A 60,948-nucleotide genomic window follows, 5' to 3' on the forward strand; every position below is an offset into this window, starting at 1 on the left:
ATACTGGTGTAATGGTTAGCAACTGCCAGTTCAACGAAAAATACTGCTAAATTCACCAATAAGTCTTTTTTCTACACACACAAATTTATGACATAAGAACTGAACCCATTCCTGTTACAATGTCTGGATAGTTTTTTAATGTAGAGGGAGACTCACTTTAGTGATAAGAGTTTAAACCTCAACTCCTTTTTCCTTCTCTCTGGATCATACATCTGGAGAGGGAAGAGCCTGAGACAAATGGCCCCTGTGTGCCAGCTGAGCTGCACTGAGCTGGCCTGAGCTCAGCTCCAGCACAGCTGAGGAAAGAGCTGCCCTGGTGATGCCTCAGGTTTTAGTTTTTATATTTTTCCCATTCTGGGCTGCTTTAGTGGGTGGGTCTGGGCTTCACATCAGGGGATGCTGAGCTCTGTGCACAGAGCAGGGAGACAAAACAATTCCTGCTCCAGCTGGGCACCAAGGACAAATGATCCAAATCTCAGCCCCAGAGCACAAACCCCGTGGGCTGGAGAGAGAAAAACAAGCAGGGTGGGACTGCAGGGGCTAAAGCTGGAATGGGACAATGAACTGCAAGATGCAAATGGAGCAGAACTGATCCAAGGGAGAGACCCCGTGACGATTTTGGTTCATCTTGGGTGTATTTTGTGATCATTTTGGTTCATCTTGGGTGCATTTTGTGCATTTTGTGATCATTTTGGTTCATCTTGGGTGCAGCCCTGGCTGGGCTCTGGTGCTGCCCAAGGTGGATCCATGGAGGGGATCCTTTGAATAAATCCCTGCTTTATTCTTTAGCTCTGTCCAGCCTCCGTTCTAGGGCAGCCTTCACAAGGCATCAGTGGCTCTGCACTGACCCTTTTGCATCCCCACTGGGATTATTTAAAGCAAAGGGATATTTGAGAGCAAAGAGATTATTTGCTCTGGGATTATTTAAATGTGGATGCAAGGTCTGCCCCCTGCTCTGCATTATTTAAGAACTGGATGGAGAAGGGGACTGAGGTGGGTAAAACCTCACAAAACCCTTCTCCTTTTCAGTTCTTTATCATCCTCTTTGGTCCACTATTTACTCATCCCCAGCACTGGCTAATAATAATTAGGTGCCAGTTTGTGATCAGCACAAGGGTCCTGTCGCTGTGCAAAGGGAGGGAGCAGCACTTCCCTGTGTCAGAGGAGGATTCCCTCCAGGAACCAGAGCTGGGACTGGGGCTGGTTCCTTTCCATTCACTGTAGCACCATGTGCAGGCTTCAGGGCTGGAGTTTTTAGTTTCTGGTTGATCCTCTTATGCAAAATCAGCAATCCTCCAGAACAATCAGGTGCATCACACCCCCAGAGAAATCTGCTGTGTCCCCACACAGCCCCTGCATCAGGGGCCATGAGGGATTTTGTGAATTAATGTTTATTCCAGACAATGTCTGTGCTAAAAAAATGCATTATTAGCTGCTACATCACACCTAGAAAAACACAGATTAGTGTCTTGCACCAGGAACTGGGCTAAACTTCTGCATTTGGCTGATGTGAGACCCAAATAGGGATAGTGTGAGGAAGGGATAAATATTCCAAGTGCCACTGGAATATTGCCAAGCTCCCCAGCCAGCTTTTTTACAGTGTGTTGAGCAAATGCTACATTAAAACAAGAGATGAACAATGGATTTGTGTCTAAAAGGAGAAAAACTCACACCCAGACACTTTCTCAGGAAAATACACTAAGGTGCTGCCCCTGACTCATGAGATTGCTTTCAAATTGTTTGAGGGGACACAGGGAACAAAACCACAAGTTATTCTGGATTTTGTGGATATATTGGTTTTGTTTTCCAGCTTCCCCAGGTAGTAATTATAGGCCTGCTCTGTTTTGTCACAGATATTTGCAGCCAGAAGCCTCAAAACCATGGGGCTGTTCTGATGGGTTTTTCCACCAGTGCAGGCTCTGTGGTGTCCCAACATCAGAAGCCCCACAGTATCTGGAACACTCAAGAAAAACTGTCTGGAAACAGAAATTCTTTTCATTTCTAAGAAATGTCTTACATTTTCTTTAATTCAGTTTCTTAAAGATGGTGAAAAAGGATTTTCTGTTGCAAGTAATTTCATTTGGTGTCATAATTACATCTTGATTAATTCTATCCACATTTAAAATTAGGAGGGGTTTTGTTGGTTTTTTTGGGGTTTTTTTTCTGATCTGCAGGGTAGATTTTAAAGATTTTATATGACTACAAGCAATGTGAACTGGGAAGGACTGTGATAACCTGCAAACAAAGCAGGTTTGGGGACTGAGAGGGACAAATGACAGGTGTGACAGGGGCAGGACTGTCCCTGGGATCTCTGCAGTGACATTTGAGGACACAAAGCCTCTGGCAGCTCTTGTGCAGAGAAAAGCAGGCTGCTATTACACACACCTCTGCCCCCTCACTTTGCCACTGCTGGCACCAAAACCACCATGCCTGCTGCCATTTCCTTCTAGGACAGAAAATCACCAATTTTCCTTAAAAAATAATCTAGACCCTGGTTTGTATTAGCTCACACCCAGTCCTAACCCAGCTTGTAAACACCTTGGAGCAGATTCTTTATTTTTTTTTGGCTTTTACCCACCTGAGTGTGGTTTAAATGCATCCTGTACCACAGCTAGGGATCCTGGATCAATACAAGTAGGGATGGAAAATAACACTGTGCTCTAAACTGCTGTGACTAATTCCTTGGATTAGAAATACCAAAAAACAATTCAATCCATACTGCAGGATTTTATCTGAGGCCAAGTACTAATTCAAAATTTTACCTGCTTTTCCATGGAATGATAGCAAAATACATCTCCAAATCTGGTTTTGGCTCATCAAACCCTGTTGACAAAATGATTTGTTTTGAGAATTAAATTAAAGCCTTTTCAGAAGAACTCTCCTCAAATGGAAACAAGGAAATCAGCCCTCAAATGTGTCATCCTTGGAAAACCCAACAGGACATTGGTTCTCCTGCTGCAGTGCCTGTGCAGAACACGGAGCACAGAGCAAACTGACAAAATAATTGGATTATACATGCACAATTCAGACTTTCAGTTACTGGGTGCTTTCTTGTTCCTGGTTTCCACAGAAAAGTCAGGTTTTTGTTCCTTAAGTCCTTGTACTGCTTATTTACATATGAAAAGGTAAGTTTATAAAAGAGCTTTCCTATTTTACTCCACCTAATAGTTAATAATTTAAATCTGTAGCCATTATCATCATATAGATTGACACAAATGGCATATGGATCATTCTGGGGATGAGGGTTAGTTTCTTTTAAGAGAGAATTGTTTTAGTTTTTGCAGGAAATTAATCAGGGGAATGGGCTTTGTGGAGCATGGAGCAAATCTAATCTGTTCTTTGTTCAAATTTGCCTTGCTCCAATTCCTAGCAATTGTAGACAACATGCTCTTTTGTTCAGGAGCCACTTGTTACATGCATAATTAGAGACTGCAGTAGCTGTGTTTAAAGAAAAACTGTTTTCCAATGTAATGTGTGATCTTGATAATAGTATTTTCATCAAAGGTAGCAATTACATTCATTAAGCTGGGACTGGCAAGGCAGCAAGGAAATTAAGTGGAAGGTGAATAAAAAGCTCCCCGTTCCTTTTTAAAATCTCTGCCTCTTTATAAGTTGAAATGCACCACGTTGAGCTGCAAACTGGAAAATACATACTGAATATAAGGGGGGAAAAAAGAAAGAAAGAAAGAAAGGAAAAAATAAAGTCCTCCTTAACCTTTCTGAATAATGATCCAGAAGATATCCTAGGGACACCTACTATAGATGCACTTTTCAAATTAAAGGGCTTTATTCTACATTAATTTCTTATGCAAGTTTTAAACGAGCTCAACATATGATTCAGGTCTTTAAAGGCTCCAGGGCTCTCTAGGATTAATTCACTGTTCTTTTCACACATGAATTAATTGTTTTGTGTTCTCAAAAACAGCAAACAGCACATAAATCAACCAGTTTGGAAAAGGCACAAGGCTGGTGCCTTTTGCAAATCACTGAAGTTTACTCTTTCCACTCCATTGTTGTAATATGCAACTTTTAAAGGAAAAGCTGGGAAAGTAGGACATATGTTCTTAATTCTAAGTGGATTTCTTGAATGCATAACTCATTTCAGTGATCTGATTCCTTGAAAGACCAAAGTTGTGGAGCACAGAAAAGCTGTTCTTCCAGCATGCCAGTTGTTTATTTCCCAATTAATAAATCAATTACACATCACTAATATACTTGCAACCATTCCCACATAAAAAGAGCTAGTTGTGATGGATTTTTTTTACCTCCTTTCTGCCTTAAGCTTTGGAAGAGTGAGATTTGCAGATGGAAAAATATGAAAATATGAAGATGTGAGCGCAGAGCCCCACGAGGGGCTGTGCCCAGGCTGAGCAAACACAAACACAAACACAAACACAGCAAGTTCATTTTTAGCCCCCCAAATCCTATCCTGATTTTATTCCAGGCTCTGTGTCCCAGGCTGAGGGGGGAAGTGTGTGTCCCCCACAGCTGTGTTGGCAGCAAGGGCAGGGCACCGCTGCTGACAAGTCACTGCTTCAGATCAGGGCTGAGGCAGGGTTTTGCAGGAAAATGCCCCAATTCAGGGTCTCAACCAGCACCAAGCAGAGCAGGTGACACCTGCAGCAAGGGGGATGAGTTAAATTTACCAGGAGGGCAGGAACTGAGGGGGGTGGTGGCAGGAAATGTGCTCCCTCCTCAGCAGGGATGTCCCAGCCCACTCCCAGCTCAAGGTAAGAGAGAAAAGTGCAGCCAGAACCCAGCTGCCCATGACTCCAAAAATAACTGTTTGTCCCTCTCCCCTTCCCAGAAATAGAATCTGAAACCACAGCATCTTGGCCAAATTGGAATTTGTATAGTTCTGCGAAGCATTTCCTTCAGTTAGGAATGATTTAATTATTCTTCACTTCCTCTTCTAGAAATCATTCCTGGATAATGAGGTTAGCATAGAGCAGATATGTTTCAGTCAAGGAATAGATGTAATTTAGTGCCAGAAGGCTTTTACAGTTGGGGAAAAAAAAAAAAAAAAAAAGGTTTTTGGACACTTCTAAATAGAAGCAGCAGGATAGAGAAGGTTTGCTATTAAATTAGAACAGTCTGAGACACCAGACCATGGGGTGCTTTAACCCAGTGCTGTGTCAGCCCCTGAAGAAACAGAGCACTCCCCTGCAGCCCAGATTCTTACACAAGGGTAAGAAGGCACATTTTAAATAATTATTAAATAATGGCAAGCTGCATTACTGCCAGAGAATTGTTTATCTCTGCAAATTGGATCACTGGAGTCAAAGCACAGTAGAGCTAAAATTCTTCCAGCATTCAATGGAAGATCTGTTGCTGCACCTTCCCTTGGTCCTTCGAAACTGTGAATCCTGCATGGCACTCAAATGTATTTTATGACAAATATCCTGTTGAATCCAGCTTTTATTGTTCAAGCAACAGTCAAAATAAACTGCCTTATCAATCTAATGTAGGCACTGCTGCAATTAACCTCAGAAAATTATTTTCCTTCTAAAGCCTGGTTGGACAGACATTGAGAGGACCAATGGAGTTCAGCAGCTCTATTGAACAAACAAGTTCTTTGGAGCTTTTCACTATTTAACAATGCTTCCAGAACCTTAACTTTTCTTTTTTAATTATTCCTGGATTATTTTTATGGAAGTTTAGAAAATTTCTTCTACAGAAAACCGAAAAGTGTCCAGAGAAGCTAATGTCAAATATCATGTTTTTGGGAAGGATCTAAACAAAAGCAGAAAACCTCAACAACACAGTGTTAAATTGAAACCTGCTCTGTTTGTACGGAAAAATTTGCACTTGATTTGCATGTTTAGGATGCAAATTAAGGAATAGAAGAATTTTACAGAGTGTCCTTGAAAACAATTCAGGCCAAAAAAGGTCCAAGACTCTTGTGGCAAACTTGATGTGATGAGAAGGATGATCAGAAAATGATTCTGTTCCACTGAGGGCTGGGTCATTGCTTGAGATTGGCTGAGTGTCCCTGGCTGAAGGCAGCAGAGCCCCTCTTTAGCCTCACTAAAAAGGAATCACTAAAAACTGGACTTTTTTTAGTTTGTCTAAGTCCTCCAGTGTTAGCAGCTCTGCAGTTACTGAGAGGCAGAATAGCTTCAGAAAGATGTAAATCCAAATGATCTTGAAAGACAAAATATATAAAAATGCTATTACTGTCTAGTGAGACTGTACATACTTTTGATTTATATTTCTAAATATTTCACCAGTGTACACTGCATGTTCCTTTGAACAATAAACAAGCTATTAGGGAAAACATTGGTTATTTCTAGTTACCCTGAATACATTCTGGGGCTGAGGAAAAGGATTTCTTCAGCTTTTGTGTATCCAGTACCAGCTCAGGGAAGTCAGACAGCTGCTTTCAAAACAGACTGGGCTTCCAATGGAGCTTGGCTTGGTAGAAGAACTTGAGATGTGTCTCTCACCAAAAGATTTTCAACTGGAAATGCAATAACATGTTAATTAGAAAAGTCTTTGCATAGCAAAAGGCTCCCAAAGAACAATAACTCTGTAGTTGATGTAAGCCTTTTCTAACACAATCTTTACATGGGGAAAAGAAAGCATGCAAGAAAGAACAACAGCACAGAGAAGATGATACAAAATGTTGTATTTGAGTATTTCCCAAGTAGTGATTAAACCCTTCTGTGGAAATCTGCCTTGATCACCAAGCAGAACAGAACTAGAGAAAGCTGACATGACACAGCCATTCTCTCCTGGTACAAAACCTGCAAGATCTAGCAACAATTTTAAATTACAGATTATTAGAGAACCATAAAATCATATACAATCATTGTATCAAGTCAAAACCAAAATTCAGGCACTTTTTAATACATTCTCAATACAGGTCTTTTCTTCTAACCAGGGAAGCTGACATGCAACATTTGATACTGAAGTTGCTGTTCCAGGACAACAGACTGGATGGACTAAGGGCATAAAAAGGGAAAAGTCACTAATAAAATATATCTTGAATACATCTTGAGTATATAAAGCAGCTTGAAAGCTCAGAAAGCCTCCCAGCATTGCCCACACCAGCTCTGCAGCCTGTGCCCACAGTGCCAAATGTAGAATTGCCATTTATGAGCACCCAAAAATGCCTGTCCCAAAGCAGAACAAGGGCTGGGAGCACAGGCAGCTCTAAACAGCTCCTGGACAACAGCACAGCACTCCTCATTCCTAACCAAACAGCTGAGTTCAGATGGCAGGGCTGGGGTTTGAGGGCCCTTCCAACCCAAACCATTCTGTGACTCTCCCCAGAATCAGTGACCAGAGTAGCCAATGCTCTCCACACAGGTACCTTAAAACAGCAAGGAAAGTTACTCAGGGGTTGGAATTGATTTGTGCACATACTCCTCCACAAAATTTTGTATGTAAATACAACACATTATTTATTTCTTTCAAAACTGCGTACAAAATACAGCATACATAACAAAGACATGAAATATTTACAGCTGTAACATTAGTTAAATGTTTGACCTTGCTTTATTGAGAAGAAAAGCTCATCAGCTACTGCTGAATTGCTGCTGAGGATGTTCAGGTTGTTTGCTGGACTCAGGCATCCCATATCAGACTGTCAGGAATCACATTAATCTCATTTTCCCCTGGTTATTTTTTCAAATGGATACCTGACACATTTCTACACAAAGCAAGTCTTTTTACATAATCCTGGATATCCAGCCCTTCACAGTCCTTCAAAGAGCTCTGCACTTTCCTGCACAAAGGGTTTGCTTCTGGCACTGTATTGAATCAGTAAAGTATTGCCAGCCTCACACAAAACTGCAGATGCCAAGCTGAGAGTGTCACAAACCAGGAGATCACAGCAAAAACCAAAGCCTGCTTTCTGTGGACACTCATGTGAGCAAAGCAGATTAAACCTCAGCAGCCAAGGGCTGCCTCACCTTGGCACAACTCAGCACAGCAATCAGCATTAACTCCAGCATTTTGCAGTGTGGTTTTGATTATTCTGGATTTACAGACAGACTGTGTTGAGCAGAATAACTGCAGTTAAATGCTGTGGTGTCTGTAGTCTTAATTCACTAGAATTCTAATCTAAATAAGAATTAAGACTAGTCTTAATTCTAATCTAAATTTCCCCAGCTGTTTCAATTCAGATGAAAGAAAGCTTGCAAGTAAATCTGAAATGCATTAATAATAATAATAATAATAATAATAATAATAATAATAATAATAATGATAGAAGAAAACTTCAGAAACCACCTAGCCTACCTTCCTACTCTTGTATTTTTGTAAATCTCAAAGCTCTTGATCAAACTGATGTGGGAGGGGCATTTTTATTGGCACAAGGATAATCACCACAATAATTCTTTGCCCATTACCAGGCAAAGCGTGTACATAGAGGGATTAATTCACTAAAGCAGTTACTTCCCTTTGAAGTCAGAGAACTTTTTAATAGTGCTTTTCATCCTTGCTTGTTTCTTTGTCTAAGGCACTGCTTGTTTTACAAATCCCACTTGTTAAGTGTCACTTGCCCTGGTTTTGCTAGGAAATCCTCTGGGAGTCTCAGCCCGTAATGTTCTAAGCTCCACTCAGAGTGAATCATCAGTGAAAGGCAAGCTTTAAAAATGAGATTCCTCTAAGTCAAGCCAAAACCAGAAAACCAATCCTTCCCTCCCCAAAACACTTGAAACAGATTGCCAATTACAGCAATTAGGATGATTTTTCATATATTAAGCTTCCTGTCTCTTGATTATTAGTTAATTAGCTCTCCAGCACTGAAGAGGTTTCTGCTGTAAATAAAATGTCTAATTTTAGAGTAAACAGAGACAAATAAATAAAATACTTCCCAACCCCCTGCCCTTTTTTGTCTCTAAAAAAAGGGAAAAACTGTGCTGGAGAACCACTAACTTCCAGGAGCAAGGATTTCTAGGCTGCAAATTAACAGTGCCTCCCTTTAAAGTTTGTAAAATGCATTGAATGTGGAAAGGCCACTGGGAGGTAGAATCACAGCACTCCCATTACCCAGCTTATATCTGTCCTTTTGCAGAACTACTAGAGCTTTTTTAACCCCATTTCAGAAAGATTTCAACTCAACCTTTTATGAAAGGAGAACTATAAATAGGCTCTTAGATTAAAACCCTTAACAGCTGAGAAGGCTGGAAAGGGAGGTGGATATTATCCACCTTTCAGGAGTACAAATTGGGGCTGCAAGGGCTTAATTACAAAGATATCCTTAAGAACACACTGAGGGCTGCTATAAAAATGACTCCAATTACAGCAGCTCCACAGACAGCACTCCACCTGGGAGAGAGGAAAGCATCAATTCCCTCTCTGTGCACCCCATGCTAATGCAGCAGCACACCCCACACACTGGCTCTCCCAGGTGGATCAACAGAAATGCCAGGGATTTGGATTCCAGGGATTTGGGTTCCTTTGTTTTCACTCTGAAATCTCCAAGTGGAGATGAACTGCTGGCATGACTTCAGGGAGCTAAATCCAGTGCTTGGAAGTGTCTCAGGCAGAAAGAAGTTTGGATTTGAATGTGGAATTCATGATTTCACATAAATCACTCCCTCTCCTGAAATGGGGAACTCATGGTTTTCCCTATGATTTCACTGTGATAGTGTATTCTTATTTATGATGTCATCAATGCCTTCTGTAATTACAAATAAATTTACAATTAGTGTTAAGGGAAATAATTTTTATATAGCATCAAGGAAGTCCTTATGGTTTCAGTACTCCTGTGCTAAGAATTTTGCAATTGTGCTCAACTGGATATTTGAAGTTCCTTCATATATTGTACCTGAAATCAGAAGAAAACAAATTAGTAGACTCTAAACCCACAGTGAGTTTATGAAGAGAGATCAAAATATCATCCTAAAGTCCAGTGAGAACCTTTACAATTATGAAATGAAGCTTTTCTGTGCAAGTACTGGCACAGAATTGTATTTATATAATATTATAAACGTTTATATTATATTATCTGTAACAATGAAAGCACTTTTCTGGCTGGCAACGCATAATGCAAAGACATTTTCCTGAAAAGCAGTTCTTAAATAGCCAACAAAAATGAAGAAGTTCCAAATGCTATTATAATAAAAGCCAAAGGGTAATATTGTTAAAAATATCAAACTGTTGTGTCCAAGGATTATCCTGATGAACAAGAAAGCCTTGAAAAGAAAACTCCACATGGATTCAGATCTTAAAGCCAATGAAGGTATTTTTAATTATTTTTTTTTTACAGATATATTCTTAATAGCATGGGAAACAGTGTTTGTGTCTGTATTTTGTTGGTATCTAATGAAATATTTTAATAGCCTTGCATGTACATAAATTTATACCTAAAATTTTATATCTGAGCCTTTGAATTAGTGTTGATACAGTCTCAAGGAAAAAAATATCCTGAGAAAAAAATCCAGGCCTTCTTCCTAAAACTTTAATATCACCAAAGCTACAAGAGATACTTGGTAAGAAAGTGGCACTCACCTATCTTGCAGTCACGGTAGTACTTTTCTATTGGGAAATTTTTGGTGAATCCAACACCTCCCATCCATTCAATGCATTTACTGGTTGTCAGTGTTGCAACCTGGGAAGAGAGTTTCAGAGTTACAGGATTTAACTTCAGACAGTAGCAATAAAACTTATACTTTGTACCTGATTAATAACAAGACAGGGAATAAAGCAGTGACTAGAACAGGAGGGAAGAAGGATGGGTATTTTGGTATTCAGCAAGCAATTTTAGGATAAAAACAACATAAACCAGAGGACATCAGGAGTTTCACTAATTGTTACAGCAATAGTTTCTATGCTGCTCTGTGCAAAAGACCAGCACTGGTATGCAAGACAGCAATTGCAAAGAGGGAAAAGTCATCCAGTTTTGAGTCATTTTAAGACACAGATGTGACCAGCAGAGCTGAAACGGTCACAAACGAACTCTTTACAGTGTCATTTCTCATGCCACAATAAAATTTCTGAGAAAATTAAGTCTTTCTTGATGAGTGAAAGTATTAATTCACTTTCCTCTTTTAGTGTTGTTGGTTGGTTTAAAAAATTTTATTTAGGGGCATGAGCAACTTATTCTTTGGTGACTTAATTTAGATTCTGTGCATGGACTGAGAAACACAGAATGGGTTGGGTTGGAGGGTGTTGGAGCCTTGGGGGGTAGGATGGTCAGAGATGAGAGATCTCTGAAGCCAGGTTGTGGAACTTGGGGTTTATTGCAAAGGGCCTGGCTGCAGGGGCCTTTTGGAACTTGGGGTCTATTGCAAAGGGCCTGGCTGCAGGGGCCTTTTGGAACTTGGGGTCTATTGCAAAGGGCCTGGGTGCAGGGCCCTGCTTGGAGCTGCCAGCCACAGCTCAGAGCAGGCTTGAGAGAAGAGAGGGGTACAGAGGATGGGAGGGTAAGAGAGTAAGAGGGTAAAAAAGGTAAGAGAGCGGGGTTCCCGTTCCAATACAATAAATCTTCTTCTGTGTTGAATATTCCAATTCTCACTAACCAATCTATTACAACATACAAATCCTATAGCATTTACATACAGCCTATAAGAATCACTACATTACCATACTGTGTTCCATTTTAAACCCTAAAAACTCCTCTTTGGGCCCCTTCTGCCAGGCTGGCAGGGTCTGCTCTGACCCTTGGGCCTGTCTGCAAGCAGAGGGAATTGTTTGATCAAAAGGGGATTATAGTTTCTATATTCTCAAAATCTTTTGCCAGACAATCATATTTATAAGGCTTTCCTGTTTCATCTTCCCCAACAGGAGGGGATCTTAAAACTCATCTCATTCTAACCCCTCTGCCAAGGGCAGGACACCTTCCACTAGCCCAGGTTGCCCCAAGCCCCACCCAACTTGGCCCGGAACACCTCCAGGGACATGACAAAAGTACATGCAGAGCTTCCACAGCCAAGATGAATTCCAGGTACACAGGGGGTAGCAGAAGGAGCTTTAGCAGCAGTGAGGGAGCTCAGGTACCTCAGCAGTGAAGTACTTGGCCATGCTGGCCTCCTTGATGGCCGGCCTGCCCGTCTCCGCCAGCCGTGCCGCGTTGTAGGTCAGCAGCCTGGCTGCCTCCAGCTGCGTGGCCACCTGGGCAATCTGGTGCTGCATCCCCTGCAGGAACAGCACAGCACTCACCCAGAGCCACAGCCCCTGTGAGAACAGCACAGCACTCACACAGAGCCACAGCCCCTGCAACAGCACTCACCCAGAGCCACAGCCCCTGCAAGAACAGCCCAGCACTCACACAGAGCCACAGCCCCTGCAAGAACAGCCCAGCACTCACACAGAGCCACAGCCCCTGCAAGAACAGCCCAGCACTCAGAGCCACAGCCCCTGCAAGAACAGCCCAGCACTCACACAGAGCCACAGCCCCTGCAAGAACAGCCCAGCACTCACACAGAGCCACAGCCCCTGCAAGAACAGCCCAGCACTCACACAGAGCCACAGCCCCTGTGAGAACAGCACAGCACTCACACAGAGCCACAGCCCCTGCAAGAACAGCCCAGCACTCACACAGAGCCACAGCCCCTGCAAGAACAGCCCAGCACTCACACAGAGCCACAGCCCCTCTGGAGCTGCCAGCAACAACCATCCTGCTCACCATGCAATGCACTCTAAAATAAAACCATCAGGTCCAGGTGGGAAGTAATTCTGTGACAGGGTCTCTGGTGTCAAGATGACCCCGAGGTGTTGGAAAGTCTCTTTTTCCCAGCCCCAAGATTGAAGAAGGAGTCAGGCTTCCTTGGCTCTGGTTTTCAAGGTTGTTTATTTTCTCTTATCTATAAAATTCTTTCTCTGACCTGCTGAGGTCTGTCTAGTAAGTTAGTCTGTGGCACACTGACCACCTCAGGGTGGTGTTATCTTTTTATACTAAGAACTATGTGTACTTTATTTACAATAATTTTTCAATAGCTATCACCTATGTTAGACAGTCTGTCTCTACTCTAAACCAATCCAAAAGTGCCACCATCACAGCAGAAGATGGAGGCTAAGAACAAACAGGAGGAAGGACAGGACATGCCCAAATCCCTCCATCTTGCCTCCTGAGCCCCCATTCTAAAACCCCAAACTTCTACTTTTTCACCCAGTGATAAATTCACTATCATTCTATTCAAACTCTTGTGGCTTGCAACTCTTTGCACAAAGTTGGTAATTGTCTCCATGGGTTAAAATCAAAGGCACAGGTGTTTTTGACTCCGTGCCAAGGTCTCTGAGCCCCCTGTCAGGGTCTCGAGTCCTCCAGGGCAGTCAGAGGAATTTCCTGGATTCCAACAATTCTGTGTTCCTTCTGTGTTTATTGACAGAGGATGGGAACACTCCTGGGCCACTGAAGTGCTCTCAGGAACTGCAGTCCTATTTCCCCCTTTCCTGTTCTTGGATTCAGGAGTACTGGGGTTCTTTTTGCCTGACTGGACAGGGTTACCTATTTAAACCCAGGAATATAAAGGTTCATTTTATCCCAGTCTTAACATCCTCCTCAGGATTACAAAGGCATGAGGAAGACAGAACTGCATTTTTCATTCTCCAACTGTTCACTGAGACAAAACCAGGTCTGCTTCCCTAATGAGCTTAGCCAAGGAAGACTTGTAAACAAATATTTCTTAAATAAAAGTGGAAAACTAGCAAGGTGACAACTCCTTTCCTTGTCCCAGAGGCACAAGACAAGATTTAGAAGCAGCTTAAATGTACAGAGGACACGACTGAGGAGTGGATTCAAGGGGAAGGAAAGAGGTGATGGAGCTCACATCTGAATGGTATTACAGAAGAATGGGTTTATTTAAGAACACCCAAATATTATGATCATTGAAAATGAACATTTAGTAGTCTAAAACACAATGAAATCTTTCATCTTATTAGAACATTAACACCATTCCCTCAGATCTGCAGAAATATATAGGCAGGTCAAAATACCAAAATGATTTGGCAATTATAAATTCCATTTCCCATTCAAAAGACGTAGTTCCAATCATTTCCTAGGTATCTATGAGTGCTTCCTAAAATTTGCATAAATTATGAGTAGTGCTAATGTTCCTTCTCTTCAGCTGAGATGTAGGTTTCTTTTAACAAGAAAATTACCAGAGTAATTACAATTATGTATCTTCCTTATTAAACTATACATCATTTTTGCAACAAAGAGTCTTTTTCACCGTAAGAAACAGATATTATAATGAAAACTAAATGTCTTTGTACAACACAGGAAATCTAATAATTCAGTTTTCCTCATCTTTTTATCATTTCTAGTCTCCAGAAAAAGCCCTTCTACACCTCTTGAAAGGGTATAAAAACTGGAGCACGTTCAGTATAGCGTGATACTAAAATCAGAAGGGAGTTCCATGTGTATTATTTTCAAAGAATGTCAATAAGTTATCAAGCAAAAGGAATACATCAATAATACTTTTAAGTTTTAAATTATTTGTGTGGCACTTGCAAAGTCACTGAATTGCTGAATTTTACATGGCAATCCAGAAATTTCTTTGAAAAATACTCAAATATTGAGGAGGAGAGACAAGACGTGAAGTGGAACATGAATTATGCAAATCATAATACTAATTATACTGTTTATTATGCTCACAATTCTCTCTTGGAGGAAAGACCCCATTAACAATTACCTGGAAATCAAACACGCTCTTCCCAAACTGAACTCTCTCCTTTGTGTAGGGAACTGTACGGTCAAAACACCCCTGGGCCAGTCCCAACATCTGTAAGGAAAAATTAGGATATGGTCAAAAAAAATTAATTCATTGAGTGATGAATCAATGGACATGATCATAATTGGTCATCTTGTGGTCAGGCAGGTTGATATCCAGGAGAAAAGTTGTTTTCTTCCTACCTAGATATTGCTAAAGCTTGTATAGAGAATCCTAGGAGCCAGAATTTTACAGTTATCACACAAACTGAGGTGAGTTATAAAAAATAGAAGTTTGAGGAACAAACCTTTTACATGCCCATTTCTTACCATAGGCAAGTATTTGTGAAAACACTACCACTCATTTTTTGAACAAAACTTATGGGTCAACTGTAATTGCAAAAATATTACGTGTTTTTTTGGAAAATTCATAATTGCATAAGAAAATGACTGTAAACTGAAGATCTGTAGATTTACATTACCCTATTAAAGGAAAAATAATCTGAATTATTAATCAAAACTATTTTCATAAGCAGAATAATTTCTCATTTTCTAGAGGACACCAGACTGAATTGGCAGAATTAGCAATTTATTTCAGAAGTTAGAAACTTAGTGGTGTGAAGAGAACATTTCTTGCACTATCTCCCAACTCTGCAGAACAATTGTAAAAGAATTTTGATCAATTTTGTCTTTTCACAAAGGCAGAAGCAGTAAAGTGTCACATCAGACAGCTTAGAAAAACTACCTTTAATGATGTACAACAGAACAAAAAAAACATACATAGGAAAAAAGTAAAAGAAAACACTGCAGTCTGCTGCTAATCAGCCCCATTATCAGATTTGTCATCTCCTTCTGTAAATTATAAGAACAAAGTACATCAACTTCAGCACCTGTAATAATATTGCAGCTGCCTTGCACTAAAACCATCTGAAACTGTTTTCAAAGCCACAATTACCTTTTATAAGATCTTCATTATCTTTTTAAACTATTACTACTGCAAAACTAAACTCAATACCACAGGGCTTTAGAGCTGCTGTTCTTGTCAAGTCCATTTCTCTTAATTTGAAGGTGCCAAGAAGGCAGTAATTAAGATGTAACAACTACCTGACCTTAACTTTTAATTAAGGTGTAACTTGGAGTAATTAAGAGTAAAATCCAGACCATGTATTTTAGTGCCAGAGCCTTTATATTATTTATATCTCTGGGAACAATGAGGCCCACAGCCCTTTTTAAATGCCATATCAGACAAAGTTTAATCAGAGGTAATCTTTAGAAATGATGGAAAAGCCAGCCCAATTATCAGCATAGAGTATTGCCATGTGGAAAATCTCAATTTCACAAAGATGATTTCTTCTGGTCTGTCTGCAAACCAGGGTTAAAGTAAAGGAGATTGGTAGTACAGAAATATTGCACAACAAAGTATAAACAAAGAAAAGATTACTTTCAAAAGTAAATTAAAAATATAAAAACTTATCACAAGTAATTTTATTCTGGGGCTGAGCCTGATTTCCACTGAGATCAGCAGCGTTCTGAAATCCAAACTGACTTTACAGCAAAATACAACATTTTGAAATAACTACAATGTCAGTAAATATTTTCCCTAAGATGCCATACAGGCAATTTTCAAACACAACAATGAACTGGAACAGCTCTGCTAGAGAAAATCATTTATTTTAAAAATAAGTTGACTTTTCAAAACAAGTTGGGAAAACAACAGTCAGCACTAGGTTACATTTGCCAGCCCCATATAATCCCAGCTGGAAGCACTAAGTTACACATTTCAGTGTGTTACAGTTTCCAAAGTTAGTTTTCTTTGTAAAATAAAGTTTCATAGTGGAAGACAAGAACGTGGACATAACTCAGTAGCAATAAGTTAACGACCAAAGAGAAGCTAATTGCCATTTAATGTTTTTTTTAATAAGTCTATTGCTTATGTCACCACAGGAGGATTTTCCCACTGGCAGCTGTTCCCATCTTTGCTGTAACTTTGCTACGGGAACAGTGACATCTAGTGGCAATCGAGCTTTTAATAAAGTATTTTCCAAACAGCTTTAAATATTCCACAAATTTCAGTCCGGACTCCAATGACATCCTGGCTGTGCTCAGTAACAAATCACCCACCTGTGCAGCAATCCCTATCCTGCCAGTATTGAGCATTCCAATGGCATACTTATAGCCTTGTCCAACTTGTCCCAGGATACTGCTCTCAGGAACCTAAAAAATAAAACCACCCAATTATTCCTGTTCTATTCTGCTTTGCAACTACTAAAAGGGTTCACAAGTTTTAGCAATTGTTCCTCATAAGTCAAGGCATAAAACATAAACCACAGTTTGATTCCTAGGATACCTGATTAGAGCATTCCCAGATTCACATGGCTATAAACTGATGACTGAGAAAAAACTACATCAAAATTTAGGAAATCCAACCCCTCTCTAGACTTCTGTGGAAGGAAGATGCTAAAATATGCCCAAAAATCAGTGTATCTAAGGGAAAAAAATAAGGAATTTAATTAAAATTCTTTCCTTTTGTGTGGCCAGGTTCCAGCTGTACACAAGTTATGCTTCAAGAGCTGAACTTGCAATACCTTCACGTTGTCCAAGGTGACTGGGCAGGTGGAACATGCTCTGATCCCCAGCTTGTCCTCCTTCTTCCCCACATGAAGCCCCTCTGTGTTGCGATCCACTACGAAGCAGGTGATTCCTCTGTAGCCCTGGGGGAATGAAAAATAATCAAAACTGGTTTTCATACCAATATCCCTCAAAATCTACTACCTGCACCCAGACTGGGCACAAACCTGATACTAGCATATTCAGCTATGTAATTTTTCACTGGACATGTTTTACTATAAAATACTTTTTAGCTTTCCACTTTGCCTTTTAACAACAGGAAGCTGTCAGCCAAGTCAGAAAGGTTGGAAAAATGTAAGACTGGGTCCTGTTACTCAGAACACCACCAGTGTTGGGCTCTTCATCTAAGCAACCATGATCCTGACATTTTTATTTTCCCTGGCTGGAGGAATTTATTAAATTGCTCACCAAGTTCTCAAGTTTTGTTGGGAAATATTTTTAAAGGTTTGCAGTCAGCTAGGAAAAGGTGCCCAGAGTATTAACCTCTAATATCAGATTATCAGTATAAAATCCACAGTTTCATATATCAGCAGCTGTCACTGAAAAGCAAGAATTCTGTAGCAACTTACTAAGGATGGGTCTGTATTTGCCATGACAAAGAAAACTCCTGCATCTTCTGCCAAGCTAATCCACATCTTTGAGCCATTGATAATGTAGTAGTCTCCCTTCTTTTCAGCTCGAGTCTTCAAGGAAAAAGCATCACTGCCAGACCCAGCCTCTGACAGACAGAAACTCCCTAACTGCCAAAGGAAGGGAAAAAGCCAATTTAATTTCCACAAATATAAATAAATCCTATAAGGAAAATACTTATAAGCCAGTTCAAGTCTCTTAAATTCAAAGATTTTAACCTATTGCATTAAAGTAACTGAGTTTTAGCTATGAAGATTAAGAATAGAAACACTGTGTAATTACACATCTCTCAAAGTCAACTGCTTTACAGTTCTTTTCCACAGTAAATTAAATTTTAATGAAACTAATAAGTGCCTTTCCACTTTTACCTCTCAGCTACTGATGACAGGATGTATCTATATCACCACAGATCTCAGCTCTAACCAGTGTTTCAAAGTTCACACACATTTTCCAGAGCTGCAGACACACATTAGCCACTGAAAAAAAAAATCCCCACTAACATTACTAAACAATAATATAATTTCAATAGTTAAGTCAAGTAAGACTTTGACTCACTGTATCTTTGGACACCCTGGGCAGGTAAGTTCTCTTTTGTTCTTCTGTTCCATAGGTGGTAAACAACTTATTTGTTAGAGTGTTTTGGAGTTCACACACAAGAGCCACAGCTGGATCAACTTTGGCCAATTCTTCCACTGCCAATATGATGGAAAAAAATGAAGCTCCAGTTCCTCCATATTCTTCCCCAAGCTCAATACTCATCAGCTGAAATGGAAAAGGTGCAAATGTATAAATTTGTTGATGCTGGTAGCTGGAAAGGCTAAAATTGAATCAAGGAATAAATACCAAGATTTTGGCAATGTAAGTCCTCATGGCTGCCCAGTAAGGCACAGAGGAATATTGGTTCTCTTCTCCATCAACACTTGGAGTCATGGCCTTTCCAGCATCCAATTAAAAAAAATTGAGGGAGGGAAGACAAGGAACTAAAAGATAAGGTGAAGTATGTGGTATGGGGAAGATGGAAAAAGAATTACAGTAAAAGATGGAGAGTGATAATGCTGTAAAGAAAGCTGTCATGTGATTGACAACTCCAAAATTTTTAATGATTCATCAGTTCATTTGAATTATATCCCTCAATCTTTTAATCTATAAATCTGAACAAGGCACAGTTAGATATACATAAAATGCTGTTACTTTCCAAATGAAAGATTAGGTAAAGGTGTGCAGACCCCTTGTTCAAACAATCCCTGTACGATGGAATCTTCCATTTTCGCATTCTCGTCCATTTTTTGCACGAATGGTGCAACTCGTTCCTGGGCAAATTTGGTCACTGCAATGAAGATAAGAGAGAAAACATGCAAATATTCCATAAATAAATAAATTAACAGTCTCCTTGGGGATCAATACAACAGGAATGTGGCACTTCTGACAGGTTATGCATGTCAGAAGAAAAAGTACCCCAAGCAACATCAGGTATAAAGCACAACTCCCCCAAAATATCCCAACATTTGACTAGAAATAAATAATGAAAATGCAATTTTAAGCTAAAATATCCCTTCTACTTGAAACATTTCTGAATTTTAACTGCAGAGATGATAGCTACCCATGTCTTTCAGCATGGCCTCCTCTTCAGTGAATGTTTGAAGTGGAGCACAGGCAAGTCCATCACTGGCTACATTTGGCTTGAGTTCTGATTTGGAGGATCTGAAAGCACAGGGAGAAACCCTCCAAGGAGCCAGGTGTGCTGGCATGTGTCTTCTCAGCTGCTGGCAACAAACACAGAACATGCAAACAGTTAGATCTGTATGCAGAAAACCATATATAACTTTACCCAGTGCTTTTATTCAGTAAAGTATGAGGAAATATAACTTACACCTAATATTCAGCTTGAAAGCTTTTGAGAAAATATAACCTTCCCCTCCCCTGTGTCCTAAAAGAAAATATCCTTTAATTACTTTTCTTTTAATATGAAACATTTTTCTTTCTGGAAATTTACTAACACAAGGTTATTCTACAAAGTATTCACAAGCATTTTTAAGTCAATTTTAGTGTTTACAGCAAATAAACCCTGCTGGTAGTATTTATTTTGATAGATGATTTTGCAAGTCTACTGCAATATTCAGAGTAGTGAGTGTGTATTTCAATAGAATTAATACTTTCATTAACAAGAATGATAAGAGTAAATAAAAAATACACATGCAATGACTTGAGCTTTCTCCCTGCTTTTCTAGGGACCAGCAATTCTTGTTTCTAAAGCAATCTGACAGCCCCTCATGTGGGTTATTGGCATTTTGCTGTGAAAGGGCCTAACTTTTAACTGCACTGTGGATTTCTGTATTCAGACTAAATTCTTATCCATCACTTAATGATTTTCAGAATGAGCACACATTTTGTAGACAAAGCCCTGGCATTTGAATGCTCCTGTACAGTTAATTTCCACACAGTTAAAATCCCACAGGCAGTATGCTGATAGTGTAACTAATAATTAACGTGTCTTATTTGGTTGATTTATTTTAAAAGCATGGGAAGGAACTAAAACAAAGTGATTCATGCTTATGTTCCCCATCTGTCCACAATATATAACAATGATTTCAAGAAGCATTGGCTCTCCAATCAAAAGAGCAGAGGCTGAGCATTTTACTGTGGGGAATAGTATTAATATGTAGCAGAAGTCACAAAAATGAACAGAACAGGGGCTTTTGGGAGGAAGCTACACTCAGTGATTATCAGGACATAGATAATGTGACAGCTTTGTCCCTCAGAGACCTAAAAACTTCTGTATTCAAAGACTCAATTACCTCACAGCTGACTTTAGAAAGGCAAGTTTGGTATGAAGGCCAACCTGCTTTCCAAACACAGAATAATTCCTTAGGATTTTAAAGGAAGTTGGCATAAAGGATCTGGCTCAAAAAATAATGGGCCAGCAGTAGCTAAAACATATTCCTGAAAAGCAGCACAGTTTGTCTGGGTCCCAAAAATGACAGAACAATGGTTCTGTTCTGCTCCCCCAGCTCCCCAAAGCCACTCTGGGGCTGATCTCTGCTCCAGATTTCTGGCACTTCTGCCTTGTCCAAAGTGTGGAGACACAAATGTCCCAGCAGGACAAGTGCTGACAGAAACCCCCAGGAGAGACACAGCTGGGCCATGGAGGATATAAAACCACATCTGCCAACACAGGTTTTTGGGTGATTGTGACCCCCAGAGTGAGGAACAGACTGGCTGTGCCCCGAGCAGGCGCCTGCTCAGCTCACAGAACACAGGGCAAGCCCACAATGCACACTGTGGCAGCAGCATTCCTCCAAAACCAGCAGAAATCTGGGGGTCAGGAAGTAAAAAAATCCTTTGATCCTTCTAATAATTCCTCCTCTTTCATGTTGGCTTTCAACACTTGTCATCTTCCTGGCTGAAGAACTGATGGAAAACACATCCATGAACTCTTGTGGAGACAAGGAGCAAAAGTCTGCTGTGATAAGGAAATTCTGATTTTGGCACAAACAGCTGTGCATAAAATAAAACCCAACAACAACAAACAGTCAGAGGTGGTAATAGAGAAAATAAATATTGCTGTGAAAATTCAGTGTTTATTCACATTCAATACCCCTGGTGACATAAAACAACCACTGGTGAGTAGGGCTAAATTATGAATACATTTGGATGGTCAGCAGTAGCTGCAACGCTTTCAAATGATGATGGAGTTACTGTGGGTCTTCACAAAATAAAGAAAGCATTGTTTTAATAGAGATGAAACCCCATGTTCTGGGAGCAGTCAGGCAGGAATGGATTATTTGCAGAACATGCAGCTATGCTGGGGTCACCTGACACCCAGGTGTGCAAACATTCACCTGTGCAAGTCTGTCCTTGCCAGGGCTGAGAAGGAAAAACCTGAGCATACACATGGACACTTGTATTTAACACTGGGCTGCTTCCTGAGCACTGGCAGGGCTGCAAACCACACACAAACTTCCTGCTCCTTCCACTCCTTCATTCCCAAGTACAAAGAAAAGAGTGTTTTCCTCCATGGTGGCACAAATAAGGTTAATTAACAAATAAAGTTAATCACTGGGAAGGTGAATCACCTTCCACTACCCCTGAGTGCTCCAAGCCCTCTCCAAGCTGGCTCAGGCATTTATCAACCATGCTTTGGGCAGTACATGTTTGAGACACTTTGCTCCTTTGCAGGAGCAAAGGAATATTCCTAAAATTCCTAAAAAGGTCACCTTGAAAAGTTTTAAAACCAATGGGATGCATCCAAGAGATGGGATTAATGCTGGCAACTCCCATATAAAGAGCAGCAACTCACAGCTGCCCCAGAGGAATAACAGCCCTGTGTGGAAATTATGTTTTAGTTCAACATTTAGATTTAAAAACTAAATAAACAATCAAGTCACTACATTATTGTGCACCTTTCTTTTCTTACAGGCTATGTAGTACCACTAATTTCAGGCAGTTATTTAAAGAGCACGTGCATTGCTTAAATCCTTGGCTGCTGCTTCCCTGCCTTTTTTCCTGCTTTTCTTCTGTAGGTGGTGATTTATGCTGCTACAGGATTCAGACTGCCTCCCCTACTAAACACAGCCTTTTGAGAATTGGTTGCTGATAACATTGATTTTTCTGTTTATCTCAATTCTTACCTCCACCTCAGCTCTTTAAAAAGATCAGTTGCCCTGGTTTCCTTGTTTGTTTTACAATCTAAAACATTATTTTAATGCTAGACCTGGCAGCATCGTTAAGATATAAACAGAAATACCCCCAAAGCAATGTTTTCCTCAGCTCACTTTGCTTGCCTTGGTGACTTCCACTCCTGAGTCTATCCCAGCTGGTTTCCACACAGATCCTATTTCCCAGCAGAGAAGCTCCCCAATGGGAATCTTGCATTTGTTTTTAGGGTTGGTTTTCTTTATTTCAGTTTATTTCTAGAGGCACAACACCCCCAGGAGCTGCAGGAGAAGGTCTCACCGTGCAGAGCCAAGGCACAAATGGCAAAACCCCGGGGTCTCTGCATGTCTTGGTCACAGCTCCAGTGCCTCAGGTGCGTTTAGCAAAACCAAGAATATTCCGAATTGGAAGGGACCCACAGCATCACCCAGTGCAGCTCCCAGCCCTGCACACACACCCCACAATTCGCACCCTGGGCATCTCTGGAGCGGTGCCAAGGCTGCTGGAGCTCTCGGGGCCATTCCCCGGCAGTGCCAGCACCCTCCGGGAGAGGTTTTGCTGCTCTATAACTAAAGGAGCCCCCAGAGCGCCTCCGCTGCCAGGCCGGTGCTGCCACAACCATTACACAAGACTTACAGAACTTTTCCTAGCGCCAAACCCAACCCCGCCGCCCCACACACAAACCCACAGGGCAGAAGGAGAGAAGGACGCTCCCCACCACCCTCACGCCTCGCAGAGCTGCCCCTGCACCCCGACATGCCCAGAGACCCGCACCCAGCAGCAGCGGCGGGCTGGGGAGGTGCTGCAGCCCAGCAGGACGCGGTGCCGCTTTCCGCGGTGCCGCTTTCCGCGGTGCCGCTTTCCGCGGTGCCGCTTTCCCTTGTCCCCCTCATGGCTGTCCCACCCTGAGGCATCACCTTGGCACAGCCCCTCAGCCAAGCTCCCGCTGCCGCCGCCATTTTGGCGCCCACCCCGTGACGTCAGGGCCACCGCCCCCGTGACGTCAGAACCAACGCCCCCCCTCCGCTCCCGCCGGCGCGCGCGGGTCTCGCGAGACTGCGGTGGGCGGGGCCGGGCCGGGCCGGGCCGGGCCGGGGGGAGGCACAACAAACATGGCGGCGGCGGGAGGCGGGAGCGGCGCGGGGCGGCGGCGGTGAGTGCTGCCTGTCCTCCCCTTCCCGCTTCTTTCCTGCCCTTCCCTCTCTTTCCCGCTCCCTTTCTCCCCCCTCCTTCTCCTTCCGGGGCCTCCCTGTGCCGTGATGGAGCCGGGCCGGGGGCAGCGCTTGGGGAGGGCCGCGCTGCCCCGCCGGGAGCGGGGCCGGGTCAGCGGCGCAGCCCCGAGGCTGCTGCCTTGGTGTGGGGCTGAGGGACACGGAAATGAGAGGGATCACAGAAATTACAGAATGGCAGAAATCACAGAGTTACTGAAATCGCAGGGTCACTGTAATCGCAGAATCAGAGTGGGTGAGGTTGGAAGGAATCGATCCGGGGCCACCTCCCTGCTCAGGCGGGGCCATCCCCGAGCACACGCACGGGTTCTGGGGCATCTACACTGAGGGAGACTCCGCACCCTCTCTGGGCAGTCTATTCCAGCGCTGTCACCTCACAGTAAAGAAGTTTTTCCTCGTTGAGATGGAACTTGCTGTACATCAGTCCCTGTCCCTGGCTCTGGTGCCGCTGCTGGCTCCCGGAGCAGAACCTGGGCCCTGCTGGGACACCCGGGGCCAGCCAGGGACACGCGGGGCCAGCCAGGGCTGAGCGCCCTCCCAGCTGCGCCTCTTCTCCAGGCTGAGCAGCCTCAGCTCCCTCAGCCTTTCCCGAGCACGGAGATGCTCCAGTCCCTTCAGCATCTTTGCTGCCCTTCCCTGGATGCTCTCCAGAAGCTCCGTCTCTCTTGTCCCGAGGAGCCCGGAGCGGGACACGCGGGTTTCTGGGAGGTTTCCCGTGCCCGTGTCCCTCCCCACTCTCGCTCGGGCTGGAGGAGGAGGAGCGGGATCGAGCGGGGGCGTTCGGGGTTGGGCACAGGTCACGGTGGCCACCGACGCTGTGCTTCACTCCCCTCCCCACGGTCAAACTCCTTCAGGAGGAGCGGGAAGGGCTTGGATGGAGTTTGGAATCCTTCCTGCTTTCATTTATTTGCTATGGAAAAGATGGAAGAGAGAACACTCCCCCTTTCTTCCCCGGGGTTCCTTAGAAGAAGGTGGGGTGCATACATATGCTCACAGTAAATTTATGTTCTTACTGCATAGGTGTCCTCATGGCTACTTTATGCCCTTATAATTACTGCAGGATTAGTTCTGTCTGTGTGTGTGAAACTGCTGGGTGTACTCTATGAACTGCTTTCTTTAGCAGCATTATTTAGGCAGAATATTTCATCCTGGCTGTTCTTAGACAGCAAACTTAGCTCACCTCAGTGCTGTGACCCTTGTTCAGTCCAGCAGTTGTGCCTGGGTAGAAGATGAGAAACCAGTGCTCTGCTCCTGGTGGTGCGGAGCTGGAGGAGGTGTGGTTGTGTCAGCAGAGCTCGGGTAACACCTGGTGTGATCAGCCCATCCCTGGTGTGTGAAACGCGAGCTGGGCTGCTCAGTTTCTGGTAATTAGAATTGCATTTTCTGCTTTGCAGGGGTGACACAGCAAGGATCAGATGTGTGTCATTCTCCCCTGAGAAGGAGAGCTGCTGGCTGTGTAGCTCTAAAAGATGCCACATAAAATGACAGAAGTGTTTGAGCACACAGATGGGAACTTTGGGTCATGTTCAAATTGTGGTGACTTCCCTACACTGGTGTAAAGAAAAGGATGAGTGTTCTCAGGATAAATCAATGAGGTAGAGAAAGGAAGTCTTATGCAGTTGATCCCTAACCTGATTATGGAATTTTATGTAATTTTCTTTCAAAATTAAATGTTTTTTAAAAGCAATCAGTGCAATCAAGTAAAGCTGAGAGAACCGGGGTTGTTCAGCCTGGAGTAGAGAAGGGTTTGAGGTGACCTAATTGTGGCCTTTCAGTACATGAAGGGACACAAAAGAAAGATGGAGAGAGACTATTTACAAGAGCCTGTGTTGGGGTGTGAAGCAATATCCTGTTTCACCTTTCCCAGTCCCTCAGGTGTGCCAACCTCTCCCTTCCCCTCCCCCTTGCCCCCTTGCTAAGTGCTGTCCGTCAGTCTTAACATTCCAGCGAGGCCATCGCCATCGTGTGGTTGGTGACGTTCAAAAGATGCCCCTCAGCCCAGGGGTCATTGGCCAGTCCAGGTGTCATTGTCCCCTGAGACTGCCCCCCTCCCACCTGGTTGGTGGCTCCCTACCCCTTCCCTCCCCCTGTCCCCAAGCTTCAAAAGACTCAGGACCGTGCAGTCAGGATTCTCTTGGAGCTCTTACAAGATTCAGAGATCTGTGACCCTGGAATAAAACTCTGGATTAAATCCTATGGCAGAATCTGTCTCCTTTTCCTCGTCACCTCACCTAAAGCCTTTCCACCAGAGGTAAACCTGAGTTCCTGCTTGCCTGGCCTTGTTCCAAGTGCCAGCTGCAGCATCCAGCCAGCCACAGGTGTCTGTGAGGTGAAAACACCACAGCTGCTGCCTTTGGTCAAGCAGCAAGGGCTGGATGAGCCCAGGCAGGTTCCACCTGGCAATATGGGGATCATATTCCAATAAACCTGGAGGGACAGGACAAGGGGAAATGGCTTTAAACTGACAGAGAGCAGAGTTAGATGGGTATGGATATTGGGAAGAATGGGTGTGGATACTGGGAGGAACTTCCTGTGAGGGTGGGCAGGCCCTGGCACAGGTGCCCAGAGCAGCTGGGGCTGCCCCTGCATCCCTGGCAGTGCCCAAGGCCAGGCTGGACAGGGCTTGGAGCACCTGGGACAGTGGGAGGTGTCCTTGCCATGGTAGGGGTGGCACTGGATGGGATTTAAGGATTTAAGGTCCCTTCCAACCCAAACCATCCTGTGATTCTCTGAAATAAGTTTTAGTGCCTTACCCAAAGGCACACACAGATCTCCTCTGATAACACAAACCTTTGATGTTGTTTTGAATGGTTTAATTTTAAATTGTTATTTTGTATTATAATTAATGGAAAGTTGGCCTGGTCAGGACTCTGTTACACTGTCCTGTTTTTCTCCTCATATCTTCAATATTAGAGATATCTTTAATATTACAATTCATATCCTGATGTCTTTGTTTTATTGCAGGAGACACCAACAAATGGAACACAAATTAACTTAAGCCTACAGGAGGCTGGTGACACCTGGAAGAGGGTAGGTAGGTAGATACATAAAGATGTGTTCTGAACTAACTTAATGATGATAATTAATGCTGGGAATTGAGCACACTCAGGTAAGATGTGAAAGAACATCCTCATCTGGATGCCAAAAATCAACAAATAGCTGTAAGTAGCTTTGGATATAAGATATCCAAATATTAAGATACTTAAATGTGGTCTGGAACTCTGAACTTGAGTTCCTGTAGGTCACCTGGAGTACCTATTAAAAATAGGGAATATTCTTATTGAAATGGTAGCATTGTAAATTATTTTTGATTATAATCTGCAGAAATAATGTGACAGATTTGTTGTTCTCCTTCCAAATGTATCCCAAGATCTCTCTTCCCAAAGTCATTGTGAATTGGGACTTTATAGAGGTTTGTTATTTACACTCCCCAAAACAAGCATGACCACTGATTTCTGGGGAATATTTTAATAATTTCAGTGCAAAATAATGGACTGGATTAAGATTTTTACTCAGGATAGGAAAGTCAAATTTTGGGAGAACTGGGAAGCAGTGCTTTGTCTAAGGCTTCTTTCCAGCTTTGCTAATCACCAACATTCAGTTGTTTCCCAACATTGCAGCTCCCACAATTGACTGACCCAAATCTGGGGTTTTTTGGAGCCAGGTGTTTATTGGAAAACAGAAGTGAGTCAGAAGTGTCCTTCAGGTGACATCCAGGAAGCAGAGGATGCAGTCTTTGAAAAACTTTCACTGGAAGTGTGATCATTTTAATAAAATTTAGAGCAGCAGAGCATTAGATTCCCATCTTTCAAACACACTAAACATTTTTCAGGTTTCTTTCTTATAACTCGTGGGAGTTGGGAAGAGTAATGGACTCACATTTCCTTTTTATTCCTTCTAGGAAAAGTGGAGAAGCTGTGTTCAGTGCTTTTTATCTGACGTGTTGAGGTACATTTTGGAGCATGTTTGCTACTTAGCAGGGAACTAAAATTCAGGTATGATCCATTTTTTTATTTTTAAAAATGCAGGTTGATTTTTATTACTATGTGGGTTTTTTTTGTTTGTTTTAAAATTTTATTTACTATGTTATTATTATGTCATTTATCTGTTGCTGAAAGCGATTTCCCCATAAATTATATTAGGTGATCTTTAATGAGTTAAAAATTCAAAAAGCAATATTCTTATGGTTGCAGATTTGCTCTTTGACTCAGTGTAGTGGGTCTAATCTGGCCAAATGCCCATGCATGCACTAAAAGTTATTTATTTACTCATTTCCTGTTGTGAGATATGGATTAGGAGGGGAGGGCAAACCAGGCTCAAAACTGTAAATGGTATAAAGAAAACTTTATTAGCAGAATTAAAGTAAAAAATTATAAAATCAGAACAAACCTTCAAAACACTTCTCCCCCCACACCCTCTTTTCTTTCTCACAGACGACATAAGGAGACAAAACCTGGAACTTTCAGTCAGTTTGCCACCTCTAAAATAATCTTTTTCAGTCCACCTAGGGGAGTGGAGTCTCTCTTGCCATGCCATGGAGACTTCTCCACAAGAAGCAGTTCTCTTGTGGCTTCAGTGCCACAGCAAATCAGCAGCCAGGAAAGGAAAATCTGTTTGCAGCGTGAAAGTCCCTCCCATGAGTTACAGTTTCCCCAAAGCTGCTTTCATGGGCCATGTTAACTTATGGGGCACTATTTTATGGACGAGCTGTTCTAGCATAAAACCAAAAATTCTCTTCCTTTATCTCTGGGAGCAGAGATTTTTCTTCTTCTATCCCCGGGGCAAAGTTTCTCGTCTCTCTCTTCTTGTTGGATTACAGCTTTTCAGCCTGCACGTGCTCCAGCACGAGTGTCCTTCTCTCAGAGGGTGCATCCCCCCATGCACTTCATGAGCTACAAGGAAAAAACAAAGTCTGATAGATCAAAAATGGATCTTTACCATAGCCTCACAAAAGAATTTTAGCCCAAGCCTAAGGCATCTCCTCAATACCCTCCCATCTAAAATTTGACTCCTTCTTTACTGCCCTCAGTGTCCATGTTGTTTTCTCTACGTGTCTTCACCCTTTTCCTTTTCCTGACTGAGGAGAGAATTGGTATGTTCATGTGCAGGGACAGTCCTGGCAGCATGGCCTGGTGGTGGCCAGGAAAATCCCAGCCCAGCAGTGAGCCAGGCCTGGCCATGAGAGCCCAGCCCAGCCAGGCCTGGCCTGGCCCTGAGTGCAGCCATGATATTTTCTGAAAAATCCCTTTGCCAGGATTTTTCTCATGAGAAGCTGAGAAGCCTCAGGAACAAAATGTAAACAATGATTATCTGCTGCTGTGGAATGCAACAGGTGCATCTGGGATTGGTCTCATGTGGTTGTTTTTAATTAATGCCCAATCACAGCCCAGCTGGCTCGGACTCTCTGGTCAGTCACAAGATTTTATTATCATTCCTTTATATTCCTTTCAAGGCTTCTGATGAAATCCTTTCTTCTATTTTTTTGTATAGTTTTAGTATATAATTTTCTTTTAATATAATATATAAAATAAAATCGTAAATCAGCCTTCTGAAACATGGAGTCAAGATTCTCATCTCTTCCCTCATCCTGGGACCCCTGTGAACACCACCACAGATGAGAGCCCAGCCCAGCCAGGCCTGACCCAGCTGTGTGAGCCCAGCCCAGCCAGGCCTGGCCTAACCCAGCCACATGAGCCCAGCCTGGCCCAGCCAGTGACCTCTTCAGAGGCCATAAGCCAAGAGTCCTCACAGCCCAGCCCATGCTTAAATGCATTTTCATAGAGGCGTATTCAGCTCTTCTAAGTGCTTTAAACTGGTGTCACTCTTCCAAACTAGCCTGCTGATTGGTTAACCAGATGTCAATCTTCAAATCTAGCCAGCTGATTGGCTCTTCAAACTAGGCAGTTGGCTAGTGTGGCTAGTTGAAACTCATTGGCTCTGCCAGGTCCTCACAGGGAACCACCCCCTCAACTGGAAACCAGACTTTAACCACTCAAACTGTGTGATAAAAGTAATTCTTCACTTCAAATCCAACCCAAAACCTGAACCTGTTACTATGAATGCAGCCAAACTCAATGACACTTGTGTTCTGAAAACATTTTCCCTTCTAGGCACGAGAGGTTGTAAATGAAAGAGTCAATATGGGGGAAAAGAAGGCAGAACCGTTGGATTTTGTGAAAGATTTTCAGGAATATCTGACCCAGCAGACTCATCATGTCAATATGATTTCTGGATCAGTTACTGGTGACAAGGAAGTAGAGACTCTCCAGGGAGGTGAGCTGTACCATAATTTTTTTTTCCAGTACCATAAATTTGATGTTTTTTGAGAGTGACTTCAGTGTTCACAGTCCAGGTAATACTGCTGTATGGAAGCATTGCTGGTTGTCATTTTATGTCACATAGGATGTGTATGTACCTTTGTTTTGATCAGAGCATGTTTTTATAATTCTCTATATTTAAAAACCAAGGGCTGAGAGAAGCAAAAGCTCTTTGGCATTTGCTCACAGTGTGACAGATGGTGTCCCACAGATTGTTCATTAAAATCTCTGTTGCATTGTTCACAGCTGGGACAGAAGGTGATCAGAATGGACTGGATCATCCCTCTGTTGAAGTTTCACTGGATGAAAACTCAGGAATGTTGGTGGATGGCTTTGAAAGGACTTTTGATGGGAAGTTAAAGTGTCGATACTGTAACTATGCCAGCAAAGGAACAGCACGGCTCATCGAGCACATCAGGATTCACACAGGTATGGGATCTTCTCTCTGCCTGCCTGGGAGGCCTTGGGCATTTCCTCAGCATTGGGATTTCCATGTCAGCAGTTGGCAAATTCATCATGCTCATCAGTCACATGACAGGGATTTAGAAATTGAGCTGGTACTTGAGATAGGAAGAGTAAGATGATTTTGGATTTCTGCTCCTGAACACACATCTGATCCTTTAGGCACTTCTGACATTGCAGGCCTGGATCTGTAACTCCTAGATCAGTCTACCAAGGGAAAATCAGAATTCCTAAAGTGCTGCCTTACAAAACTGTTGGCCTGTTATTCTTTTACTCACATCAACTTTTTAAAAATTCCTCAGAAAACTTTGTATCTATAAATTTCATTTGATAGAAGAACAAAGTTCTGCATGTGCACAGGAGATGATGGTCTCCCTGATCATCATCCCATGTCCCATCTGGAAGAGCATTCTTAACAATAACTGGGTATTGGTGGGTTTTTATAGTCTATTTTTGTCAAGGTGTGCCATTTACCTATTTAAACTGTGCAAATCCCTGCTGGCATTTATTATTATAAGTAACTATATGGGAGTAAAGTTTAGCATGAAAGCTTCAGTGTAAATTGAAGGGCCCAAAAAATGTATTTTAGTTTTTCTGTGCTGATGAGAAAAGTGACAAATTTATTCCTACACAGAGACTTATAGGGCCTTTTCTTCCTCTGTTGTTTAGAAAATATTCCTGTTCTGCACAACATTCTAGATGTGGAAGTACAAAGCATAGTAATAAGAATAAAGTTCTTGGTAGAATATTCAAATGTAAGGACATACCATCAAGTTTGTGTCTGGTATCAGGAGTGAACAGAAAAGTTATCAACTGTGGCTTGTTAAAGAGCATTTGCCACTGTTGGATGTATAAACCTGAAAGCAAAACTCCCATAAAGGTTAAAATATCCTAAACTGTTCTGAAAGCTCCAACTCCATGGCAAATGAGAGAAAACAAGAAAATAGATGTTTGTGAACTCTGTCAAGTGTATCACACCAATACAGATGACTTCAGGGTTTTAAGCAGAGCAGAATAAAATTGTGTCCTGCAAAGAATGAAAGTTTTTACAGGTTTGCAGCTGATGTGATTGTAGCTCTCTCAGGTACAGTTAGTCTCCTCAGATTCTCACTTTGCTGGGAGCCATTCCTTCCACACAGGAGCTCCCTGGGTGGATTTTGGGAAAGGTGGGGCCCCTTCACTGACCCTGCCGTGTTGGCTTGTTTCAACAGGGCATAATGGGGTAGGAAATGGCAACCAGCCAGAAATCAGAGAGTTCTGAGGTTCAGATTCTGAAGGACTTGGTAAATTCTTTTCTTGAGTCTTCCAGAACAAGAAAACAGTTATTTTGGTTTGGTTTTCCTGGTTTGGTTTGGTTTGTTTTTCCACTCAAGGGAAGAAGATCCAAGGCCTGAGTGTTTGCCTTGGAAGGCTGGCAGAGGGCCAGGAGATGTTGCTTGTGCTGTGAGGGCTCAGATGAGTCAGCACTGAAGTAGGGAAGTGGCAGCTGACTCACAGCCTCAGAGCAGTGTAAATAAACAGGTACAGCACCCTGGACATCTGCCAAAGGAATTGTGACCCAGGCATGATCATGCAACCATCATTATTATCATTATTATTAAGTGCAGCCTACCACAGGATTGGCTTCATGCTGAGTCTGAGAGCAGATAATGAGTAGTTCACCAGCTGGATTGTGCTACATGTGATGCAAAACTTTTATCTCTGTGCAACCAGTTTAGAATGAAATCAGATTGACAAACTGCCTGCATTCACACAGAATTTGCCAATCTTCTCATACCATTTTATCAAGTCTCCAGATCTTTATCTATCCTTGTGTGTATGTGTATGAGTGCAGAGAGATGCTCATGGAGAAATCATGGTTTTACTTGGTGCAAAGAAGGTATTAGAGGTAGCACAAAAATTGATTTCTTTCCTCTTGGAGAGCAAGTGATGTAGGGGGAATAAAAGAAATCTATTTGGTATCCCAGACTGTGATTCCTAAATGTGGAATGCTCATCAGTCACATGACAGGGATTTAGAAACTGAGCTGGCACTCAAGATAGGAAGAGTAAGATGATCTTTTATTTCAGTACCTGAACACACATCAGATCCTTTAGGCAATTCTGACATTGCAGACCTGGATCTGTAACTCCTAGATCAGTCTACCAAGGGAAAATCAGAATTCCTAAAGTCCTGCCTTACAAAAGTGTTGGCTGGCCTGTTATTCTGTTATTCATGTTAACTTTTTAAAAATTCCTCAGAAAACTTTGTATCTATAAATTTCATTTGATAGAAGAACAAAGTTCTGCATGTGCACAGGAGATGATGGTCTCCCTGATCCTCATCCCATGTCCCATCTGGAAGAGCATACAGCTCTCCAGGGAATGCCTGGCTTTTGGTATCTTTTACAACTCTTTATCCACAGGATCCTTTTTCAAAGCTCAGTCCTTGAGTGGCTGCTTGTGTGTGGGTTATTTAGGATGCTAATTCCAGGATGTTTAGGAGTAGGGATGTCTGGAAGGTCCCAGAAGGATACTCTCCCTCAGAGTTCTCATGAAGAACAGTGACATTTTGGTGGTGCAGACATTGCTGTGTTCCCCTGTGCCCTCCATGGGTGAGGGAGAGCTGGGACCACACAAACATCACTGCAGTCAGTCCTTGGCGTTGTTGCTGCAGTTCCCAGGCAGGTTTGTGTGTTAGCCTGGTTCCACTCAGGATTTTTCTGTGTGCTGATGATCCCTGGGTGAGGCAGAGCTGTCCCAGCGCTCTCCACTCTCCCAGGATGCCCAGCTGAGCTCGAGGCTGGTGGTGGCTGAAGTTGGACGAGCGGCTCCCAACGAGCCGCACACCAAGCCTGTTCCAGGCGCTCCCAGGTGCTGTGGGCTAACCTGTTCTGATTTTCCAGGGGAGAAGCCTCACAGGTGCCACCTGTGTCCCTTTGCCTCGGCCTATGAGCGTCACCTGGAGGCTCACATGCGGTCCCACACCGGGGAGAAGCCCTACAAGTGCGAGCTGTGCTCCTTCCGCTGCAGCGACCGCAGCAACCTGTCCCACCACCGCCGGCGCAAGCACAAGATGGTGCCCATCAAGGGCACCAGGTCTTCCCTGAGCAGCAAGAAGATGTGGGGGGTTCTGCAGAAGAAGACCAGCAATTTGGGCTACAGCAGAAGAGCGTTAATTAATCTGAGTCCGCCTTCCATGGTGGTGCAGAAACCAGACTACCTTAACGATTTCACCCACGAGATCCCCAATATCCAGACTGAGGCGTACGAGAGCATGGCAAAAACCACTCCGAGTGGTGGCTTGCCAAGAGATCCACAGGACCTCATGGTGGATAATCCTTTAAACCAGCTCTCCACCTTAGCAGGACAGTTGTCCAGTTTGCCACCTGAAAACCAAAATCCAGCCTCTCCTGATGTCGTTTCCTGTCAAGAAGAAAAGCCTTTCATGATACAGCAGCCTGCTGCACCTGCAGTAGTTTCAGCTGTGTCAGCAAATATTCCTCAGAATTCCTCTCCAACCAGCCCAGACTCCCGGCCCACTCACAATCAGAGGAACTATAGTCCCGTGGCAGGGCCCAGCAGCGACCGCAGTGCCCACACCAGTACTCCCAGTATCAGCAACAGCCAGCCCAGCACTCCAGCTCCAACCCTGCCAGTGCAGGACCCTCAGCTCCTGCACCACTGCCCACACTGTGACATGTACTTTGCAGACAATATCCTTTACACCATCCACATGGGATGCCATGGATTTGAAAACCCTTTCCAGTGTAACATTTGTGGGTGTAAGTGTAAAAACAAGTATGACTTCGCTTGCCACTTTGCAAGAGGCCAACATAATCAACATTGACTGAGAACATGCTTTTGTTTAGTTTTTTAACATATTACAGTCTATTTTTCATACTTGCTGATGGAAAGCTTGCACATTCCCATAAGGAATCTTCACATTAATCAATTCGACAAAGGAGGCAAATTGATTTCCGTGTTCTTGTAAAACTTGCCAGGGAAATTTTGTATCAGACTCAGTTGCTGTTTTATATGTAGCTTTTCAAAAAAAGCCAAGAGTGCTGTAAGGGTTGGAATGCATTTACATGCTGTGGTTGCTAAATTTAAGTTGCTTGCATTTAATCCCAATAAACATTCTGCAAGTGGAGAAGCAGAGCGTGTGTCCTGAACCATAGGAGGTAATGCCCAGATTGTTTACGAGGCAAGACAAGACATATTATCCATAAAATATGAAAGGTCAATGCAATGCCACATCATATAGAGACAGAACAAGGAGGAATGGTGGCTTCATGGTGACAGAGGGCAGGGATGGATGGGATATTGGAAGGAATTGTCAGGGTGGGCAGGCCCTGGCACAGGTGCCCAGAGCAGCTGGGGCTGCCCCTGCATCCCTGGCAGTGCCCAAGGCCAGGCTGGACACTGGGGCTGGGAGCACCTGGGACAGTGGAAGGTGTCCCTCCTTTAAGGTCCCTTCCAACCTCAACCATTCTTTGACTTTGGAGAAATCCTTGAAAACCTGGCTACTCAAACAAACAGAAGCAATTTTCACATACAAAATCAGTTTGATGTAAACGTTGCTTTAATCTGATGAAGGTTAATAATAAGTTTTTGTTTAGTATAGTCTAAACTCTTCATGCTAGGACTTAAACACTAATTTAACTATTAGCACAAAAGTAGAAGATAACAGGTTATTGTGACTAAAACTATGGTAGAAAAAAGAATGAGCTAAAAGCCTGTTATTCATGAGTTATTGAAAACAAAAAAGTCAGAAACCTTATTTTACCTACACTCTACAAAATTTTCCATGTCATTTTTTTTTCAGAGGAGGCAATTTTTAGAGAGATAATGAAGAGCCTGTAGAACTAATGTATATTCTGTGAGATTTCTAACTGCCTTAAACTGAGTTGTACAGATATTTAAAATTTGCACAATTAGACTTCTGTCCTGCTGATAGAAGTTCTGATAGAAACAAACAAGAAGTTTACAAATCAAACTCCTTTGTTCAGTTTTATGTTGGGCCAGGCTGCAACTGAGAGGTTGCCTGTATTTTTGAGAGTTGTATAATCCAGTTTATTGTAAATTTCAGCTGACTTGGAGGCCTGGTTTGTCCCCTCTCCCAGGTTTGATGTCCTTTGGGTGTGCTGGGAATAAGGGGAAGCACCTCTGGCTTTTTCTGGGCTCCATGTAGGATGCAGAGGAAAACTGACTGACTACACTGATGTTGTTTTTAGGAATTGTGGATGGCAAATAATAACTGAGGTTGTTTATTTTGCTTCTTAGTGTACACTCATCTTTAGAAGCCCTCAGGCTAAAGGACAGGCACTTTAACCTAAACCTGAGTAAAACATCTAATTAAAATGAATAATAACTTTATGTGCTAGATAAGAATTTGAGACATTAAAGGAAGAACTGTTACTTTTCCCATATTTAGACATGCACTTTTACCTTGGTTTGTCCTACTTGAGACAAATTAAAGCTTCCCTTATATATTTCCTTTTCCTATCAGCAAAGCATGTTTTGTTAAAATCAGGGAGATTTTATTAATGTTCCACAAGTCAGAGGTTGGAATCTCAATAGGAAATGTTTGGCTTATTCAAATTTATATTTTTATGCTAAAACTTCTTGAAACTAATGGAAAAAATGTACAGTGATCAGGGTGAGATCAATGCAGGAAAACCACCTGTGTAAGAATTTTAGCTGTAGAAGTAATTTTGACTTTACTTAAATAGAAATTTGGATACCAGACCTGTTTCTGTCTACCTGACTGACCTACTGTTGAATTTCTGTGCTTGAGGAACTGGGTTCTTTCTTGGCTGTGCAGTCTTGAAGTAATGAGGTGAGAAATCTGCCACTGGAGTGGTTCCAGTGTAGTTAAGATGAACAATAACACTGTCACTCCTAAAAATTGTTTTGTTTTCAGGCCTGGTTCAGAATTTGTTTTGCTGGATTTGTAAGACAGAATGTAATTTGCATTTTTCATCAGGACACTCTGTAATTCCAAAATATTTCATTGTTGCTTTATACTTTTTAGATTTGTTTTATAAGTAAAACTGCAAGTCTGTGTGTGTAAACATCCTTTATTTTAAGGATAAAAGCTGACTGAACTGGAATCCAGTTAGAACTTATTGCTCCTGGGCAGGTTTTGGAATCAAAATTTTTCCAGTTAAAGAGGGCAGAAATGGTGGCTCTCTTTGGATCACATGTTGAACAATTCTATAATTTAAATTTGGCTGAAATGTAGTGTTAGGATAAGAGAAGACTGGAAGACTTTACAACTATTAATTTATGGAAGTGGTTTTCCTTGCCTTTTTGGTAGATGATGCCCTCTCCTATTCCCAAGCTCTGGCATTCCCAAGGGAACTCGTGCATGCTGGAGCTCCAGGGAGCACCTTTCAGTACTGACTGATCACAGCAGCCAAGGGCTCCTTGCCTTGTGGGTTTTTCCCTGCTGGTATCCTAGGGAGAGTCATTTCCCTGTGCACAGATGTGGTTTCTGACCTCTGGGGCTTCTGCTGGCTGTGTTCACATTGCTAGAGGCTTCTCTTTGTCTCCTCATTTGGTGATTTAGAGAAATGACTCCTGAGCCACAATGGCCTTGGGCAGAACTCAGGGTGGGTCACTGATGGAGGAGTTGGGAGCAGGAGGAAGCCTGCAGGACCCCATGGAAAAGGGGCCCTTGTTCAGGAGGGGATCCCATTGTGAGGAATGGATGTTCTTAACAACACAACTCAGTGTGAAAAAATCTGTCCCCAAGCCTTGCAAATCAGTGTTTGGAAGGATTTTCCTGCTGCTGCCTGGACACCGCGGGTTCTGCTCTGGAGTGACTGAGGGAAAGATTAGTTGGGACATCTCTGAATGGTTGAGGAATGAAAAACTCTTTGCTCTGTTTCCTTGGGCAAACTCCTCGTGGCAGGGGGGTTCCTGGGCAGCAGCAGCAGCAGCAGTGTTGGTGCTCATCCCTTGGTTCTGCCCCCAGAGCCCTGGGGTGCATCCCTGTGTCCTTCCCAGGACTGGGATGTTCCTGTTCCAGGATCACACTGTGTGTTCAGTTGTGCCAAACACTGCCCTGGCATCATTGTCCCCTCCTGTCAACTGAGCAGCTTTGGAAGGTGTGTTTTCCTATTTTTCATAATTTATACATACTATTGACTAGAATTTAAAGACCAGAGCTGGTACTGGCAAATTCTTTCCAAGTGTGATCCCTTGCACAAGCAGGCCTTACCCAGAGCCAGTGAGGGAGACTTGTCCAGGATTCTGGGATTGAGTCCTTTGTTCAGAGAACTTTTCATTTTGAGTCCTCCATGTGCACTCACACTGCACTCACTTGTTTTGTTGGTTTTTTTAAAAACCAAAATCCTCACATTATAAGGTAATGGGTGATTAACATTTTAACTGTTATTAATGGAAGTTTGGAAAAGAGATGGAATTTTTCCATAGTTCTGTAGCTGCAAAACATGAACCTTGTGGGGGTTTTGTTTTTATTGTCACTGATTATTTTATAGCTTTGTGGACATTTCTAACGTGCACTATTTATAGCACTCTTAATACACACTCACTGTTTTGAGACTGAATATTCCAATGAACATTTGAATATTTCAACATTTTCATTATCTCAGTTAATATTCAACTGTGAAGGAGGCAATAGGAAAAATATTTTGTTTTTTCACAGACACATGTTTAGATGAAGAGGATTTAGACACAAAATGTTGATTGGCTTTTTAATATAAAAGTCAGTGCTGGGACACTTCCCAGCAGTATTTTCCAGACAAATAATCTGTTAATGTTTGTTTTGTTCCAGAATGTTTTGGGGGTTTGCTTTTTGTTTCTTTTTGACAAAGGGAATGTAATTTAGAAGTCTTCACTGGCAAGTTTTCTACTAATTTTAAGCTTCTTTGAAAATCTACAGCAAATGATGTTCTGCTGCAGGAAATCTCTCTCCTGCTAAAGCATTTTTCATTGAGCAATCTTTGTGTATGTGCTTCTAAGTACCTACTTTGTTAATAATATGTATTTCAGTGTAAAGAGCAGATTTTATGCAAAAATGAAAGCTGTTAGAGTTGTAAAATAAATTCTAATGTTAGTGAACGTTTCTGAGATGACAAGGTTAATTCTGAAATAACTCTATCTCGTGTAGTTCATGCTGTGAAGCTTTGCTTTTGTAAGATATGAATAAAATAACACTTTCTAATTAGGTCCCATGTCAATTCTTAATTGCATATCCTTCCACGGGTGGAGCTGGTGATTTCCCAGGTGCTCCTCCTGGGTTAACTCTTTCTGATTCTGTGAAATTTGAATCTCAGGATGGTTTGCTCTTGGCTTGATCTCCACAGCCAAGGACAGCTTGGTTAGATTTGATTAAAGTGTTTCTCTTCCATATCATGAGGAGAGCAGGCACAGGGGCTCCAGAGAAGGGAGCTGCACCTCAGATCTCTCAGTAGCAGTGCTCAGAATACTGCATTTGAAATATTTGGGACTCCTAAACACCCAACATTCTCTGTGTCATTATTTTAAAACATATTTATTTACTACCTTGGTTGCCTCCTGTTGGAATGAAGAAATAACACCTGTAGCAGGGTCAGAATATTGGGTTTTCAAAGTCTTTCCTTGCCTCAAGTCTTCCAAAAATTCTGCTTTCAGTTTGTTGAGTTCTTCTGCCAGCCTCTTCATCTCACTTGGGAGAACGTTTTTACCTAAAACAAAATTGAAGCTGAACTTTTAACTTCATGCTTACAGAAAAAAATCACAGACCCACAGAATATCCTGAGCTGATGATCCCCCACAGGACCATCAGTCCAGCTCCTGTCCCTGCACAGACACCCCAACAACCCCACCCTGGCAGTGCTGCCCAAACTCCTGGAGCTCTGGCAGCCTCGGGGCTGTGCCCATTCCCTGGGGAGCCTGGGCAGTGCCAGCACCCTCTGGGGAAGAACCTTTCCCTAAATCCAACCTAAACCCCCCTGACAACACTCCAGGGAGAAGCCTGAACACAGGCACAGAGCTGAGCTTTTCAGTTGAGGACACTGAGCTGCTCCTCATATAAATCTGCCCCTGTCCTTATTGCCATGTGTCCCAAAGCAGTATTAAAATCCTCTAAAATGCTGCTCTGTACTAAATGGCTTTATTAAAGCTGTAATTAATACAGTTAATAAACATGATACTGGTTTTTAAACCTACACACTTCTACAGACTACCCTGACCAGAGCTGTGAAGGTGTTGCCACAGGCACAGCACCTGGGATAGGATCCTGGACAGTTTATCCCAAGGGAATTGCAGGGGCTATTTCCCAATGCCAGTTGGAGCTGGGATGGGTGGGAAGGGCAGATGGGGTGGGTACCTTTGGCATCCTGCATGGCCTCAGAGATGGCTCTCCTGCATGCCTGGTCAGCCTGATGGACAGCACTGGCTGCACAGATGGCTCGAGCTGCCTCCTGGCCAGGGCCACCAGCAAGGAAGAAAACAAACAAACACTTTGAATTTACTTGGCTTTTGAAGTGCTATTTGAGAACAAAACATTAGCAGCACCTCAGGCTGGCACCACTGTCCCAGGCTGCTCCAAGCCCCAGTGTCCAACCTGGCTTAAATTAGTGTTGAAGTCCTAGCATGAAGAGTTTAGACTATACTAAACAAAAACTTATTATTAACCTTCATCAGATTAAAGCAACTTTTACATCAAAATTTGAATTTGTACGTGAAAATTGCTTCTGTTTGTTTGAGTAGCCAGGTTTTTAAGGATTTCTCCAAAGTCACAGAATTGGTTGGAAGGGACCTTAAAGGAGGGACACCTTCCACTGTCCCAGGCTGCTCCCAGCCCCAGTGTCCAACCTGGCCTTGGACACTGCCAGGGATGCAGGGGCAGCCCCAGCTGCTCTGGGCACCCTTGCCAGGGCCTGCCCATCCTCACAGGGAACAATTCCAAAGCTGTGCCCTGAAGCCCAGCAGTGCTACCTTCTGCTCTGTGTCCTCCTCATTTGGCCTCTCTGGATTTTCCAAAGCAGTGGCCAGCAAGTTCATGATCTGCTCACTAAGAAAACAAACAGAGTAAACCATGACAATCACACAGATACACTTCTTTTCTTTTCTAATGATGCCACAGAAAAAAAAAAATGAAAAGCAAGATTTCAGTTAAACTTTTAAGGCAATCAGTGAAATAATCCTAAATGAAAAACAATTACAACTCAAATTATTTCCAGCCTTATCATTTCAGACAACTTGCACAGATTTTCAGTAACAGGGTAGGAATGCTGTGGGTTTTGAGGTTAACTCTGCAGAGGATGGTGGCTGTGAGCTCCCAACAAGCCTGGATTCTGTGTAACTGCCAAAAATCACCACTGGGAATACTTTTTACACGTTGTGTAGATACAAAAAGAAGCTTCTACCGCTGAAAATAGCACTTAGGGAAAACTCTGGGATCAATCAGTAACATACTCATCCTCTGAGATGCCATCAGAACTGCTCAGAATGAGGCTGTGCTGCTCCCAGGTGTTTTTCCTGGGATCTGGCACCTCTATTTTCCTTGCCATTAATTGTATGGTCTGCTCAGGCACAGGATCACTCCTGTGGCGGTTCCTCTGCAGGCAGCATTCAACTGGGCACTCCAAAAACAACTGGCAGAAGCCCAAGGAATCTAAAAAGAACAGAACCAGACAATTTTGTCTTTAAACAGTTCAAGTAACAATTTCTGAGAGCAGCATGCAGGAGAAAGGCTCTACATGAAAGACGAGCTTCTGCTCTGCTTCTGAGCCTGACATGAACACAAATCTGGACAGGGAACAGAATTTTACCTCAAGGCTGCTCAAGAAATGTCTGAGACAGAACCATGGAATGGTAAAGTCATTTCATTCCATCCCTGCCATCGGCAGGGATGCCTTCCACTGTCCCAGGCGCTCCAAACCCTGTCCAGCCTGGCCTTGGGCACTGCCAGGGATCCAGGGACAGCCACAGCTGCTCTGGGCACCCTGTGCCAGGGAACAATTCCTTCCCAATATCCCATCCATCCCTGCCCTCTGTCACTGGGAAGCCATTTCCCCTGCTCTGTCATTCCATGCCCTTGTCCCAAGTCCCTCTCCAGCACTCTTGGAGCCTCCTTATGTTCTGGAAGGTGCTTTAAGGCTGCTCTAGGAAGGGTTTTACACGATCTACCAATTTATAACAAGGCAGTAACAAAGTTACATTGATTGCTACTCTATTACAGGTACCCAGCAATCAGAATAACCCACGCTCCGGGAGAACACGTGAAAGAAGGCGCTGAATTTCCCACAATCATCCTCATGCCGAAGATCAGCGAATAAATAATTACATTTGCGGGCCAGCTGGTACACCTCGTAGCGCATGCTCTGATAATAGAAGTTGTCATCCAGCAGGAGGACGAGTGGCCGGGAGGCGGCTCTGGGGGCGGGCAGCAGCCCCTCCCGGCGGCAGCAGCGCAGGAAGCGCGGCCAGCCCGGCTGCACAGGGCCGGGCAGCGGCGCCCCGGTGAGCAGCGCCCGCAGGAGCCCCTCCAGGCACTGCAGCAGGTCGCGGCGGCTCTGCTTCCAGCCGGGCAGCTGTGGGGAGAGGAAGGCGGGAGATCACGGCCTCCATCGCCGCCGCCGAGCGCTCCCGGCCCCGCGCCCGCCGTGAGGGGACGCGGCCCGGCCAGGCGGCGTCCCGTTGCCTGGCAACCGCGGTCGCACGCGATGACGTAACACCAGCGCGCCGCACTGACCGATGGGGACGGGCTGGTGCGGAAGGCCTCGGGCGGGATGAGCTCGTCGTAGGCGAGCAGCGCGCAGGCCCAGCCCGGCCGCTGCGGCAGGCGGCGGCTCAGGGCGCGGCCCAGGGTGGACTTGCCGGCCGCGGGCAGCCCGCACAGCAGGCACAGCCCCACCCGGGCGCCGCCGCCGCTTCCCCGGTGCTGCTGCTGCTGCTCCGCCGCCAGCGCTGCCGCTCCCGCCGCTTCCGCTGGCGCTGTCCGCATGCGCCGGGCCCGCGCCGCGAGGCGTCCCCTGGCGGGCTCGGTGCAAACGACAGAGCCAGGAACGGCCCCTTCAACCCGGCTCGGGTTTAATCCGGTTCTGGTTTTACACATTTTTTACCCAGTTCTGGTTTTACCCATTTTTTACCCAATTCTGGTTTTACCCATTTTTTACCCAGTTCTGGTTTTACCCATTTTTTACTCGGTTCTGCTTTTACCCATTTTTTACCCAATTCTGCTTTTACCCATTTTTTACCTCGTTCTGGTTTTTGCACATTTTTTTACCCAATTCTGGTTTTACCCATTTCTACCCAGTTCTGGTTTTTACCCATCTTTTACCCAATTCTGCTTATATCCATTCTTTACCCAGTTCTGCTTTTACCCATTTTTTTACCGGGTTCTAGTTTTTACCCATTTTTTACCAGGTTCTGGTTTAACCCATTTTTTACCCTTTTGTGGTTTTACCCATTTTTTACCCAGTTCTGGTATCACAATAAGTACGAGAATTCTCTTTAGTCCCCCCTGAGCCTTACAGGCTGAGCCATCCCCCCCATGCCCTGCAGTGCCTTCTGTGGTGATCACAAAACAAAGATACAACCACGTGTGCTGCCCCTGAGGATTTATTTAAAATTGTAATGTAATAAATAAAAGCAATGCCATATTATACTTGAGGTCTAAATGACAGGAATATTTAATGAGAACAGTTTGAGATCCTGAGGGATCAAGGAAGAGGACACTTTTTTGGAAGACACAGATTTTTTGCCAGCAATCTCTTTTGGGTTCTTTTGTCCAGCTCTTCAGTGATGTGGCCATCTGAGGGGTTGGAAATACTTTCTCAGGGAGGCATTGCTGCAATTTATTCACTCTTTTTCCCAGTCTGCACTCTGAAATTTGCATGAGCACAGCCAGGGTGTGCTGCAGTCCCCAAGGTGCGGTGGATGCACACCCACAGCTCTGTTCTGGGCTAAATCTAAATCTAAAAATCTCTCTGAGCTGCAGCTGGTGGAGACTTTCCCTGGATTTCCTGCATCCCTCTCCTACAGAGACATTTGATGGAGCCTATTTGGAAATCTATATCCCTCCATACATCCTCTTTGAAATCAGTGCTGGTTTCTAACTGTGTCATGACAAAAGTTAATCTGTTGTTTTGTGGGGGAAGTAATTTCTAGGAAAAAAGGCCAAGCTGCCACACCCAGTATAACCCTGAACCACTGTGGAGCTGTAGAGGTATTCCCAATATCCCACATTTTCTGTAACAGAGATGGATGGGTTCTTTCAGACCCAGGACATGACCTACAGAGTTCCTGGTGTCCCCAGGTGAGGTTACTTTTATAAATTACCTGAAATGGAAGCTGACCAGGCTGGTGGGGTGTGAGAGGTGGGCTCTGGGTGATGGCACTCCAGGACTGCAGCCACAGTTCCAATTGGACTGCTACCACCAGGGTGTCAGGTTCTGTTCTGACTCTGTCAGTGCTGTTTTAGTTTACTGCATTGTTTATTTTATCTTTGTATTTTCTTCCTTAGCAAAGAACTGTTATTCCTGCTGCCATATTTTTGCCTGAGAGCCCCTTAATTTAAAATTTATAACAATTTGGAGGGAGGGGGTTTACATTCTCCATTTCAGGGGAGGCTCCTGCCTTCCTTAGACACCTGGCTTCCCCAACCAAGACACAGGTGGGACTGTCCCCAAACCTGGCTCTGCAGACCCTAAGTTCCTGGCAGTGTCCTGAGGACAGGAGAGCCCAGGAGGTAAAGTGCAGCTGTCCCATCTTTGACTGATGTCTGTGAACAGCAGAATTCATTTCTCTGTGGCCTGAGAGGGAGGCAGCAGTGCCAGAGTCCTGTTCTCTGGCACTCCCCCAGGTTCACTCCTGTGCATGTTGAACTTCAGGGTCTGGTTTGTAAAAGGTGAGGTAGAGGAGGCACAAACACAGCCAGCAGCAAGGAGCAAAACTCTGGGGTGTCACCAATCTGTCCTGAGAGCCCCTGGGCACCCAGGGGCCAGGAGGGACCTGCTTCCCAAAGGCATTTTGGCTGCACAAGGAGAGCACTGGAGCACTGAAATCCTTTCATTTGTATTTCAGGCCAGTTTTCTGTCAGAATTGGTTGAGGGCTCCCAAAAAACATCTCAGACAACTGGTCTAGGTGGGACTGGGGGTCGTCGAGGTCCTGAGGAAGCTGCAGGAGGCGGGGTTTGGACTGGCTGCCTGAAGTGTGGGAAACACATTGGGTTTAGTATTTCATGACTTGAGACACCTGACATTTCCAAACTGGTTCTTCACCATTTTTAAGCAGTTTCTATAATTTCCACCCAATTCTCTCTGCCCCTTCCTCTCCCTTGCAGCATTTACCTGTGTTTATGCCAACATTGTTCCTTCAAGCCTTTAATCAACCTATGCTTGATGCTGCATGACAACTCTATTAATTAAATATTAATTAATATATTAATTAATCTGATTAATTTAAATTTAATTTATCTATTAATTAAATCTAATCTAATCTTAAATCTATTTCATAATGTTGCATAAGCAGGACACAGGACATCAATAATTTCACTTACAGCAACATAAACATAGGGAAGATGAAGTGAAGAAGGTTTTAAACTACAAACCTTGTACCAGGAAAATGCAATATGGTAAAAATATTGTGACTTGATGCAGCAGGCTGGAAAAAACATTGCAGAAAATCAGTTTAGCAGAAAACACAAAGTGTAGGTAATTCTTCAGTATTGAGCTAATGTCATTTTAGAACTGGCTCTCATTTGCTGGGGCTTTCTTCATATTCTCTTGCAACATTTTGTTTTGATAATTTTTATTCAGTTTTATCAGAACTAGACCCACAGCCTGGCTAAGCAGCAACCCCAGTGTTTGACCTAAGAAATAACAGAGGTGGTTTCAAGGTATCAGAAAGTCACAAAATCCTGATTAGCTGTGTTGGAGAAAAGGCACTGTGCAGTCTGGATTACCCAACATGAAATAATCCAAGTCTCCATCAATTTTACCTGATTATTTCCTGTTTCATGACTTGCTCTGTTGCCTTGCTTTGGTTCCTGCCCATTGCTATCCCTGAAACAGAAACCACATCATCAGGAATCCTTCAGGGATGCAGCATTTTCCAAGGACACAGCTACAGCTCAGAGCTCTGGGTTCTGCTTTGAGTCCATCCTGTTCTGGACTTGACAGGCAATTTCAATATGCTCTGCTCCTGCATCCATCCAATTCAATTATCAACAAAAATTAGGAAAGTGCCATGGATTTGGGAAAAACTGCTTGAGATCAGACAAGTGGAGTGCCTGGATTGCACTTCCAAGGAGCAGGGGATGGGCTGGTAAATTCCCCACTGCTGCTATTAGCAGGGCAGGCTTGTCCTTTAGGAGGAGTGGAATATTTTGTGTAGGTGAAGCCTTGCTGCACTGACCTGGGGCACACTCTCATGCTGGATTACCACCTGTGAGAAGGGAAATACCTGTGCTGTCCTCTGCTTTTCCTGCAAAGTTTTCTCCTTATTGCATCACGTTTAAATACTGCTACTGCAAGGAGGATGGCTACGGGCAGCACCAGGAGGAAGAAAATCAGCAGCCCATCCCGAAGTGATGTATCTAGGGGAAAAGAATTGAAATGATAGAATTTTAAATCCTTTAAAAGCTATTTAAACCTTTTTTTTTGGTTTAAACAGTACAATCTTCAAATTGTTGCAGAATAGAATTAACAACTTCACTGAAATTTATAACATGTTGCAATCAGAAAAGTAGGATTTGGCCTTGTGGTATTACAAGTTCTCTCTGCCTTACCCACTCTATGTATATGCAACGTTTTTCCTTTTCCATAAAATGTATTCAATAATTCTGAAGCAGACAAATTCATTTTGTATTTGCTTACCACAAGTGCTCTGCATGTTTGCTTTGCCTTCCTAAACTTTTAATAAATACAAAACAATTTTTCCCTTTCCCAAAGTACAAATTTAGTAAAATTCAATAAAGTTCTGCAGAAAGTAAGACAGATTTTCCTCAGAAAACTATGGATTATGAAGTTTGCTTTTAGACAAAGAGATGGAAGGCATTTTGTGTGTAAAGGCCAGCAAAAGCTACTTCATTATCAAATAATAATGTTTGTTCTTCAAGTCAGTCCATGATTTGGATCTCATGCAATAGAAAAAAAAAAGTATGCTATTAGTAGATTATTTATTTGTTATTAGTAGATTATTTTTACGTTATTAGTAGATTATTTTTACGTTATTAGTAGATTATTTTTATGTTATTAGTAGATTATTTTCTCAGCCCTGGGGCAGAATGAGGGCCAGTTTCAGTGTCCTACCTCTGTGAGCTGGGCCACTGTCAATGCTGCCACCGTAGCCAGACTGGTTACAGAAAGGAGGGGCCCATCCCGGATTGCAGTGGCAGTTCCCGTTGTTGTTACACACCTACAGCTCAAACAAGAGGGACTCGTGAGTCAGGCAGGGACAGCCCCCAGAGCTGTCACACCCCTACAGCCCAAACACAGGGATTAGTCAAACAACACCTCATTAGTCAAACAACGCCTCCCTAAGAGTGTCCACTCAAAACTTTGGCATGGATTTGGAGTTCCATGCATGGAATTGCATGTGGAAATAAAAAATACTGCATAGTATTGCATGGAAATACATGAACTATTAACTGGGAATAAGCTCTGCCCCTCCATAACAGCCCAAACCACTGTGGGATTCTGATACCCCCGTGGTAATTGTCTCTAAGTTAACATTTGTGTTATCTGCCTGCAATTAATCACAGTCCAGAAACCTCAGTTTTACAACCTCTGGACTCCATTTTGATTTTTCACAGAGACATATACAAATCAGGAATTACCAGACTGTTATCCTCAAAGGAATATTTTCCTTTTGCAATTCACCAGCTCAGTAATATTAAAAAAAAAAAAATCCCTTGGGAAATTCAGACAAAATGCCTCTCAATGTTAGTCCTAAGGGGTTTGCAGCGTTCTGGCAAATTACAGGTAAAAAAAGTGGATTTAACTTTTAATACAGATCAGGAAAAAGCAAAGCCACCTGCTTGGTTATTGCTTAAAAGCAGGGAATTTGCACAGTCTAGAAACAGGACACAAAGCACCATCTACTCACCCCATTATTATTACACTTCTGCTTTACATCACAGCTGTAGCCCAGAAATCTTGCATCAAGACATTCACAACCTAAACAGGCCTGCAACAAATAATTAGTGTCTTGCAAACACAAAACTTTAAAAACCCCATACTTTTATAAATATACTGTCTGCAGCTTTCACTTACATGTTAAGAAAAAGGACTGATACAACATTCGGTATTTCAGAATTCTATAACTTTATTTAGTCTCAGGTTTGCTTAACTCTGTGAATGCAGTAATGGAGTATTTGATAGAGTAATTTGAATGAGTGATAATGTAGCACCCCAGTTTTTTGAAGAGCTAATTAATTGCTTGCATGTATTAATCCCAAAAGATTTTTATTGTGTTATGGCATATGAACAAGAGAGCCGGGGAACGTTTTTGGAAGTTCAGAACCTTCCACCTGGAATATATTCTGTCAGGCTGCCATGGTTCCTCTTACCTTGTTCTCTCCACAGGCTGTGCCATCATGAACTTGGGCAGGATCAGGGATATCTGATCCTAGGTCAAAGTCAGAGGACCAGCACAAAACCCCGGACGCGTTATTGACAACGCTCCAGGCTGGGAGGTTCTGGAGACTGACAGAGGTGCACTGCAGCTTCCCACACAGACTGTGCCTGTTTGGAATGAAGGATACTCTGAGACAAGGTGGACAGGTAAAAATCAGGATCAGGGTAATCCATTCCAACTTTTTAGCTTGTATTAAAATCAGGATCAGTGTAATCCATTCCAACTTTTTAGCTTGTATTAAAATCAGGATCATTGTAATCCATTCCAACTTTTTAGCTTGTATTAAAATCAGGATCAGTGTGATCCATTCCAACTTTTTAGCTTGTATTAAAATCAGGGTCAGGGTAATCCATTCCAACTTTTTAGCTTGTATTAAAATCAGGATCAGTGCAAATCCATTCCAACTTTTTAGCTTGTATTAAAATCAGGATCAGTGCAAATCCATTCCAACTTTTTAGCTTGTATTAAAATCAGGATCATTGTAATCCATTCCAACTTTTTAGTTTGCATTAAAATCAGGATCACTGCAAATCCATTCCAACTTTTTAGCTTGTATTAAAATCAGGATCAGCGTAATCCATTCCAACTTTTTAGCTGGTATTAAAATCAGGATCAGTGTAATCCATTCCAACTTTTTAGCTGGTATTAAAATCAGGATCAGGGTAATCCATTCCAACTTTTTAGCTTGTATTAAAATCAGGATCAGTGTAATCCATTCCAACTTTTTCGTTTGCATTAAAATCAGGATCAGCGCAAATCCATTCCAACTTTTTAGCTTGCATTTTAAAAAATTTTCTTTTAAATCTCTCACTTTAAGGCTTTGTAACAAATATATTTTTTTTACATTGAGGATTCTAAGGTTAGCTTTTATTTTTATTGACTTACTGGACAGGGCATTTCTTGTACACTCCACCTTTCATCCCACAGTTTCCAAACCTATCTCCTTTAATATTTGCTTTTTCAAAGCATATATCAGGTGCTTTCCGTGCCCCTGTACAAAAAAATTAGTCAATCTCAGTAAGGTGTCTGAAAAATACCAGGAAGAAAAATTGGAAATGTCTATCAGGAACCCACAAATGGGTTTACAGCAAATGCCAACCCTACCTTTGCCATAGATAGATTCACACTGTGAATCAAAGCTCTGGCACACTCCATAGTAGCAATAAGCCTTGCTGTTGCTGCATGGGTGACCATTCATGATGTAAACATCATCTGGGCAGTAGGCAGTGCTTCCATTGCAGTACTCAGGGAGATCACAGACATCTTGTTTTGCTCTGCACTCTGCTCCTGCCACTTTAAACTAGGACCAGAGAGGGAGAACACTTTCAGTGTTGCAACAGAGGAAGTTCTAGAGTGAAACAAAAACAACTGGGAACATTTATAAGCAAAATTCTCTTCTTACATGCTCTCTTACTGGTGAATGTAATTTGAAAATATGTCAAGAGGACTAGGAGAACATAAAAAAATGCCAGTGAACAGTGACAATTTAGTTTAATAAAGCATTGCCCACCTTGCAGTTTTTGCAGCACAGTCCTTGAGCACACTGTGAGCCAGGTGTGAGTTTGCAGGTGGCAGCATCACAGCAGGGGTTGGAGCATTCCTGAGAACATTGAAAGGGAATAGTGTTTTATTTATACACCCAGGAAAGCACTCACCAGTCCATGTGGATGGACAAGCCAAAGTTTAAATAACTGTGTCAGATTCTCACATTCTCCTGCTGTAAAAAGAACCAGCAGACACTGCTGCTGCTGTGTTTTATCTGTACAAGTCAGCAGAAAAGCACCTGTTTGGATGGGTTGTGGCACAGGGATGCCAATGGAACCAGGGCTTGCTGGCAGCCTTTTGGTTTATTGCTGCCTTTTTTGAGACACTTTTACCCTGGGAAGAATGAGCCAATACCTCCCATTCTTGGAGGGACATTTTGACAACGCAAATGTGACTCTTAAAAGTCATTTTGTGCAGGCAAAGTTGAAGGGTTGCAGTTAACAAAGATGTACATGTTCTATAGATAAACAGTCTCTGTCCTGGAACAGAAATATCCATAATACTAAAACCAGCACAAAACCCAGTGGTGTCCCACAGCCAAGAATTTCACTTCTTTCTCAGCAGTGCCTCAATATTCTGTGGAGTCCAACAGCCCTTAACTGAGTCCACATCAAAATTAAAGCATGATTTTAAACTTTTACAAATATTTATTTCTATATTGCTTGCAAAAATGCAAAATTACAAAGAAAACTCCTCAGATAATAATGCAATTAGGCCAGTATTATATAGAACAATATGATGTAATAAATATAATATAATATAATATAATATAATATAATATAATATAATATAATATAATATAATATAATATAATATAATATAATGTAATTAATATAATATAATATAATATAATATAATATAATATAATATAATACAATACAAGTATCCATCTCAATTTGATGCATTACCTGTGGTTTGCCACAGTCACATTCTTCATTTTTATCGACCACATTATTACCACAGACAGGTTCTTTGTACACATTACTTGTTTTGGGAGGATTTCTAAGGCAGTTTCCTCCTCCACTTAGAATAAAGGCCTCAAAATCATCAGCACTACAGGTGCTGAAATTCCTGGATCCACTGGAAAGGATAATATTGTATTATTATAAATATTTTGCTTACAGGAGAACATACAACTCAAGCTCTTAAAATATTGTTGTTCCATAATAAATATTGTATTTAATAATGCTAGGAGATCATAAACCAGTTAAATTTTATTTTGCTTTGCATTAAAGTGCAGTACCAAAAGTTTAAAATACTATTATAATATGAATGCTTTTAGAGGCCAGAGACCATCAGATTATCTATTCTGGTGTCCTGTATGAAACAGGCCTTAGAAATTCTATACTGAGTCTAAAAATGTTTGATTAAAAAATATTCTCAGGAAAACATTCATCTTAACTTGGAGTCCCTAAGAACTGAGGAATGCTCCTTCCTAGAGTAGTTTTGTCCAGTGTTCAGTTACCCTGATTATTAATACAACTTGGGATAAATAAAATATTATGATCTTTTTCTCTTAAGGGGAAGCCAAAGAATAAATGAACTGAAGGAAACATAAGCCAAGAAGGTTTTTTTAAAATTAACTGTTAAATAATTTGTTGCATATTTGCACAAACCCATGAGTACATGGAAAGCATTCTCAACAGGGTGAAAAAAACTCCAGCAACACACTATTATTAAAAAAATAATTAAGTCCAAATATATTCTTAGGAATGTTACAAATAAAGAATGATTGGGTCAGAAAACAGATTAAATTTCATATAAATTAAAATTATGTCAAATACTAAGTCAGTGACTCCACCTCTGTGATCAAATTTTTCAAACAACTCCCCATCCACTAATTCAAACAATTCTTCCAGATTCACAGGAGCTTCACAGCTTGTAAGACATAGTCACTGCAAACAAAATAAATTATTAAAATGAGATAAGTGAAAATCTTACTTATCTGTGCTGTGCATGATATAGTTTGCAGGACACCTCTTGTCATCATGCTTCATTCCCAGATTGTGCCCCAGCTCATGTGCCACTACTGTGGCGTGCCGTAACATTTTGTCATGATTCAGCTAATAAAGAGAATCGAGTTTAAAAGAGTGAAACTATGGAAAATACTGTTTGTACCCAGTGATTTACTCCCACCACAAAGCTCTCAGGGACTGTGAAGGCAGAATACCAAATTGTATTGTAAGGTGAAAGCAGCAAGGACTGAAAATTTGTCACTTTATTTTCAGGTAGGGCCAGATTCTGCCACTCCTTCCCTGAGGATCACATTCTGGATAATAAGTTGGCAGATGGTCTGGATCAATATTGAAGGTTTTATTCTGTGTGATTCTGTTCTATTTTAATACTGTTAGGCATTGATTTCAAAGAGCCTTCAACAACAAATGTACTGGTAAAGAACAGAGTCTGCCTCTGAGATTGTCCACAATGTTGTGGCATCCATACTTTAGGACAGGAACCTCTGCAGTTACTGGTTCTGCCCCAAGGGTGGAGAAAAAAATTAGTTTTGTACTAATTTTAATTTTTTTTTTTGCCTGTTTACAGTGCTATTGTGAGGAATTCCAGACACTTGAGACTACAGTGTTCACTTTCTATTTAAAGATTATTTTGTAGTTGCATTCCAATCCCAATCTCTGTGGTTATAAACTTCAATGGTATAAGGATGAGCTTATGCAATATTGAATTTGATGAATCACACAAGATGGCCAAAAGAATTTGTTGAAGATTCAATGAGCCAAATGGGCTGGAATTTGACAAAGAAATTGGGAAGTACTTTAAAAAAAATGGTGTAAAATATGCACAAGTCTTTACTTAAGAAACTCCATGAAAGAAATCAACCAACTCCACGACCAGGGTGATTTGATCAAGTAGGTCAAGGCCCAGATTCTTCCACACCCAAATGATGATGTACTCACAGTGCTGATTGACCCTCCCTGGACATGTGAGCACACAGTGCCCACAAAAGCCATTCCAATGGATCCACTGAAAGAGCTTCTCCCTCTGCAACAAGAGCAGTTTGGAGGTGGTGTTAGAGGTGGGTTCAAAGTTCATGATTTCTACTAAAAGACACTGATAAGTTGGAAATATTGCAAGGCAAAATTTGCTCTTCCTGAAGTCAAGAAGGAATTTAGCACCACAGCAGGGTTTTATTCTAATTAATAATGAATATCTGAATAAGAACTTGAAAATAATGATCAATCACTTAAGTCTTCTGTGTCAGTGCACTCAACTACAGAAAGGCTAAGGAGGGAAGGGACCTCTGGAGGTCACCCTGACCCTGGAGCTGATTAACTCTTAAGAATCCGTTATACTTTCTTGTCATTTTTCCAGGTTAAACCATTTTGGAAGTGCAGAGAATTTTACTCCAAGTATATTTTAATGAATGTACAAGCCCCAAATCATATAGATTAGCATGGCTGGTTTTGCCACTGAATGCAAACTTACATTATGAGGTGAGCAACGTCATTCCTTGAGCGCTTCAGAAGATCTTTCTGTCTCCAAGAAACAAATCTACTCAGCACGTCCCCAGCTGAACCATCCATCACAGATATGTGGTTGGCATCTGTCCAAATCTCTAATCCAACCAAAACAATCTGGATGTTTAATGCACTATACATCTGAAATAAAAATTATAATTAATGTCCCTCAGCTGTTCTGATGGAATTCTGAAAGATGACTTCATTACTGCTGAGTAAACAATAAGCTGAACATAGTGACCAAGACATAACTTCAGTTTCTTTGAAACTCAATATATGATAATTGTAATTATAAGTGAAATATAAATTATTCATAAATTGCAAACTGAATAAAAATATTTAGAATGTAAAATGAAGTATAACTGAAAACACTCTATTTTATGAAAGTACCTAAAGAAAGCTGCTCTTCTGAACACTATCATAAAATAGAAACTACTGAATCCAGGAAACCTTTCTGACCTACCCCATCAACATAATTAATCAGCTCCACTGTTTCCTTTTGCACTGCAGCAGGATCAGAATTCTTCAGCAAAAACTGTAAAATACCACAGCAATGTCAGAGGAGAAAAATTAGCAAAAGAATAAAATGTATTTAGTGCTGGATGATATAATTACCCTGTGGTGATCCACAACCACATATAACTCTACATAGCTTTTCTGGGGCAGGACAGCTCGCTTCTCCTGCAAATGAGAAAGCACAGCAAATTAACATAATGAGTTTGCAATGTTGCATTTTGTAATGTGGCCTCAATTTGTGTCAGATTACCCCACAAACATCTCTGTGTCAGTAATTCACAGCAGGTCAGACACTGGGATGCATGAGCTGAATGGCAGCTTGTGCATTTCATGTCCTGCCCACAGCTGTCCTGGCCAGACTCTGCTGGGTGAGATCCCCACTGTGCTGATCTTCTGCTCCAGGATTTCCTTGTGGGAACTCAGCACATTGTTCCCGATGTCCAGAGATGCCAGGAGAACCCTTGGGGGTCTCGGAAATCCTGGAATGTTGCCAAGAGTGCTTGGTGGCTTGATTTTGATCCATCCACAGAAGTGACAGCAGTTTGAGGACATGAGAATCACTTTAGAGTGAAGGGTGTAAAAGGGACACATTTAGAGGGTGAAATATAAACTTTAAGGTTTTTGGTACAGGGGGGTTATGGAGACAAGATGGAGGGATCAGGGCGTGTCTCGTCCTTCTTCTTTCTTCTTCTTGTCCTCCATCTCCTGTGGTGATGTTGGCACTTGGGGATTGGTTTATGGTGAAGGTGCACTTGCCAACATGGGTGAAAAGTATTGGAAAATAAAAGTAAATATCATGTACGTAGATTTTAGTATAAAAAGACATGACCGCCCCGTGGGTGGTCAGAGTGCCCTTGGCTGCCTTGCAGATCAGACCTCTGTTGGGCAGACAGAAAATTTTGTAGATAAGAAACAATAAACAATCTGAAGATTGAAAAGCTGAAGAGTCCAGACTCGTCCTTTGAAACGCGTCCACCCAAGAACCACCCTGCCTGTGTCGGGGCAGAGACAGACAGACAGACCCGACATTTCCTCAGCAGGGCTCCCACCAGGTTGGTGTCCATGGAAATGAAGGCACAAGGAAATGTCCTGCCAGGTCAATCCCACCAGCAAGAGCCCTGGAGATGCCTTGGACTGCAGCTCAAGGGAGAAACAGAAATATATTTACCCTGAGGAGCCTGTCCCTGCTGGAGGTCCTGTTTGATGAAAATGTGTATTTCACAGGCTGCTTCACAACCATCTCATGCTCCAGGCTGCCATTCAGCACCCCACAGTGGAAGGGGATACCCTGCTCATCTTCCAATTCATAAAGCACATGTTCAAATGTGCTGGATGTGTTGAGGGGCTCCATTCCGTACCATTTGCCTCCAATGTAGAGAATCCCCCTAACAATCATAATAGAATGAAACATTATTTCATAGTTTTTCCCTTGTGGTTATGACTAGATGAATGAATAACAGCTGGATACTTAGACACTATGCTGAAAGAAATTATTATTTGAAATTATATTAATATGGGGGTAAGTTCAAATGCCCCAAAAAAGACAAAACAGAACTTATTTAAAATACTCAACAAGTGTGATCTTCTTGAATCAGTTAGAAAAGGAAGAAAAAAAAAGATAATGAAGCCAATAGTAAACGTTACTATTGTTAGTAAAATGTTAGTAAATGAGTCTGGATTGTGGGTACAGAGCTGATGCAAAGGGTCCCTTTCAGCCCTTATCTCTATTCATTTAAAGAACTGCTACGATATGTCCTGATTTATTGTGAGTGACATCTCTCTGTGAAACTTCACCTGAAAGTTACATGGGTGAATTTTATCCCCTTTGTGATTTTATTGTATTTGAAACACAAAAACCAGTTCAAATTTGGCCCAAATTTTTTCATGGAAATGGTTTGTCTTTTGAAAGGTGCCCATTCATCAGACAAAGTTGTTTGCAGGGGTGTTTTAAGTTCAAAAAAAGCTTCTTCAAGGTAAGGTTTTTTTTCTACAAAGTTATCTCTGGTCACAACATTCACATCAAGTACTGGAAGCCTCAGGTCATGGCCAGTTTCTCCCTAAATTTATTACAATTTCTCTCATATTATCTTTTTTTTCTGTGAAGGAATTTTGGAAAAGAGGAAAATAGTGGGAATTGAGGGAAACCATAAAACCTATAATGAGTTTCAGCTTCATCAACAGGTGAAATATTAAAAAAAAATAGGAAGAGGAAATACCTAAGGCCATCACATGTGCTAAGAGCAAGTGTGGAGTCAGCAATTCCTTCAACAGTGCCATGATAATAACAGTGTGTCTGAAATGCAACAAACCCACATAATTAGTGACACAACAAGGTGGCTGCCTTCGACTGCAAACTTATTTTCTAACTAACCATAGTATTTGCATGACATCAGGGCTGGCTGTTAGAAATTTACAGAGCTCCCTACTTGGAAAGTAATCCTGATCTTCTTGGAGGAGATTATCCCTTGACATGAGTATCTAAAGTAGCCTTTGGTCCCTTGGTTCTAGAACACAGCCAACTTTTTAGTTTAACCCATCAACATCTTCTATATTTTTTATAAATTTTTAATAGAATTTTTATAAAATTATAAAATATTTTTATATTTTTAATCTACATTGCTCATCTTGCTTAAGAATTGCTCTGAGAAGATCTTCCATGCACAAACCACCCAATTAAGTCTCACTAAACTCACGTGCAGTTTAAGATGAAATTAAATTTAGAAGTATTTATAAGGTTTGTTTGATACAGGATTGAAAAACTCCAGAGCTTTGATGCTGCCATTGTACTTTAAATTGCATATTATGCAAAGGTGGCTCAAATTCAGACTTGGCATAATCTCCTGGCAAATTCTTTCACACCTTGGGGAACAGGGGTGCTGCACCCCACAAACAGCCCCATCCCTCATGGACCTCATCTTTAGATCACTGGTAGCTGTTAAACAGAAATGCTCCACTCTGAAAACTCACAAAAGTCTCATTCCCAGCAAATCTATTTTTTCTTGGCTCCCCTGGTTTTTCAGAAAAAATTCTGCCACAAAGGGGAAGTTTTATTATGTACAATACCTCATTTTTGGATGGTGTTGCCTGCAGTTTCCCATTTTCCCCATATGTGTACAGCTTAAAGTCGTCACTGAGAAGTTTTCTGGAAACAAAAATAAACTACAGCTCTTTTAATGGTCTAGAAACAAGAAATAAATCAAGAGTCCTGGTAAGTGCTACATTCTGTTAGCAGCAGACTCAATGCTAAATTATTATTAAAATCCAAGCACATGAAACAAAATACTTTAAAACATGCTGGAATTTTTGGAAAATAAGTTATTTTGAAACTTATTTGTTTTAACTAAAATATCCATAGAAAGGAATCTAAGCAAACACAGTTGCATAAGTACCTGGTCTATTACAGGCTCAGGAATGAGGAATAAGAGAAACAGAAACATTTCTTAAAATACAACAGAGCTAAAACCCCTCTGACTAATAAAAAACGAATATTTAACTGAATTCTAATTTTTCTTAAGGATTTCCTGAAATCTTCTGTCTTGCACTGCTAATAAAAAAATAATCAAAATTAATTTCTTCAAATCTAGAAAAACTTTTATTCCCTTCTATTTACAAGATATTACCATAACAGAGACACTATATTTAACAGTATTTAACAGAGCTGTTTTGTAGTTGCTACAATCTGACATTTAAGTGGTTTCTTCTGAATTTTTTCAGTATAAAAATTCTTCTCTGTATGCAACTAACCCCGAAACAAGGCAATTCCTTAGAACACTCTATCACATACTTATTTTTCTTCAGCTTTAGGAGGTATGTTCCATTTCTGGTTTTAACTGAGTAAGAAAGATTGTCATCTGAATGCTCCTGAAAACAAAAGAAAATATATCATTTAATTAGGTGATTTAATTTGCTTGACAAGAGAAGCCCAACTCCTGTCTAAGTTTTAAGTAAAACACCACAAGATTCCTAACTCTCAGGCTTCCATATTTCAAACGCTCAGCAGCAAAGTGAACATTCTCCCCTATGTAAAGTGTAAATTCTATGAATCTATATTTTCATTTAGAGGGGAGGGCACAGTCCATGAATGCACTCTTTGCTCAGTACCACATCGTGCTTTGTGACACTCCTTATGTAAATCAGATAAACGAGTCCCAGTCTTTTATCCCCTAATTGGTTTGCATAAAGGTGACTAATGGTGTTTCATTAACAGTTACTTCAGTAAATGAACTCAGTATCTGGCACAAAGGTAAGTTACCTCAGAACTGAAGAATTAAGGCTCAGGTTTCTCTTTTAACTCATCTCTAAACCTGTGCCACCCTGTGGGACCATTTTTATCCTTTGGGTGCCACATGGCTGAAATCCTCTGGTTCTTATCCAAAGACCAGAACACGGACAGCATGGATGTTAGCTCAAGTTCAACATCTAATCTGACTCAGGAGAAATAAAAATATTCTTCATGTCCCTTCTCACTTCTGTTTTACAAGGTCATTAACAGGATTAGAAGTTTGGAAGGCACTCAGAGTACAATCACAGGCCTTTGTGGGAACAAATTTACTTAAAACCAGCTGAAAACACTAAGAATCAGAAGAGTGAGTGTGGGGAACATTTCATTACAAACATCTCTATATACCATCCACTGTGTGTGTGTGTGTGTAATGAAGGACAGTGTTTTGAAAAACAGCAACAATCAGAAAAAAAGAAAATATCAGAATAACAAACCTCATGAGAAAATGGGGGATGTTTCTGTCTGCCTGTCAGACTTCGTGGAATGATTATTTCTAATGTAGAAAGTCTGGGTGTGTGTTCAGAGGATACACCTGAAAATAAAGTTTGAAATTGGTAAAGAATCAGAAAGGATGAGGCATTATGTGGCCCTTGCACAGTGGTGATAGCCAAAACCTACTCTGATCCAGCCAGAAATGGAGAAAGAGTGAAGAGTTCAGGAATGATCAAAATGACTTTGAAAAAAGTTACTTCAGATTAAAGCTGGGGTCTTCTGGAGCACATAAAGAAAAACTATCACAGCGTTTTAACAAAATCTTAATTCTCTCATATTCTGGATTATTAACTTTGTGACTTCATCATTTTTTCTTCCATGACTAACCCAACTTTTAACCTGATGTACCATAGGAAATTGGTGCAGCTGGCCTTCTCCTTTTTCCATTGTCCTGAATAAGGAATACTTTTAGTTGTCCTCTGGATACAATTTGTCCCCCTCCCTTCCCTTCCCTTCCCTTCCTTAGAAAACATGGCTCACCACACTGCCTCCTGCCATTGCCTAATCTTGCATTTTGTTTGTTCTAGCAACAGTCAGATCTTTGCAAAAGGTTTGTAGCCTTTTACATGATATCAGAATTATCTCCAGAACAACATGCTAATGCAGGAAGCTAAAGATAAGAAGGCTGCCAAGTATCTGGTTTCAGGTAAGTGGCTTTATAAAGACAAAACCAATCTCCAGTGACTTTAAAAAATTGTGTGAAGTTGAATTAATCTTTCTTTTTCTTGTCTGCTCATCAACTGGTTTGATCAACAGAGACACAACCATTGCTTTTAAACAGAATCAACAATAATATGAGTTTTAACAATGGAAGTGGTTTCTTCCTTATTAAATTGTTCTTTTATAAGGAAACAAAGAGATTTCTTCACATTTACAATCACCCTCAGCTTCCCCATTCCTGTGAAAGGAATTCATAATTGCAAAAAAGTCACACAACCAGCCATTCAAAGTGAGGAGGTTTCTCCAGTGTAATGATGATCTCTACCTGTTAGATAGCATCAGGATTTTTAAAAGCCAGGTGCAGGTAGCATATGTTTAACAAATACAGGCTGCAATTGCAATCAAAATGTGGAAGCTGATATTAGTAAACTGGTCTGAAAAGAATATCAGCACTTCATGTTGTGATTTTGCTCTTAATCTTCAATAATTTTATTACCTAAATCACAAAATCCATTCTGTTTCATGATTCAAGTGTATGTTGAACTAACCACGGAGATGGTTTTTTAACAATTCAAATTTTGACAGCTGAAAGCAGGAAACTGTCTTTGATGCACGTCATAAAAATACCACTTTCTAAGACACATTCCAGGTGTTACACTTAAATCTAAAATGTGAAGCCAAATCATAAATTGAGATGAATTAATGAAATATTTCAATGAAATTGGAGGAATTTCCCTCACATCAGCAAAGAAGAAATGTTTTTCTACCGTCCCTACTATTGGTGAGAGTGACAGCAACTGCAGTTGTCACAACCAGAAAATGATGGATTTACATACCTACGATATCCAGGAGGAAAAAAACCCACAAAGAGCTCAACTATAAAAAGTTTCAATCTGTAATCTTTTCCAAGATTCTCTCAATGAGCAGGGCTGCACAGGGAGAGCTGTGGCTCAGTGTCAAAGGTGTGCATCATTCCAATCAGTGTCCAAGCAGACTTGGAGAAAACTTTCTGAATACATAAAAAAAGAAAGCTTACCTTTTATCCAAAAAGGGTTTCCAGTAAAAATTAGTCCAAAAGTGAACAAAAAGAAGCTGTGCATTAACATGACTTCCCAGAGAAACTACTCCAGCAGCATCTGAGCTGGCTCTGGCTGCTCTGCAGGGAACCAGAAGACCGAGAACCGTCTGCTCCAAAGGTAAACAAGAGAAAAAGCTCTCTGATACTGCATCTCTGCTGAGGAAATGGGAAGTAAAATTTAATCCACTAGGCTTGTGAGAAAACTGGTCAGACAGCCTAATGCAAATAAAAAGTGGCACATTCTTAAATGCTGATTGGTGAGTCCCGTGTCAGGATCAAACTGGTTTATTCTAGAGGACTTTCATCCCACGGTGAGATCATGTGAGATTAGAAACATAAAATATTGCTACTGACAAATGCAGTGTTTAGGATGTTTATCCTGGCTACTGCCGGCTCAATAAAAAACTTGAATCAATTTACTCTTTGAAATTTCAGCTTTTCTTCAATTTTTTTCATCTTCACTTTAAAATATAATGCATATGAACACATGAAAATCCCAAAACAGAGGTTCTACCCAGTCCCTTCTATGTTAAACACAATTCTCCTCACCAGAAGTCCGTAATTTTGGGCAGATCATTGCTCTTCCAGGATCAGAGTCATCTTCCACGTAACCACATTGTCACCAAAAGCAGAAAAGAAATGCTTCTAAAAGTGGATGAGTTTGCAACGCATTTCAGAAGTATCAGGCGCATTTAGAAACAGAAAAATGAGGCTGAAACAACACACTCAAGCATTTACATTAATTAATTTTAATTAAGTCTTTGATTAAAGCAGAGAAAATTCAGTTTTCCATTGCTGGTAAAT

The 60,948-nt window shown here is 41.9% G+C and overlaps 4 protein-coding genes across 6 annotated transcripts; 1 reads left to right on the plus strand and 3 right to left on the minus strand.

Annotated features, from left to right (window-relative positions):
• Positions 1 to 6,608: 6,608 nt before the first annotated feature.
• Positions 6,609 to 23,527, minus strand: ACADSB (acyl-CoA dehydrogenase short/branched chain). 2 transcript variants are annotated; one of them, XM_054637233.2, is made up of 11 exons: positions 23,431 to 23,527; positions 19,461 to 19,620; positions 19,087 to 19,187; positions 18,416 to 18,622; positions 17,800 to 17,970; positions 17,188 to 17,313; positions 16,724 to 16,816; positions 14,586 to 14,675; positions 11,950 to 12,087; positions 10,462 to 10,561; positions 6,609 to 9,778 (listed from the first exon to the last, which is right to left on the minus strand). In XM_054637233.2, exons 1-11 carry the CDS (start codon positions 23,470 to 23,472, stop codon positions 9,708 to 9,710), a joined length of 1,299 nt encoding a protein of 432 aa, XP_054493208.2. In that variant the 5' UTR covers positions 23,473 to 23,527; the 3' UTR covers positions 6,609 to 9,707. The 2 variants fall into 2 exon arrangements, with proteins under 2 accessions (XP_054493208.2, XP_054493209.2); XM_054637234.2 differs by having other exon boundaries at positions 19,461 to 19,623; positions 23,431 to 23,501.
• A 4,544-nt stretch (positions 23,528 to 28,071) lies between these two features.
• PSTK (phosphoseryl-tRNA kinase) lies at positions 28,072 to 42,461 on the minus strand. Of its 2 annotated transcripts, XM_054637779.2 has the most exons (7): positions 42,210 to 42,461; positions 41,802 to 42,048; positions 40,931 to 41,129; positions 40,451 to 40,526; positions 39,840 to 39,933; positions 39,035 to 39,195; positions 28,072 to 28,634 (listed from the first exon to the last, which is right to left on the minus strand). In XM_054637779.2, the coding sequence occupies exons 1-7, from the start codon at positions 42,459 to 42,461 to the stop codon at positions 28,602 to 28,604; spliced, it is 1,062 nt and encodes a 353-aa protein (XP_054493754.2). In that variant the 3' UTR covers positions 28,072 to 28,601. The 2 variants fall into 2 exon arrangements, with proteins under 2 accessions (XP_054493754.2, XP_077038912.1); XM_077182797.1 differs by lacking the exon at positions 28,072 to 28,634 and having other exon boundaries at positions 39,005 to 39,195.
• IKZF5 (IKAROS family zinc finger 5) lies at positions 29,883 to 38,696 on the plus strand. Its single transcript, XM_054637773.2, has 3 exons — positions 29,883 to 30,015; positions 30,306 to 30,488; positions 33,406 to 38,696. Exons 1-3 carry the CDS (start codon positions 29,883 to 29,885, stop codon positions 34,347 to 34,349), a joined length of 1,260 nt encoding a protein of 419 aa, XP_054493748.1. The 3' UTR covers positions 34,350 to 38,696.
• A 2,125-nt stretch (positions 42,462 to 44,586) lies between the features above and the next one.
• Positions 44,587 to 60,172, minus strand: LOC129123238 (disintegrin and metalloproteinase domain-containing protein 9-like). The gene is made up of 22 exons (XM_054637516.2): positions 60,103 to 60,172; positions 58,349 to 58,446; positions 57,417 to 57,493; positions 56,696 to 56,774; positions 55,849 to 55,925; positions 54,801 to 55,017; positions 53,732 to 53,797; positions 53,580 to 53,651; positions 53,085 to 53,257; positions 52,556 to 52,640; positions 51,585 to 51,706; positions 50,552 to 50,723; positions 49,609 to 49,698; positions 49,203 to 49,398; positions 48,984 to 49,089; positions 48,031 to 48,205; positions 47,568 to 47,648; positions 46,772 to 46,877; positions 45,924 to 46,056; positions 45,460 to 45,523; positions 45,070 to 45,122; positions 44,587 to 44,665 (listed from the first exon to the last, which is right to left on the minus strand). The coding sequence occupies exons 1-22, from the start codon at positions 60,170 to 60,172 to the stop codon at positions 44,587 to 44,589; spliced, it is 2,391 nt and encodes a 796-aa protein (XP_054493491.2).
• Positions 60,173 to 60,948: the final 776 nt, after the last annotated feature.

The sequence above is a fragment of the Agelaius phoeniceus genome, chromosome 9 (genome assembly GCF_051311805.1).
Source record: "Agelaius phoeniceus isolate bAgePho1 chromosome 9, bAgePho1.hap1, whole genome shotgun sequence".
Taxonomy (NCBI): Eukaryota; Metazoa; Chordata; class Aves; order Passeriformes; family Icteridae; genus Agelaius; species Agelaius phoeniceus.

What these genes read in the sequence shown, in the direction of transcription:
- LOC129123238 (XM_054637516.2), bottom strand. Translation starts at nt 60,172, where the DNA reads ATGTTAATGCACAGCTTCTTTTTGTTCACTTTTGGACTAATTTTTACT. An exon ending in TGATTAATTATGTTGATGGG is followed by an intron (nt 53,258 to 53,579) that starts GTAGGTCAGAAA and finishes TTTTTATTTCAG; the next exon opens with ATGTATAGTGCATTAAACAT. An exon ending in CAGCCTGTGGAGAGAACAAG is followed by an intron (nt 47,649 to 48,030) that starts GTAAGAGGAACC and finishes TATTTGTTGCAG; the next exon opens with GCCTGTTTAGGTTGTGAATG.
- ACADSB (XM_054637234.2), bottom strand. Translation starts at nt 23,472, where the DNA reads ATGGCGGCGGCAGCGGGAGCTTGGCTGAGGGGCTGTGCCAAG. An exon ending in GGCCATGCTGAAAGACATGG is followed by an intron (nt 19,188 to 19,460) that starts GTAGCTATCATC and finishes TCTTCATTGCAG; the next exon opens with TGACCAAATTTGCCCAGGAA. An exon ending in CTACCGTGACTGCAAGATAG is followed by an intron (nt 9,779 to 10,461) that starts GTGAGTGCCACT and finishes TTCTGATTTCAG; the next exon opens with GTACAATATATGAAGGAACT.
- IKZF5 (XM_054637773.2), top strand. Translation starts at nt 29,883, where the DNA reads ATGGGGGAAAAGAAGGCAGAACCGTTGGATTTTGTGAAAGATTTTCAG. An exon ending in AGTAGAGACTCTCCAGGGAG is followed by an intron (nt 30,016 to 30,305) that starts GTGAGCTGTACC and finishes CATTGTTCACAG; the next exon opens with CTGGGACAGAAGGTGATCAG. An exon ending in GCACATCAGGATTCACACAG is followed by an intron (nt 30,489 to 33,405) that starts GTATGGGATCTT and finishes CTGATTTTCCAG; the next exon opens with GGGAGAAGCCTCACAGGTGC.
- PSTK (XM_054637779.2), bottom strand. Translation starts at nt 42,461, where the DNA reads ATGCGGACAGCGCCAGCGGAAGCGGCGGGAGCGGCAGCGCTGGCGGCG. An exon ending in GCACCAGCCCGTCCCCATCG is followed by an intron (nt 42,049 to 42,209) that starts GTCAGTGCGGCG and finishes CTCTCCCCACAG; the next exon opens with CTGCCCGGCTGGAAGCAGAG. An exon ending in GTACCAGCTGGCCCGCAAAT is followed by an intron (nt 41,130 to 41,801) that starts GTAATTATTTAT and finishes TGTTCTTTTTAG; the next exon opens with ATTCCTTGGGCTTCTGCCAG.